Source organism: Hordeum vulgare, chromosome 7H (genome assembly GCF_904849725.1).
Source record: "Hordeum vulgare subsp. vulgare chromosome 7H, MorexV3_pseudomolecules_assembly, whole genome shotgun sequence".
In the NCBI taxonomy this organism is placed as follows: domain Eukaryota; kingdom Viridiplantae; phylum Streptophyta; class Magnoliopsida; order Poales; family Poaceae; genus Hordeum; species Hordeum vulgare.
Window position 1 is genome coordinate 70199118 of NC_058524.1, and position 72089 is coordinate 70271206.

The following is a 72089-nucleotide window of genomic DNA, read 5'->3' on the forward strand; positions in this document are numbered from 1 at the left end:
GGACGTTCCGTCTCCTGGCCGGAGTCGTCCCTCTTGCGCTTCCTTGGCTTTTGGGCATCGATCAAGTAGTAAGCGTTGTTGTGCAACCCCCTACAGATGATGAAGGGTCCCTCCCATGGGGATGAGAGCTTGTGCTGGCCGGCAGTGCGCTGGATTCTTCGGAGGACCAAGTCTCCCTCTCTGAAAGAGAGAGGCTTGATCTTTTTGCTGTGGTAGTATCTCAGCTTCTGTTGATAGATGGCCGTCCGGCTCAAGGCCAAGTCCCTTGCTTCTTCAAGGAGATCCACACCGTCTTCTCTTGCCTCCTTCGCCTCCGTCTCCGTGTATAGGGTGACCCGAGGCGAGTCGAACTCGATATCCGTGGGAATAATAGCCTCGGACCCGTATACGAGGAAGAACGGAGTGAAGCCGGTCGACCGGTTGGGCGTGGTGCGGAGGCTCCATAGTACAGCCGGCAGTTCTTCGATCCAGCAGCCGGCCGATCTGACAAGTGGTGCCACCAGTCTTGGCTTGATGCCGGCCAGGATCAGGCCGTTGGCCCTCTCCGCTTGGCCATTCGACTGGGGATGTGCCACTTATGGCAAATCGAGCTGGATGCCTACCTTGGAGCAGTAGAGCGCCAGAGCGCCTTTGGCGAAGTTGGTGCCGTTGTCGGTGATGATGCTGTGGGGGATGCCATATCGAACAGAGATGTCCGTGATGAACTTGACAGCCGTGGGGCCATGAAGCTTCTTGATAGGTCTGGCCTCAATCCACTTGGTGAATTTGTTGACGGCTACCAAGAGATGGGTCATTCCACCACGAGCCGTCTTGAAGGGCCCTACCATGTCCAGTCCCCAGACGGCGAACGGCCATGACAGGGGGATGGTTTTGAGGGCCGAAGGCGGCATGTAGCTCTTTGCGATGAAGAACTGGCAGCCTTCACATTTGTCGACCAGATCCACGGCCTCCTCGAGGGCCGTGGGCCAGTAGAATCCGTGGCGGAACGCCTTGGCCACCAGGGTTCTCGAGGCAGCATGATGCCCGCACTCCCCCTGGTGAATGTCTCTGAGGATATCCCGTCCCTTTTCTGATTCGACGCAGCGCTGGAACACGCCAGTCACACTGTGCCTTACCAGCTCGCGATTGATGATGGCGTAGGCTGCAGACCCGCGCTGGATCTGCCTCGACTCTGCCTCGTCTTGAGGAAGCTCGCCGCGAAGGAGGCAGGCCAGGATAGGTTGAGCCCATGACGGAGCCGACACAAGGGCTGGCTCCGCCTCCACGCTTGGGGCTACTGCAGCCCCCACGCTTGGTGAAGCATCGGTCGTGGGCTCGAGAAAATGTGTCTCTGGTGCTGCTGCAGCAGCTGGCTCGCCGTCTACCTCCATGATGTCCACCCACTGGGTGTCGAGACGACATGCGTAGCCGGCACAGGAGCTGTAGCCGGCATAGCTGGTGGAGCCGACGACGCTTGCACCATAGAATCAGCCATCACGAAGATCGATGCCGACTCGGGAGACGGCTTGATAGACGGCTTGTGGAGTTGCTCGAGGGAGACGCCGGCTGGGATAGCCTGTCTCATGGAGCCAATTTTGGCCAGTGTATCAGCCGCCTCATTGTCTGCTGTGGGAACTTGGTGGAACTCACAGCCCTTGAAGGGGCCGCTCAGCTGCTGGATGAGGAAGCGGTAGCTTGCCATGTTGGCGTCCCTGGCGTCCCATTTGCAGAAACTTCCTGTACCACCAAGTCTGAGTCGCCGAAACATATGAGCCGCCGGATGCCAATCTCCTTGGCGATCCGGAGGCCGTGAGCCAGTGCTTCGTACTCGGCAACGTTGTTGGAGGCGGAAAAGTGGATCTGGAGAGCATACTTGAGCTGGTCTCCTTTCGGAGACGTCAAGACGATGCCGGCTCCCAGACCCGTCCGCATCTTCGAGCCGTCGAAGTGCATCCGCCAATGCATAGAGTCTGGAGGCGACGGGGCGAACTGGGTCTCGGCCCAGTCGACTAAGAAGTCGGCCACCACCTGAGATTTGATTGCGGTGCGAGGCTCATAGCGAATATCGTGGTCCGCCATGGCGATGGACCACTTGGCAATCCTGCCCGTCGCATCACGGTTGCCCATGATGTCTGAAAGTGGAGTGGTGCTCACCACAGTGATGGCTTGCTCTTGGAAGTATTGCTTCAACTTCTTGGCACCAAGGTAAACACCATAGCACATTTTTTGGTAATGGGGATAGTTCTGCTTGGAGGCGGACAAGACCTCGCTGAGGTAGTAGACAGGGCGCTGCAGTGACAGTACCTTTCCCTCCTCCTTGCGTTGAACTACCAACACTACACTAACCACGCGAGTGGTTGCAGCAATGTATATGAGTATGGGTTCCCTTTCAGCCGGCGCTGCCAAGATTGGCAGGCTTGAGATGACCCGCTTGAGGTTGCGGAAGGTTTCGTCCGCCTGGTCGTTCCACTCAAATTTCGTCGTCTTCTTCATGAGCTGGTAGAGTGGAAGGGCCTTCTCGCCGAGCCAGCTGACGAACCGGCTAAGGGACGCCAGGCAGCCGACAAACTTATGGACGTCTAGGATTCGAGTCGGCCTCACCATCCGCTCGATGGTGCCAATCTTCTCGGGGTTCGCCTCGATGCCACGAGCGGACACGAAGAACCCCAAGGGTTTGCCGCCTAGAACCCCAAAGACGCACTTCTCCGGGTTGAGCCGGATCTTGTACTCGCGGAGGTTGGCGAACGTCTCCCGCAGATCGTCGAGGAGGCTGAAGTGCTGCTTCGTCTTGACAACAAGGATTTCACATTAAGCGTTTTCATAAATTCTTCTTCTAGCAATTGAGCACAATTTTCCGAACCATCATTTTCACAAAAGAAATTATAAATACGGAGCAAATGAGGCAACCTAAATTCCATTTTTTGTAGTTTTCTTTTATAAAACCAAACTAGTGAAAAACAAGAAACTAAAAGATTTAGTTGCAAGATACAAATATATACCTTCAAGCACTCACCTCCCCAGCAACAACGCTAGAAAAGAGCTTGATGTCTACTACACAACTTTATTCTTATAGACTATATTGGGCCTCCAAGCGCAGAGTTTTGTAGGACAATAGAAATTTTCCCTCAAGTGGATGACCTAATGTTTATCAATACGTGGGAGGTGTAGGATGAAGATGGTCACTCTCAAACAACCCCGCAATCAAATACAAAAAAATCTCTTGTGTCCTCAACACACCCAATACAATGGCAAATTGTATAGGTGCACTAGCTCGGCGAAGAGATGGTGATACAAGTGTAGTATGGATAGTAGATATAGGTTTTTGTAATCTGGAAATATAAAAACAGTAATGTAGCAAGTGTAAAACAACAAGCAAAACATTGTATAAATGCTTGGTAATAAGGCCTAGGGTTCATACTTTCACTAGTGCAATCTCTCAACAACGCTAACATAGTAGAATCATATTTTCATCCCTCAACGTGCAACAAAGAATCACTCCAAAGTTACTATCAAGCGTAGAACAATAAGTGAAATTGGTGTAGGTAGTAGAACCACCTCAAAGGTATTATTTCTGATCAATTGAGCTATTCCTATAAGTGTCACAAACAGTCGTAGAGTTCATACTTGAATAACACCCATGATACATATCAATCAACCCTAATGTCACCTAGATACTCCAATATCACCTCAAGTATCAATGGGTAAATTATGTGACATGCATCAAACAATTTCAGATCTATCATACTCAAGACAACACAAAGAACTTCAAGGAGCACCCCAATATTTCTATCGGAGAACATAGTATGAAAACATGCAATCAATCCCTATGCATAGATCCCCAAGGTCACCGAAATCCGCAAGTTGATGCCATAACATATATTAAGTGAATCACATTAATACACGTATGTCACTACGGGTATCTGCATGCAAGACTTACATAAAGTGTTCTCAAACCAAAATATTCAATCCAACATAACGAGAGCTTAAAGGTAAAGATTCAATTCATCACAACAAGATGGTAAGGGAAGAATACCATATGATCCAACTATATTAACAAAGCGTGTGATACATCAAGATCGTGCCATCTTGAGAACACAAGAGAGAGAGAGAGAGAGAGAGAGAGATTAAACACATAGCTACTTGTGGAGACCCTCAGCCCCGAGGGTGAACTACTCCCTCCTTGTCATGGCCTCCCACCGGGATGATGAAGATGGCCACCAAAGATGATTTCCCCCCTTCGGTAGGGTACTGGAAAGGCTCCAGATGGGGTTTTCGTTGATACAGAGAGTTGCGGTTGCAGCGGAAGTTCTCTCTTTATTTCCGGGGTTTCTGGTGTATATAGGGATTTTTAGCGTTGGAATCATGCCAAACGGAGCCATGTCGGCCCCACAAGCCATAAGGGCCTGAGCTAGGGGGCTCGTGTCCTTTTGTCTTGGTGGTTCTTCACTCCAATATTGCTTATTTCCTTCACAAGAAAATGTAAAAAAGTTTCGGGCGATTCCGGAACTTTCATTTTCTGCACAAAACAACACCATTGTCATTCTACTGAAAACAACGTCAGTCCGGGTTAGTTCTATATAAATCATATAAAGTATCAAAACCATATAGAAGTATTGTAAACATAGGCAAACATGGCATGAATACTTCATAATTATCGATACATTGTAGATGTATCATATATTCTTGAATACATGGACGTAGACCAAATTCGCGCTCACTCGAAGAAATATTCGGGTGCTATTTAACTCACTGAGTCATCTGGCCTAGCTACTCCATTTGCATTTCTACACGATATCAACCATGCTGCCATCCATTAGTTTTATGCCACCTGTTTCTTCAGTCCTAACAAGACCGTCATGTGGATGACCTCTGTCGGATTTCGGGCTCCACAAAACCCTAAAGATTCGAACTCAGGGGCGTGTATGAAGATCTCTCGCGGGCTCGCCTCACCTAACTTGCTACTCGCTAGGGATGGCAAATGACTCACTCGATGGTGAGGAAAACACAGAACACGTCAGTTTACCCAGGTTCTGGCCGCTGAGAAGCGTAATACCCTAATCCTGCTTTGGTGGAATGCCTCTGATGGAGGTTGGTGGAAGAACTAGTACAGTGCTCGAGGGCCTTCGGAGGCTGGGTGGCCTTTGTGTGGTGCCGGTGCATGAATGAATGAATCCCCCCTTTACAAAGTAACCTATCCTCTATATATAGCGGCGTCCCGGGTCCTCTGCCCTTATCGCAAGGGCGGGAAGGGATCCCACAACGGCCAATTTTGAAGGGGAACATGCTCCACCTGTCTAAAGGTGGTCTTGACCTGCAAAGTTGTTGCCAGCGCTGCAGGGACGGGTCCATGGGTGACATCGGTCCTGCTGGTGGGCGGGGATGGCCTTGTTGCACCATCCTGCAATCCGCTGCTCGCGTGTCCTTCCCCACGTCATCCTTGACTCTCGGGGCCGGGTCTTGCCTCGGAATCTCCGCCACTCCGGAGGGGTCCTAAGGATGCCCCCGGCGGGCCTTCATGCTGCTGCTCCTCACGAGGCCCAGGCCCTCGCGAGGGCCTTACCTTGAGTGGGGCCGGGCCTGCTGGTTTTTGGTCGATGAAGTGGGCCATCCCTGGGGCAAAGGCAGGCAGGTCTGGGTACCCCCATCCCCAGAATGCCAACAGTAGCCCCCGGGCCCAAGTCGTGCTCGAGCTGGCTTCTGGGCGAAGCCTTGGGGGCGGCCTGAAGCGTCGCGGTCCCTAATTGCTTGCGGACCAGGCCGTGTAAACGGCAAACTGAAAGCTCGTCTTCTCCGTGCCAGACCAGCCTCAGTAAGGCTCGCTGAGCCACTTGACCCGCGTCCTCGAGCTGCCTTTGTCTCATGTCGATTTCACCGTCGGTTCTTCCTCCTGCGTGATCCCGGCTCCCTCCTCCGAGCCCCCCGCGCGTCGCGTCATTTTTCCCCTCATTCTCCTCGCCATGCCTCCGAAAGTGGGAAAAGCGCGGGCTCGCGGGGTCTGACCGTCTCGACGGCGCCTCGACCCGCGTTGGGCCGGTCAACGGTGGTGAACTTCGAGGGGTTGGGGAAGATCCGACTCGTAGTCGTGGCCGGCTCCAACGAGTGGGGAGCCACTAAGATCCGGCAAGGTTCGTGGCTGTCAGGGGGATAACCCCGGGGTAGGCTCATCAAGCCTGTTCCTTCATTTCCGGCCCAATGGACATGAAGATATGGAGATTCCCAAGGCCCAAGTCTTCTGACCAGCCGGGCTTCGCCTACCGGCTGGAAGACGAGGCGGCCACCTTTCTGGCCGGCCAGGCAGCCCCTGCCGGCTAGAATGCAGGCGGCCTCCCCTTCAGAGCCAGCCTGGTCCCACCAGCCGGATCGGGGAGGAGGCGGCCACCCTTGAGCCGGCTGACCAAGCAGGCTAGCAGGTTGGGGATCACCAGTCACATCAGATCGTAGGTCAGGAAAGGACCTCACGATTAAAGGTAGCTATGCGTCAGCAAAGGTACTGGATCAAGACGCCCAGCAGGTATGAACATCGGCGGCCACGCCGCTGACCTACCCCGGCTCTGATCCATCACCTAGCCTGATGTCGGACCGTCACACTCCCACTCCATTACTGCACTCGGCGTGGGGAACAGTGGAGGTGGTCGTACTGCCTGCCCATGAAGAATCTCGCGGGGCGACGCTTGACGTACAGCGCGTGCTCAGCGTCAACCTTACGCGGGAGCCCCATTGGCTAGCCGGCGGGTCCCACAGGTAAACGAGACCATCCAGCCGGCGGGCCCCTCATCGACAAGACAAGACCCTTGTGGGCCCCTGGCCAGCCGGCGAAGCGGCCAGCCGGGTCCCACACTTGTACCTTTTATCCATATTGTAGGCCGGCGGGTTCGTCGATAAAACCCCCCGGCCGCCCCCCATGCAGAGGGGCCGATCACTTGCCAGTCATTCAGCACTACAAACTCACCCACCAACAGAGTGCGAGGTAGAGACGAGCCGGCTGCTCCCCTCTTCCTCCTCCCAACACAGCTCCAGGAGCAACATTGTACTCTGTTCCCATACATCAACACACTAGCAGGATTAGGGGTATTATCTCTAAGGAGAGCCCTAAATCTGGGTACATCGTGCGTCCCATGCTTGTACCAACCTCGTTCCCAGCGCCCACCTTTGTCCCTTCGGTTCTCACCGACTTTAGCCTACCCATGGCATATGTTGTGAGTATTCACCAACATTTGGCGCCCACTGTGGGGCCGATCGCGGCATCGGCTGGCTTTACGCGCTGGGCGGGGCCCCGCACCTACACCACCGGATGCATCGCGTCCGGAGCAGTTTGCATGCCCATGGAGCTCGCTTTCGACGAGGCGACACCCATGATGATCGACGTCCCCGTCCGCCATGCGGATTCGGACGAAGATTCTGATGACGAGGCGCTGCCTAGCGTCGTCATCGCTGCTATGGAGAACCTCAGCATTCTCTTCAGCGACCGTCGCCTCAACGATGGCCCACGCTACTTCGGCGAGGACTGCGACGTTGAGGCAATCTGCGCCAGCTTCATCACACTCTCTATCGCTGAGATGCCTGCCCACGACGTTTACCCCAGTAACATTCTCATCTTCGACGGCCCTCCGCCGTCGGTAGGGTTCTTCACCCCTTACCACGTTGCTGCCGTCTCCAACACCGTGGAGGTGATGGTTATCGGCGCCGGCACCAGCGCGGCTCCCGGCAAGGCCTCCGCAGGCGCCGACGAGCCCGCTGCGGCCGCCGCTGATACCCTTCAGGGCGCCATCGCCGGCCTGAAGACACCGGTCGCCGCTTCCGCCGACCCTGCAGACGCTCGGGCCTCGCTGGAGGAGGCTCGCAGGCGTATCTTGGAGGAGGGCATCGCCGTCGCCTCGGCGAAACGTTGGTTGGAGGCTATGCATCGCGAGTACAACTCCGCGTACGACCTTACTCCGATTTCCGAGGCCCCTAGTCGGCTTGGATCGGTCCGCAGCCGCGGCCGATTCATTGCCGAAGCTCTAGGCGGCGACCTGCCCACCTACGAGACTCCTGCGGCCAACATGCGGGCGGCGCAGGCGACCATGGAGGAGATGGCGAGACTGGAAGGCGAGGAGCGCGCCTTCTAGGAGAAGTGTGTCAAGGATCTCCTTGACGCCGCTAACCAGCAACATGCTCGGATTGACCCTAGTCAGGCTCAATCGGAGTCCCCGGGACCAAACTCGAGGGCTCGCGGCAACCCTAGCGGCCAGCACCATGCCGAGGGATCTTCCCCGCATCGCCCTTCCGGCTGGAGGGGCGAGGGAGGCCTAGACCGGCGCTCACAGGGCCAGAGCAAGCACACTTCGGGCTTACGTCGCGGAGGTGACGAGGGCGATTCGGAGTACGGGGATCTTCCCCCGCGAAGGACTCATGCCTCCGTCTCCCGAGGCGCCTCCCCTCTCGTCATCGGGGCTGGCGCCCCTGCCACCCAGGATGAGTGGGACGCTCGCCGGCGCATCATCGCCCTAGCCCATGCGGCCCTCCTAGAGGAAGACGGACCTGTCGGTCCGGTGTGCTTCGGCCCCCGGATCCGAGGAGAGCCGTTCCCCCGAGGCTTCACCTTGCCTCGGGATACGCCCAAGTATAACGGCACAGCCAAGCCAGAAGACTGGCTGATCAACTACACCACGGCCGTGGGCATCGCCAGGGGCAACAAGCGCGTAGCGGTTCGCTACGTGCCACTCATGCTGGCCGGCTCGGCCCGGACGTGGCTTAAGAGCCTCCCGGCCGACAGCGTCAACTGCTGGGTGGACTTCGAGCTGGCGTTCGTCCACAACTTCACCGGCACCTACAAGCGCCCTGGTCGGCCTCGCGAGCTAGCCATGTGCGTCTAGAAGGCCGACGAACCCCTCCGCGACTACGTCACCCGGTGGACCGAGCTCCGCAACTCCTCTGAGGGGGTGCATGAGGTACAAGCCATACAGTACTTCATCGACGGATGCCGAGATGTCACCCTCCTCAAGCACAAGCTCATGTGCGCTGAGCCCAACTCTTTGGCAGTGCTCATGGCCAAGGCGGACAAGTACGGCACGGACGACTCCGCAATGCGCATCAAGGTGACCGCCTTGGACAAGGTTGTGCCTGCGCCGGCTACTACCAAGCCGGCTGGGGACAACCGAGGCGGCCAGAACAACTACAAGCGTAAGGCGGATCAGATGGCCAACAACAAGCTAGTGGCCAATGTGGAGGGCGAGGCGTCGGCTTCCCAAGCCGCCCCCCACGAAAGTGTCGCAATCAGGGCAACCCCAACTGGCAGCCCACGCAGTCTCTTGAGCAGCTGTTCGATGCCCCCTGCAAGATACATTCGGGGGCGACGCCGTCTACCCATACCCTTCGATAGTGCAGCATCGCACGCCGGCTGTCACAAGGGGAGGGAATGCCGGCTCCCCCGGGTGCGCAGGCGGTGCCCCGTGCACCGGCTCCCCATCACGCTCCACTTCCGCCGCCACCGCCTCATGACGACGGCCCGCACCCTGACGACTTTCCGCATCAAGACGGAGCGATCGTCGTTTGCACCAGCGAAGGCGACGACAAGCACAACCTGCGCCAAAGGCGGCGCAAGGTGAACGCCACCGTTCCCCCGGTTCCCCAGTACATGCATTGGTCGGACAGGACGATCACATGGAGCCGGGTGGACCACCCTGTGGTGATGCCCAACCCGAGGTCATACGCACTCGTCCTCGACCCCACCTTCGCCTCGAAGAGGCTCACCTGCCGATTCTCCCGGGTGCTGGTCGATGGCGGCAGCAGCATCAACATCCTCTACCTCGACACTCTCCGCAAGCTCGGGCTCAAGGAGACGGACGTCCTGCCAACCAGCACTGTCTTCCATGGCACCATGCCTGGGCAGTCATGCTCGCCCATCGGCGAGATCCAGCTGGACGTCCTCTTCAGCGACAAGGCCCACTTCCGCCGTGAGTCCATCTGGTTCGAGGTGGTGGATCTCAGTAGCCCGTATCACGCGCTGCTGGGGAGACCGGCTCTGGCCAAATTCATGGCTATTCCGCATTACGCCTACCTGAAGATGCAGATGCCGGGTCCCAAGGGCATCATCACTATTGTTGGCGACTACAAGAAGTCGCTCGAGTGCGCCCAAGATAGCAGCCGCCTCGCCGACGCCTTGGTGATTGTTGAGGAGAAGCAGCAGATCGACCGGCTCTTGGCCCAGGCTACCGAGCAGCCGGCGATTCCTTCTCCTCCGTCCCAATCGGCACGCAAGGGCTCTTTCAAGCCGGCTAAAGAGACCAAGAAGGTCCCACTCGACCCTGCCACCCCAAGGCAGTGCATCACCATCAGGGCTGGCCTCAGCCCCAAATAGGAAGGCGAGCTCGTCGACTTCTTCCGTGAGAATCGGGACATCTTTGCATGGTCCCCCAAGGACATGCCGGGTGTTCCGAGGAAGTACGCCAAGCACAAACTTCACGTGCGACCGGAGGAAAGCCGGTGAAACAACCTTTGCGCCGCTTCGCCGTGGGGAAGCGGCGCACAATCGGAGAAGAGATCACCCGGCTCCTTGCAGCCGGCTTCATGATGGAGGTTTTCCACCCGGACTAGCTGGCGAACCCAGTCCTGGTGCTGAAGAAGAACAACACATGGAGAATGTGCATCGACTACACTAGCCTGAATAAGGCTTGTCCGAAAGACCCTTTCGCGTAGCCTAGGATAGATCAAGTGATCGACTCCACTGCAGGCTGCGAACTGCTGTCATTTCTGGGTGCTTATTCAGGCTACCATCAAATCAAGCTAGATCCAACTGATCGCCTGAAGACCTCCTTCATCACGCACTTCGGGGCCTACTGCTATACCACCATGACGTTCGGTCTGAAGAACGCAGGTGCAACATTCCAACGCTGCATGCAGCAGTGCCTACTGCCACAGATTGGTAGAAACATCCACGTCTATGTGGATGACATTGTCGTCAAGATGAAGCAGCACTTCAGCCTCCTCGACGACCTGTGAGAGACATTCGCCAATCTGCGCGAATACAAGATCCGACTCAATCTCGAGAAGTGCGTCTTCGGGGTCCCAAGCGGCAAACTCTTGGGGTTCTTCGTGTCCGCTCGCGGCATCGAAGCGAACCCTGAGAAGATCAGCACCATCGAGCGGATGGTGCGGCCGGCTCGGATCCTCGACGTCCAGAAGTTTGCCGGCTGCTTGGCATCCCTCAGCCGGTTCATCAGCCGGCTTGGCGAGAAGGCCCTTCCACTCTACTAGCTCATGAAGAAGACGACGAAGTTCGAGTGGAACGACCAGGCGGATGATGCCTTCCGCGACCTCAAGCGGGTAATCTCGAGCCTGCCAATCTTGGCAGCCCCATGTGAAAGGGAACCCATGCTCATATACATCGCGGCGACCACTCGAGTGGTCAGCGTAGTGTTGGTAGTTCAACGCAAAGAGGAGGGCAAGGCCCTGCCAGTGCAGCGCCCTGTCTACTACCTTAGTGAGGTCTTGTCCGCCTCTAAGCAGAACTACCCTCATTATCAGAAAATGTGTTATGGTGTTTACCTTGCTGCTAAGAAATTAAAACAATACTTCCAAGAGCATGCCATCACTGTGGTGAGCACTACTCCGCTATCAGAGATGATGGGCAACCGTGATGCCACGGGCAGAATTGCCAAATGGTCCATCGCCATGACGGACCACGACATTCGGTACGAGCCTCGCACCGCCATCAAATCACAGGTGGTGGCCGACTTCTTAGTCGACTGGGCCGAGACCCAGTTCGAGCCACCGCCTCCAGACTCCATGCATTGGCGGATGCACTTCGACGGCTCGAAGATGCAGACAGGGCTGGGAGCCGGCATCATCTTGATGTCCCCGAAAGGGGACCAGCTCAAGTACGCTCTCCAGATCCATTTCGCCGCCTCCAACAACGTCGCCGAGTACGAAGCACTGGCTCACGGCCTCCGGCTTGCCAAGGAGATTGGCATCCGGCGGCTCATATGCTTCGGCGATTCGTACTTGGTGGTGCAGCAGGTCTCTGGCAAATGGGACGCCAGGGACGCCAACATGGAAAGCTACCGCTTCCTCATCCAGCAACTCAGCGGCCCCTTCGAGGGTTGTGAGTTCCACCACGTTCCCAGGGCGGAAAATGAGGCGGCAGATACGCTGGCAAAGATCGGCTCCACGAGGCAAGCCATCCCAGCCGGCGTCTCCCTTGAGCAACTCCACAAGCCATCTATCAAGCCGTCTCCGGAGTCGGCGTCAATCTTTGTACCAGCCGACTCTAAGATACAAGCGCCGCCGGCTCCGCCAGTTATGCCGGCTGCGGACCCCGCACCGGCTGCACTGACGGCACCGGCTCCAAATGCGGCACCGACTGAGTCTACGGTGCAAGCGCCGTCGGCTCCACCAACTACGTCGGCTTCGGATCCCAATCCGGCTCCATCGGTCCAACCGGCTCCAACAAAGGCACCAGCTACAACGACAACCCCGGCTCTGCCCGGGCTCGAAACGTCCTAGTGGGTGGACATCATGGAGATAGACGATGAGCCGGCTGTAGCAATAGCACCGGAGACGCCATCAGGCTCGGGGGCTGCAGAAGCCCCCAACAGTCAAGACGAAGCGGAGGCGACCCTTGTGTCGGCTCCATCATGGGCTCAGGCCATTCTGGCCTTCCTTCTTCGTGGCGAACTTCCTCAGAACGAGGCGGAGGCGAAACAGACCCAGCGCAGGTCCGCCGCCTACGCCATCATCAATCGCTAGCTGGTGCGACGCAGCACGACCGGCGTTTTCCAACGCTACATCGAATCAGAAAAAGGGCAGGAGATCCTTAGAGACATCCACCAGGGGAGTGTGGGCATCATGCCACCTCCAGAACCCTGGTGGCCAAAGCATTCCGCCATGGATTGTACCGGCCCACGACCCTCGAGGACGCTGTGGATTTGGTGCACAAATGTGAAGGCTGCCAACGCTTCAGTGCACAAAGCCATATGCCGCCTTCAGTGCTGAAAACCATTCCCTTATCATGGTCATTCGCCGTCTGGGGACTGGACATGGTTGGTCCCTTCAAGACGGCTCGCGGAGGGATGACGCATCTTCTGGTAGCCGTCGACAAGTTCACCAAGTGGATCGAAGCCAGGCCTATCAAGAAGCTTGACGACCCCACTGCCGTCAGGTTTATCACATACATCTCTGTCCGTTATGGCGTTCCCCACAGCATCATCACCGACAACGACACAAACTTCGCCAAGGGCGCCCTGGCCCTCTACTGTTCCAAGGTAGGCATCTGGCTCGACCTGGCCTCGGTGGCACACCCCAGTCAAACGGCCAAGCGGAGAGGGCCAACGGCCTGATCCTAGCCGGCATCAAGCCAAGGCTAGTGGCACCACTGGTCAGGTTAGCCGGCTGCTGGATCGAAGAACTGCTGGCTGTGCTATGGAGCCTCGCACCACGCCCAACCGGTCGACCGGCTTCACTCCATTCTTTCTGGTATATGGGTCTGAGGCTATCATCCCCACGGATGTCGAATTCGAGTCACCTCGGGTCACCCTATACACAGAAACGGAGGCGAAGGAGGCCAGAGAAGACGGTGTGGATCTCCTCGAGGAAGCAAGGGACTTGGCTTTGAGCCGGACGGCCATCTACCAACAGAAGCTGAGATACTACCACAGCAAAAGGATCATGCCTCTCTCTTTCAGGGAGGGAGACTTGGTCCTTAGAAGAATCTAGCGCACTGCCGGCCAGCACAAGCTCTCACCCCCCTGGGAGGGACCCTTCGTCATCAGTAGGGCGTTACACAACAACGCTTACTACCTAATCGACGCCCAGAAGCCAAGGGAGCGCAAGAGGGACGACTCCGGCCAAGAAACGGAGCGCCCATGGAACGCGGCGTTGCTTCGCCCATTCTATTGCTAAAAGGCGGAAGACAAACAAAGGAAAGAGCATACACATGTATCTTCCTCCCTCTTCAGGGAACAAAGAAGGCAATAAAAAGGACATGCTCCATGTTTCTTTTTTTGTCAAGAGTTCTCACTCAGTGTACGGGCTACACCGTGTACCACCTCTTGCTGGCTTGCTTAAGCCCGGAGGCTACGCAGAAAAAAGCAGGCTCCATGCTTTCTCTTGCTAAAAGAGTTTTCACTCAGTGTACGGGCTACACCGCATACCACCTCTTCCTGGCTTGCTTAAGCCCGGAGGATACGCAGCGCGGCCCCTTGCTAGCTTTAATCAAGCCCCGGGGCTCGCCAGCCGCTCGAACGGTCAATCCTTGTAGTCGGGCACATAGTGTACCGGCTGACTCCCGGTCCTTCGCTTGAACCTGCGGGCTGGCTCCGGTCGCTCGGTTCGCGATATGACGCCGGGTCAGGTTGAATACATGCAATGTCCGGCTATACTAGTGACGACCGGCCCGAGTTGGTTCATTCTAGCCGGCCTCTGATTGGCTTATGTCTTGTTCTTTACGTCTTGATGGCTTCGGATAAGAGAAGTCAACCAGGAATCAAAAGATGGGATCATAAGACAACACGGTTGGTGACGAATATAATGCTGAATATATACATTCATAAAAAAGCATTGGCCCACGGCCCACGTTCGTTACATCCCTCCGGGGGTAGAACAAAAAACACAGAAGGACGCCAGTTATGGGACAGCGGCCTCAGGGGTCGTCCCGGCTGCCGCTCCTGATGTGGTAGCATCGCCGCCTCCGGCTCCTCCCGAGGTAGATGCGCCATCTCCCCCGTTGCGGCCCCCGGCTCCACTGATCTCGGAGTTGGCATATGCCCCACCGCTGGAGGCAGCTGCAGATTCGAAGCGCCTGCCAAAGGAGAGAGAAAGGGAACAGGATTAAGATTCGACCTGGTTAAAAGCATAACCAGCCCGATTCTCGGGGGCTACACCCAGTGGGTGCGCTCGCACGCCCCCACTGAAGAAAAATTGCAGAGAAAAGGCCTCCAAGAGATTCGGACCGGTTGGCAATCAACCCGCCCGATTCTCGGGGGCTACACCCAGTGGGTGCGCTGTCGCGCCCCCACTGACGTCAAGAGAAGAGAAAAAAGCGCAAGAAAAAACCAACGAAGGCAAGGCCTACCTGGGTGCGGGCTTCCAGGCGCTCCATGTCGCCGCATACCACGCGGGCCGCCTGCTCCACCTTCAACCGGCTGCTGTCAAACAACGTCACGAGCTCCGACACGCCGGAAAGAACGGTGCGAGCGGGCATTCGCAGGCGGGCTGCATTTGCCGCCCGCCATGACTTCATGGGCCGGCTCCCAGGCTGGCCCCCTGCCCTTGGCGCAATAGGGCCCTGTTGGGGGACGATGATGGCGCCGGCTCCTGGTGCCGGCTCGACGGCCGGCTCGGGCGCCGTCCTAGCCGGCGCTACCCCCTGTGCAGGAGGCGGATGAGCCGTGTCCGGCGCATCCATGGTCACCCATGGAGCATCAGGGGCCGCGTCCGGCGCGGTCAGATCCAGCACCGGCGCGTCAGGAGCCGCTTCGGTCCTGGGAGAAACCGGGATCATCTCCAGGTCCACCCGCTCCGGGGCTGCCGGTTCAGACGGCTGGGCCCCTTCGGTCCTTGGGTTCGGCCTCGGGGCGGCCTCGCTAGCTGGCTCCTCCACACGAGCGTGTGCGGAGGGGTCCTGTCTAGCCTTCGCACGCTTCTCCGCCGGCCTCTCGACTCGGCTGGGGCAAGGCTAGCCCACGGCGGCCTTCCCCGCAGTCGTGTCCCACCGGCACTTGGACTCTGCCTCCAGCTCCATATCGGCAGCATCGGCCGCTCCCCAGCCGGCCTGCTCGGCCGTGGAGGCGGTGTCTTCATCCGCATCCTCCGCCTCCCTGTCAAGCCAAGCTTCTCAAGAACAAATTTCATCTCAAAATATGGAAGTAAGAAGAGGAGGAAACCATACCGTACAACCACCGGGACCTTCCTCTGGCCACCGCCACGGCGCCTCTTGGCGCCGTCTGCTCACTGCCCGGCTGGGGGACCCGGCGCCGGTCGCTTAGAGGCCGGCCGGGAAGTTGTGGCACCCTTGCCCTTCTTCCTGGCGGCCTCGACAGCAGCGGTCGCTCCGCCACCTTGACGTCGGCCGCGCGACGGTAGTGGGCCGGTGACCTCCTCCACCTCGTCGGAGTCTCCCTCGAAGGCTGCACCAAAGCAGAATGAGGCATCCTCATCATCATCCGTCTAGTCTGCTAGGACGTGCCGCGGGTACTCACCAGACGGCTCGGTCCCTTCCGACTCCAGGGGATCTCCCGTGCCGGCGGAGGAGTCTAAGCGGGGCTCCATCGCATCCTCATCCTCCATCTCGGAGGCGCCGGACGCCTCCACGTTAGGAGCAGGCTGAGGGAGGGACCCCTGCAGGGTCTTGAACATCTACAAGAAAGGAATTCAACCCGGTTCAGCAAACGCCACCCGCTTCAAAACAAAACGACGGAAAGAAGGGAGTAAGGCTACCATCGGAGGCGGATGAGCCCGGTTGAACGGGGACATCCCCCATGTCCATTCCCCGCCCTCATCCATGCAGGCGGTGGAGATCAGGTTCACCCTTCGTGCTACAGCGCCCGGGGTGAACCTCTTGATGGACAGCCGGCACGGATTGAGCCGGCCACTCATCTGGCAGACCAGATGCGGTCGCCTCTGCAGAGGCAGGATCCGGCGAACCACCATGGTGGCGAGAAGGTCGCGGCCGAGGAGGCCACTCTCCCTCAAGATATTGAGGTGGGCGCGAATGAGCGCCACCTCAGGATGCGGCTTGGGAGTCTTCGCGTCCCAGTTCTACCGCGTCGGAGGGGCGATGGCGAACGGGGGCATGTTGAGGGCGTCCTGGGCCGGGTCGGTGCTCCTCACATAGAAGAACCCCTTCTGCAAATGCTTGATCGAGTCTTGCAAAGGCATTTGGGGGAAGCCGGACTTCGGGCGGTGATGCACCAACGCGGCCCCGCACAGCGTCATGGGGCGCGACCCCTTGAGCTTCTCCACCTCGGATTTCTCCATGGCGATGGATTGCTACTTGAAGAAGAACAAGCTGCACCACAGATCGACACGAGGCTCGATCCCCACGAAGCCCTCGCACAGGACCACGAAGGCGGCCAGCTGTAGTATGGCGTTCGACGCCAGATGATGCGGCTGCAGGCCGAAGAACTGGAGCCACTCGACAAAGAAAGAGCTAGCCGGGTGCCCGAAACCCCGGTAGAAGTGCTCGATGAAGACCACGACCTCTCCCGCGACAGGTGCGGGAGAGGCCTCGGAGCCAGGATGGCGCACCGACACTTGGGAGGCCCGGGGCAGCAGTCGATGATGACGGAGCGTGTCGATGAGCTCCTCGTCGACATCGCTGCCCAGCCAGGCCCCCTGCAAGGACGCCTGCTGCACCGACGACCTCTTCGAAGAAGATCCACTTGCCATGACAGCGGGTGGCGAGAGCTCGAAGCGGTCGGCGGAGGCCTCGACGGCGAAGAAGAAGGATACGAAGGGTGCGAGCTCTTCTTCTCAGGGCGCAAGAAGGAAGAAGGTACGGAGCAGGGCGAGAAGAGGGGGCGAGTGGCCTCCTCGAAACCCTTGCGTCCCATTTAAACCCCCACGAAGCATCGTGGGGAGGGGATCCGGTGCGCGATGGGCCCCATTAATTCCGTGTATTATGGGCGGTAACGCCCCCCTAAGCCCAACCGTCGCGGGGTAAATCCGCAGAGGATCTCCCGCGCGCAGGCCAAGGGGGCATCGTGGCGGGACCCAAGGCCCACGCCCGGTCCCGTCAGCAGTAATCTCCATCATTACGCCAGGCGGGGCCTAGCACGTGGCGTTCTCCGGGCCAGTGACGACGGGACCGAGGCATCGCTTCGAAGCTACCCGGCTCCGAAGCCGGCGTCCTTCGCCACAAACAACAGCCAAAATATTAAGACAAACCAACAAGCCGGTGAGGCCGCTCGCCGGCAGGCGGCAGACATCGCCAGCTTCGGGGACTACTGTCGGGGGGATAACCTCGGGGTAGGCTCATCAAGCCCGTTCCTTCATTTCCGGCCCAATGGACATGAAGATATAGAGTATCCCAAGGCCCAAGTCTTCTGACCGGCTGGGCTTCGCCTACCGGCTGGAAGACGAGGCGGCCACCTTTCTGGCCGGCCAGGCAGCCCCTGCCGTCTAGAATGCAGGCGGCCTCCCCTTCAGAGCGAGCCTGGTCCCGCCAGCCGGATCGGGGAGGAGGCAGCCACCCTCGAGCCGGCTGACCAAGCAGGCTAGCCGGCCGGGGATCACCTGTCACATCAGATCATAGGTCAGGAAAGGACCTCACGATTAAATGTAGCTACGCGTCAGCAAAGGTACTGGATCAAGACGCCCGGCAGGTACGAACGTCGGCGGCCACGCCGCTGACCTACCCCGGCTCTGATCCATCACCTAGCCTGATGTCGGACCGTCACACTCCCACTCCATTACTGCACTCGGCGTGGGGAACAGTGGAGGCGGTCGTACTGCCTACCCATGAAGAATCTCGTGGGGCGACGCTTGACGTACAACGCGTGCTCAGCGTCAACCTTACGCGAGAGCCCCATTGGCCAGCCGGCGGGTCCCATCGGTAAACGAGACCATCCAGCCGGCGGGCCCCTCATCGACAAGACAAGACTCTTGTGGGCCCCTAGCCAGCCGGCGAAGCGGCCAGCCGGGTCCCATGCTTGTAGCTTTTATCCATATTGTAGGCTGGCAGGTTCGTCTATAAACCCCCCCGGCTGCCCCCCATGCAGAGGGGCCGATCACTTGCCAGTCATTCAACACTACACACTCACCCACCAACAGAGTGCGAGGTAGAGACGAGCCAGCTGCTCCCCTCTTCCTCCTCCCAACGCAGCTCCAGGAGCAACATTGTACTATGTTCCCATACATCAACACACCAGCAGGATTAGGGGTATTATCTCTACGGAGAGCCTTGAACCTGGGTACATCGTGCGTCTCATGCATGTACCGACCTCGTTCCCAGCGCCCACCTTTGTCCCTTCGGTTCTCACCGACTTTAGCCTACCCATGGCATATGTTGTGAGTATTCACCGACAGTGGCCTCGGGGCGAGATGGCGACCCCCGCGGTTCCCCTTCATATCCATGCTCTCGTTTCGGGTGTACTGCCTCCGTTCTCGAACTTCCTCAACGCGGTGCTTTCGCATAACCAGATCGACGCGCTCCACCTTGACCTTAGTTCTTTGGTTCTCCTCTCGGCCTTCGCGTTCTTGTGCGAGGCCTTTGTTGGCGTTACCCCTTTCATGGCGTTGCATCGTCACTTCTTCTCCCTTGAATTGGTCTCCGATGAGTAGTGCTCCGGGTGCGCGTCCTTGAAAATGGCCGACGCATCGGCCCCCGGGGCCCCCGACGCCGAGCTCCTCCCCGAAGCAGAGGGGTTCCAGCGGCAGTGGGTGCTGGTCAAAACTACCGAGGCTGGAACCCTATTCCAGCCCCCAGCGACCCCTGCGACATCGAACTGGGGGTGGATGCGCGAGGAGCTTAATGACCCCCGGCCCATGCTGGTCCTAACCAAGTTGGAGAAGCTGAAGCGGTCGGGGTGACGGTGGCGATGGTGGTGTGGGAGTTTATCTGTCGGTGGATCGCTCCTCTTCAGCGCCACTCTCGTCCGATGTGGGCCTACGCTGGACCTCGTGACCCAATGAGGATCCATGTCTTGCCTCTCTCCCCTGACGTCTTGTGTGAGTTGCTCCGTTGGCTGACCGGTGGCGATCCTGACGAGCTTCCCCAGAATGACCTCCCATTGTATAACTTCAAGGCCCTGGAGGCTCTTGTCGCGGAGATGCCGCTCTTCGATGAGTGGGGGTTCCTCCCTTGGGGGGACATGTGCCCCCGGGGGGACTCGACCCTTGGGGTTCAGGCGCACGAAAACTCTGGTTGTGTCGTCGCTCCCGCAGCCGGGGCGGGCGGTGTATCGCCACTCGCTGCCCCGGCTCTTGCTCCGGGTTGACCCGGGGTTGGTGGTGATGACCGGTCAACGGTGGAAGTCGCCTCCCCCACCTTCAAGCTTCAGCCGAGAGCCGTCGGGTCTCCACGCCAGGCCACCCGCGTCGGCCAGAAGAGGAGGTCGCCTCAGGGCGGCCACCCCACAATGTGGTGCGTGATACGTCCATTTTGCATCATGCTTTTATGTTGATATTTATCGCTTTTTGGGCTGTTATTACACTTCACGGTACAATACTTATGCCTTTTCTCTCCTATTTTGCAAGGTTTACATGAAGAGGGAGAATGCTGGCAGCTGGAATTCTGGCCTAAAAAAGGAGCAAGTTTGAGATACCTATTCTGCACAACTCCAAAAGCCGTGAAAATCAACGAGGAATTATTTTGGAATTTATAAAAAATATTGGACGGAAGAAGTACCAGAGGGGAGCCACCAGGAGGCCACATGCGTGCTAGGCGCGGCCTACCCCCCTGGCCGCGCCTAGGGGGCTTGTGGGCTCCCTGTTGACCCTCTGGCTCCCATCTTTTGCTATAAGGAGGGTTTCGTTCCAGAAAAAATCAAGAGGAGGCTTTCAGGAGGAATCGCCTCCACCACGAGGCAGAACTTGAGCAGAACCAATCTATAGCTCCGGTAGGGCCGTCCTGCCGGGGAAACTTCCCTCCCGGAGGGGGAAATCATCGCCATCGTCATCACCAACACTCCTCTCATCAGAGGGGACTCATCACCATCAACATCTTCATCATCACCATGTCATCTCCAAACCCTAGTTCATCTCTTGTAACCAATCTCCGTCTCGCGACTCCGATTGGTACTTGTAAGGTTGCTAGTAGTGTTAATTACTCTTTGTAGTTGATGCTAGTTGGATTACTCGGTGGAAGATTATATGTTCAGATCCTTGATGCTATTAAATATCTCTCTAGTCATGAATATTATTATGCTTTGTGAGTAGTCACTTTTGTTCCTGAGGACATGGGATAAGTCATGCTATAAGTAGTGATGTGAATTTGGTATTCCTTCGATATTTTGATGCGTTGTATGTTGCTTTTCCTCTAGTGGTGTTATGTGAACGTCAACTACATAACACTTCACCATTATTTGGGCCTAGATGAAGGCATTGGGAAGTAATAAGTAGATGATGGGTTGCTAGAGTGACAGAAGCCTAAACCCTAGTTTATGTGTTGCTTCGTAACGGGCTGATTTGGATCCACTAGTTTAATGCTATGGCTAGACTTTGTCTTAATTCTTCTTTCGTAGTTGCGGATGCTTGCGAGAGGGGTTAATCATGAGTGGGATGTTTGTCCAAGTAAGGGCAGCACCCAAGCACCGGTCCACCCACATATCAAACTATCAAAGTAGCGAACGTGAATCATATGAACATGATGAAAACTAGCTTGACAGAAATTCCCGTGTGTCCTCGGGAGCGCTTCACCTCCTATAAGAATTTGTCCAGGCTTGTCCCTTGCTACAAAAGGGATTCGGCCACTTTGCTACACCTTTGTTACTATTGTTACTTGCTACTTGCTACGAATCATCTTATCACACAACTACCTGTTACCGATAATTTCAGTGCTTGCACAGAATACCTTGCTGAAAACCACTTGTCAGATCCTTCTGCTGCTCGTTGGGTTCGACACTCTTACTTATCGAAAGGACTACGATAGATCCCCTACACTTGTGGGTCATCAGTGGGCTCCGGTGAAGAAGAAGTGGGTCGCCGTAGACGAGTAAGCGCCCGTACCCTCCTTCGCCCTTTCTTTCTGCGCCTCCCTTTTGAGCCTTTGTTCTGAATGCTCTCCACCGGCGACAGGAAAGGCGGGTCGGTGCTGCCCGCCCCTGAGATTGCCGAGCATCTTGTGGTTTCTTCCCTCACACCGCGCAGGGTTCATCCTCCCAAGCCCCCGATGTGTGAGCCGGCCGCGGTCCTCTTCTCCCCTGGCCTGAGGCTCCCACGGAAGGGGCCATTCTCCTCGCCTGCGGCCCCTCCCGGAGCCATGCTGCGCCCCCTTCCTGCCCCCTCCTGCCTGGTGATGGGGGACCTCAGGGGGCGCTCCCCTTTGATGTAGCGCAAGCACGGGAGCCCCCAGCCCCCGAGCATAGGGCCGGGCTGTGGGGCCCCTCGTGCCCTTCTCCCATCCGCCATGAGGAAGGCGAGAGCTCTTGCGGGCCACTGGAACCTGTCGAAGGTTCGTGTGTCACGCCGTGGGGCTTGCTCCGGACCGTGGCGGACGCCCTTCAACATCTGAGGGCGGGGCTTGCCAGCAACGAAGCCCGCCTGGAAGGTGAGCGCCAGCTCCTTGCATCAAGGTGGCGCCAGCTTGGAGTTGCCGTGAACCTTGGCCGTCTGCAGCGTGAGAATGCCCGCGCGTAGGGATGAAAACGGAGCGGAAACAGACGGAACTGAGTGCTATCACATTTGTTTTCATATTGTAATCCAGAAGTGGAAACGAACACAGAAACCCCCGAAATGAATACGGAAACAGATAATACCGGAAACAGACATGGAGCGAATACAAAGCGGATATAGAAATAGAAGTGGGCGTTGACCAGAACTTTAAAACCCCTTGAATCATAGAGTAATACAGGCAACAACAAGAATTAATGAATTGGTAACATGTCTACAAAATAATTTGATTATGTTAGCAACATATACAAGTATTGTATTAGTACATGGCAATTGTGTATAGGGTCTAGCTGAGTACATATATGGTAGTATAAGTTGGGCCTTGAATGATCCATTATGCTCATTGTGTCATTGGGTGTTATTTGATGGTTGGGCTACAAAGCAGCCGTAGGCCTATAGTAAAAATGGGAAATTCCATATTCACGAAAAAGGAAAGTTCCATTTCCTTAGATGTTCCACCGGAAAACACTCTTCCGTTTTTGTTTCCGTTTTCGCATTAAAAATTCCATTTCCATTTCCATTTTGCAAATTTCCATTTCCGCTTTCATATTTCCTCCCCGTTTTCATTTTTCCTTCGGAAAAGCGGAAATTTTGCACTCCATTTTCATCCCTACCTGCGTAGAGGCAAAGGGGTCCCTTGCCGCGATGGCGGAAGCTCGTGAGCGTGCTCTCTCCGAGGCTCAAGAGGCTGATTGTCGGCGTAGGGCCTCCGAGTTGCCACAGGGAGCTTTGCACCCTCAACGTTGATCTTGAAGAGCAGGCTCAGCTGAGGGCCACCATAGGGGGTCCTCCTGCTCGGTTCTTCCCTGTCAGCGTGGGTTTTTGGGCGTCCGCTGATTCGCTGGCGCTTGTAAAGGTGGAACAGAGCATGGAGCAGGAGCGTTTGGAGGTGAGGGAGCGCCAGGTGTTGCTTGCTGTGGAATCCCTTACCTCTCGTGAGGCTAAGCTTCGGTAGGAAATCGACAGGGGGTGGCGGAGGCTCGGCGTTCCCTTCTTTTTGACTATCGTGCGAAGCTGAGGCTCCAGGAGTCTCGCTTCCGCGAGCGCCACGACCACCTCAAAAACGAGGTCAATGCCCTCCGGAAAAGGTTGGGTCAGGAAGTGAAACATCGGCAGGTCAGGCTGGATGCCCTGGCTACTGCCGAAGGTAAACTGTCTCTTCTTTACAAACAGGTGAAAGGCGCGGCTTCCATAGTTGGAGAGACCTCCGAAGAGGCAACCCATGCTCGCGGCCTCAAACTTGAACGCTCCCGGATGTTCCAATCCCTCGACAGGAGAGCCTCCCGAGCTTTGGGCGACATCTGCGGTGAGGGTGTCTCGAGCCCCCTAGTCCTTGATGACGTTGGGTACTCGGGCTTCTTCCTCCATGTTGGGTACTTGGGCTTCTTCCTCCATGTACTAGGTTTAACATCAACTTTGATGTATCTGGAGGGTACCTTTCAACGCGTTCTCTGAAGATGTGGTGTGCGCAATGCTTTCCTCCTGGCCGTGGCCGCTGCTAGCCCCGTGTTATCGCGACACTGACTGTCTATCCCGTGAGCATGGCTCCGTTCGTGACGCTTCCTCCCTGCTTGTGGAGCGGTTTGAGGACCCTTTCGGCACTCTGTGTATGAAGGTCCCGGTCCCGCACATTTCCCTGCCGTCGTGAGGCGCAACCTGTTACCAAGGTTGTTCCTCACAGGGCAAAGCCCCTACGCCCTGGGTGCCCACATGGGCGGCACCTGGGTGGCCGAGTGGCCTTGCGACCGGTAAGGCTCCTAATGCATGTTGCTCAGGAGTCCCCCTTGACACTCAAACCGCTCTATGTCAACAGGTCCCAACCGTGCACATTTCCCCACCACCGTCAGGTACAACCACGAAGGGCGCATCTAAGGGGCATGGCCCCGCCTCTCCTGATACCGACCGGAATTCCAGGACAGCATCAAAGAGGGCAACTAGCCTTATGACCGGTAAGGCTCCTGAGGCGCGCCTCAGGAGCCCCTTTGGCGCTCGAGTGATTCCCCATTCCGCCCCTCTTGTGGTTACCTCGGGAGGCCCAGTGGTCTCCTGAGATTCCCGCGAAACATCAATGAAAACAAAGGGAGAAAGAGAACTTGAGTTTTGGTAAAACGATAGAACATAGAGAAGAAATCTCCGCCCTTCTTTTCTTTTCAAAACATTTAGCAAAGAGATCTTTGAGCCTTTGACAGCTCAAAATACAAAAGGGGAGGACCTTGGGGGTCACAACTTGGCGTCCGGCGCCTAATCTATTCACCGCCTCCGTCTCCCCCAGCGCGGAGCATAGGGCTTCCACTAGGCGTGGGAGGGACCCCTCCGTGTCCTCGGGGGGCGGGGCGTATACAGCCTTGGCTCTTTATTACGTGAAAGTGTCACGGTGGGGGTGTATCTGGGAGGTCGTGAGGATGCTTTGGCCTCCCGAGTGTCCCTACCCCCGAGGCATAGGCGCCTGATGCCTTTTGGGTCATTGGTGGACCATGTCGATTTTCTTTCCAACTGCGGGCAAAGTCGTTGGCGAACTGTGTTGATTGCCTCTGTCTTCACCCAGCGCGAATCGTAGGTCATCCACTCATTGTGGGATGGACCCCTTCCGCGTCCTTGGTGGGCCCTGGGCGTATACAGCCTCGGCTCGTTATTACGTGAGAGTGTCATGGGATGAAGTAGGTTCCGGAAGGATTGAAGGATGATGCAGATACGTCACGGGTCGATGCAGGTCCCGGGGACACTTCGGGAGCCCCATGCCTCACACGCGCGTGTCCCGCTCGTGGTCCCCGGGCTCGTAGCGGTGTGGCGTGGCCTGCCTTGAGCGAGCCCTCGAGCGTGGGAGGAGCCCCCAGCGCTCGCTGGCCAGAGAGCTCGCCCAGACGGTAGGTCCTCAGTCCCCGAGGCGCTACCCCAACGCGCCTCGCTGGGGCCCCCTAGGTTCCCACGTCGGTACCCCTGGGTCATGCCCCCAGGCCGGGCTAGCCCAACCTCAGGGCAGTGGCGGGTACCCGAACACCTGCTGGCGATTGAACGAATCCCACACTGGCAACATGGGCGTGTGTTCCACCCACAGTTCCCACGCGGGCGTCGTGCGCCGCGGAGGCAGGGTGGATATACCACCCCTGGCCTCCAGGTTAGGATCGTATGGCCCGGGAACATGGGCGTGTGCTCCACCCTCAGTTCCCAGGCTGGGGCCTCTCGGCCTGGATACAAGGGTGCGTCCACCCTCCCCCAGGCGAGAGGTCCCCGGTCTCCAAACCTAGACATCTGCCCGAAGTAGCTCCCGGCAAGCAGGTGTGCCCCGCGAGGACACCCACGCTGGGCGTCCCCGCGAAGCCACCCCCACGGGCCACCCCGGCGGTGCTGTTCATACCTGTTTGCACAGGGGCTGCCCGTGGGATCACGCGCGTGCTTCCTTTCGCAGTGATGGTCTGCGTTGCTTCCACCGTAGCCCGGACGTGTGCCGACGCGGTCGTCGTTGAACTGTGCCCGCCTGAAGGGGTTGATGTAGTCGGGTCTCCGTTACTCCCTCCTCGTTCCGTGAAGCACGTCGGGGGACACCGAACGACGCCCCCCCCCCAGCGTGGCCAAATCCCGCGCGTCCAACAGCTCCCGCCGAATCCACACTGGGGCAGGTCTGAGTGGATGTTTGGGGTGCACCCGCGTGGTTCCCCTATTGTAGCCCCTGGTGTTGCGGGCCGACGAGCGCGGTCCCCACGGGGGTGCGCTTGGGTCTCGCGGCGACATCACACCCAAGAGCATGCGTGCGCCCGTCGACGCGGCGGCGGCGGGCGGCGTGTCAGTGTTACGTCTCCAACGTATCTATGATTTTTGATGGTTTCATGCTATTATCTTGTCAAACTTTGGATGTTTTGTATGCCTTTTATTTATTTTCTGGCACTAACTTATTAACTCAGTGCCAAGTGCCAGTTCCTGTTTTTTCCATGTTTTTGACCCCTTTCAGAGGAGGATTTTGAATGGAGTCCAAATGGAATGAAACTGCCAAAAAGATTTTTTTCTGCAACAGAAAAAGATCGGAGAGCCGGAGAATCAGGGCAGGGGGCCACCAGGGAGCCCACAAGCCCTCACGGCGCGGCCAAGGTGAAAAAGACCTCGATGACGCCTAGAGGGGGGGTGAATAGGCTATTTAAAAACTTCTTCAGATTTGGCTTGAAACTAATGCGGAAATAAACTAAGAGGGTACTTGTCAAGCACAAATCCTAAATGCACTAGGCACTGTAACGTGTATCAACAACACGATCTACCAACATGGACACAATACTGTTACTAACAAGCACAAGTAAGTTACACAAACTTACTTGAGCTATATCACACGACAAGTAGGTGAACAACACAAGATACTAGATCACATTGTATCACACGATATATCAAAGGCTGCAAGTATGAACGTGTGGATATAGAGGGTATGCTTGAATGATTAATCTTGTACAAGAAATAGCCAACACAATATAATGAGCACAAACAATATGCAATGTATGTATGCTCAAGTAACACAAGTAAACCACAAGTAAGGAGTTAGGGTTAAGGATAACCAAGGTCACTGAGACGAAGATGTATCCCGATGTTCACTTCCTTGGAGGGAAGCTAGTCACCGTTAGAGAGGTGGATGTTACCACGAAGGCACACCAACGCCACGAAGGCTCGCCCTATTCTCCCTTTGAGATAACACCACGAAGGCGTTTCTCAACCACTAGTGGTAAGCCTTTGAGGTGGCTTCCAAACCCTCACAAACTTTTCCGGGGGTAATCACACGGATTGATTCCTCTCCGAAGAACTCCTACCGCCTAGGAGTCTCCAAACTCCAAGAGTAACAAGATCACGGGGAATGATCAAAACTTGCTCAAATCTCAAATAGCTTGGGTTGAGAGGAGGAGAGGGAGACGATCTATCTTTTGATTGGAACAACTCTCAAAGGGGCTCACAAATGCTCTTGGGATCTAAGATTTGGTGTGAGCAAATGTGTGTGAGGTAGAAGTGTGTTCTTATGAGGATAAGGCTGTGTTGGGCTACCCTCTCACGAAGTGGGAGGGGGGTATTTATAGCGGGGAGAGAAAAACAACCATTGGGGACACTTTAAGTTACACAGGGTCCGGACGTCCGACAGTTTCCGGAAGTCCGGGCGTCCGCGAGGGGTCGGACGTCCGACAGGGGTCGGTCGTCCGAGGCCTGTAGATATCACTGAAAATACTGTGAATTGAACAGCGACCGGACGTCTGGAGAAGACCGGAAATCCGAGTTATTCGACTCAACTTCTTCTGGTGGGAGGTTCCGGATTTCCGAAAGGGGACGGACGTCCGGGCCTCGGACGTCCGGAGGGAGCTGGAAATCCGAGTTATAGAGCTTATGTTCTTTTGGTGTAGGGCTCCGGATTTCCGAAGCTGGTCGGACGTCCGGCGCTCGGATGTCCGGAGGGAGCCGGAAATCCGAGTTATAGAACTCAAGTTTCTCTGGTGCATAGTTCCGGATTTCCGAAGCTGGTCGGACGTCCGGGCCTCGGACGTCCGAGGCATTGGTCCTGTTTTCTGATAACAGCAGAGCAGTGGAGATGTGGTAAGAGCAGAACAGTGGATATCTAGTTTGAGCAAGTTCATCACAAAACCCGTGATCCCCTCTTAATAGTGCGGGATCCCTAAAGACTCAAGAATTATAAAAGGGGTACCGATGATCCATACTTGAGTGTATACTTTTATTCGCTGATCATCACTCCACACCACTAACGTCAAAGGAACTGATACCTTTGAGTTAGCCCTTTCACTTGAGCTTGATATTGTTGTTCCTTCTTGGCTCAAGTTGAAAGCAAGACATGATGAAGTCTTCAAGCAGCTCTCCCATACACAATGTGGAAATCCTAGCTTATGTATTCATCTTCATTTGTCCACCATGTGAACATCCACAAGAATCAAGCATGTAGTGCTCAGGAATGCTTATCTTGATCTCGTCCTTGTTAGCACATGAGCTTGTCCTTATCAACACATGATCATTAACAATAGTTTCAATGATATATCCGTGCTGATCCACTTGAACTTGCACATCACAATCTTGATGACGATCACCACTTGACGTCATCCTTCATGAGTTGTATGAGATCTTCCTTTTGACGCAAGCCCATGGAAGCACACCTAACCCCCACATAGGAGTCTCACAAAGACCATGGGTTAGTACACAAACACGTAATGGACAATGCTTACCATACCATGGGATCACTTGATCCCTCTCGGTACATCTTATACACTTTGTGTGTTGATCATCTTGATTTACTCTTTGTCTGAGATCTTGATCAACCTAGTGTCTCTATGACCATTCTTTGCATAATACCTTGAATACCATCTTGGTCATCATATAAACTCCTTGAATACAACAGATGGACTTCAAGAAGTGCCTATGGACAAATCCTATAAATATAACTTAAGGCAACCATTAGTCCATAGGAATTGTCATCAATTACCAAAACCACATATGGAGATATATGCTCTAACAATCTCCCCCATTTTGGTAATTGAAGACAACCACTTCAAGAGAGTTTATATAAGGAAATAAGCATAACCAAGCGCACACATACAAGGTAATAATGCATGTGTGCAAGATGTAAATGCTTATGCAATAAAAGCAAAACCCTCTAAACATATCCAAAGTAAACTCTCTAAACTTCTCTCCCATTGGCATCGATTGCCAAAATGGACGAAAAGTTTGGAAAGCCAATATAGTAGGTGGTCCTCCAAAAAGTGTGTACTTCTCAGCAAATGAGTGCAGAAAAATACACAAATACAATGATAAGTAGTTGGAGGAAAACAAACTATATTGAGGACCCAAAGATTGCAAATAAAAGGATCGTATGCCACAAGGACATACAAAGATAGAGGCAAGCAATCAAAAGATTCCAGATGGAACAAACAATCATATGGTCCTTCGGACCACATGAATAGAAGATATTATGATAAAGGCAACAGAGTGTTTTATCAAAAACTAGAGAAGCTCCCCATGATTTGTGCACTAATACGAGATTTTTGTATTTGATACAGGTGCACAAAATAGGATCGTTGCTCCCCCAAAATTAATAAAATCACACAACGAGTGCAAGAAGATAGATGAGACAATAAGCATATCAATTGCACAAAACAAATGGTTGAGCAACATGTAAAGGAAGCAACTTAAGAATAAGCTCAACCAAAGTAATGTGTGTGAGTCATGGCAAAGCACTTGAGAAGACTAAGATAAGGATGAGCATTACTCATCACATAGTCTTGATGAAATGAGATACAAAGTGCAAGACATATCATTCCCACACACACATACTAGAAATGGGTTCACAAGCTTACTAATAAACAAAATAAGAACCAACGCTTGTGACAACCCATTGTGAAGATAGGAAGTAAGAACCTTATCAAGAGGAGGGATACTAATTGAAATGGCAAAACCCTCATCAAGACAAGCATGAGGAAAAATAATCTTCACGACCAAAGAGTGCATCAAGATGTAGGAAAATAAGATACGCACTCAAAACAAATCCTTTCACGAAGCCACCAAAAACTGAAAAAGGAAATGTAACGATGGACGTGAAAGAAAAGAGGATATCAATTAGAGATGTAACTTCTCTTATGTGTAAAAGATTCTAAGTAGAAGACAATCATGATGATATATATCCACAAAGAAGGATATACACACAAAATGGTTACAAGAAGGAACAAACTAGATATCCAAAAAGGAAGTCATAAATATATCAATGAGATCTTTTGCTTCGAAGCATAGCACATGGCCTAATATTTTCTTATTGTATAATATGAACTTCCAACATATGAACATCAACGACATCCCAACTAGTAGTAAGACATCATCGTTCGGATGCTTTGAGTAGGCAAACAAGTACTACAAGAACGAATCAAGAGATTCATGCTATGATGCAACCTGGAAAAGAAAAGACAGGTTGGGGCCTTTGCAAGAAAAGAATGCATGAAGTGGATACTTGTTACCGAGACAATATTGGATTGATGTAGTAGATAGTTGTTCTTTGATCATCCTAACTTGGCTCCAAGAATCACATGGTCTCAACACCTTCCTTATAGGTGAGCCGAGCATCCAATGCATCTCCAGTTGTTCCTGGAACAGCAAAACAAACAAAATGGTGCCCAAACTCATTGGGACCAAAGAGTTAGAAAACCAGCAATACATAGGACAAACTCCACATACATATGTGCATATAGATATGAAATTGAATTTCATGCACACTTTAGCCAATTTATGACAAGGTGGAGTTTCCCCTATATATTGGGTCAAAGAAGGAAAGCAAGCAAAAGAAGTTGTATATAGTAGCTAGATACGCATGCTCAAGACTCTCAAGAATCAACTCAACACAAAGTTGATAAGTCACCAAAAGACAAGGTATCAAGTGATAATAAGATCCTAAAACAAAAAGAACTATCACTTGAAGGATATAAATTAAAAGATACCTCAAGGAATGAGATATCCATTGACACATGCCAAATAGAAGGCAACAAGAAACCAATTGAATGAGAACAAACACGAGGTATCTAGTTTCCAAAAGAGAGCTAGGTTCCAACAAACCAAGCCCTCGACAAATTTTCATGATGGCACAAAGCTTCATAAATAGCAAGACTTGCCTCCCATCAACACACACTTGATGGGGATCAAAATATTTTATGATGGGTGAATAAAGACAGTGTTCTAAAGAAAATAGGATAGCTCCCCCAAGGGACGTGCATTATATAGAATTTGCATTTGAATACAAAGGAACACGATGGGATCATCACTTTCTCTATATCTATAAAAACACTAGACATGTTAAAATAGATTCATAAGAGGCAAGGAAGACAAACGAAACACAAAATCCAATGTAAAGATGATTAGCAATTCCTATCACATGATGGGAATACCAATTGTCAAGGACAAGAAGTATTTTCGAAGTGATACTCATTGGTAGATCACAAATATATCCAAGATCATCTTTACCCATAAAACGCAAGCAAATGACACTTGTAGAGCTAACATGCCACCTAGGAACAAGATAATTTACAATATCAACACTAAGTGGCAACACGTCAAATGTACACATTTCTAGGTTTGTAATATGCACATAGCATATTACTCCCCCATAATGTGATAAACCAACAACATTAACAAGTGGCAAATTAAAACCAACAAGAGATACTTAATGGACCATATAGAATTTGAATTTCTCATGAGTAAGACATACCACATAGAAACTAGATAATCTTGAAGTATCAAAACTAAGTGGTATTCCCCATGTATACACATTTATAGGATTGTGAGGTGTGCAAAGCACATCACTCCCCCACAATGGGATAATCCATTAATCTCTCACAAGAGCCAACAAAAAAAATATAAACAAGATGCAAAAAGGCTCAATACAAGACTCAACATGTACATGATATGCAAACCAACATACCCATACTCGATTACTCAAGATAAGCAAGTTGGAAGCACAACATATACAAACACATGCAAGGTACGAAACCACAACATGCAAAGGGGCGAGCACCTAACAATGTAAACAGTTTAAGTATAAGTTACCGCAAGGAGGCACATTGGATATAAGATAGAAACTCGATAATCCAAATGACTTGGCTTGAGATAATATGAATGATGAAGACCCCTTAATTCTTCATTATGTATCCAAGTCTCTAATGTCCTCCATAGTCACCTATTGATCAAGTTTGAGCTAGTTGGTCCCCAACTACGTTGGGTCCTAAGAGGTTAATCACAATAGGCTTGGCAACCCAAATGGTTCTTTTCTTGACACCATTTTGAGTACCAACAAACTTGGCAAACACATTGCCAACCTTATCCTTCCCAAGGGAATAGATATCATCAATAGTGATTGGGTTGGATAAGTTACCTCTCGTGCAAGACGAAGCGACGTGACCCTTCTCACGACATAAGTAGCAACATCTACCCTTTGTTTTCTTCCCAGTTGATTTCTCACCTTGGGGAGTGTTGGCTTGGGTCTTATTGGGAAGAGGCCTTCCTTCAACTTGTAGCTGAGTGTGTGATTGAGTTTGTGGCCGCTTCCCTTGTTGCTTGTGACTTTGAGACTTCGTCTTCAAAGGGAAAGATCTAACATGGTGCCCTTTAACTTTGCACTTGAAGAAAATGATTTTGGCCGAATTCTTAACTCGTTTTAGGCCACTCTTGTTCTTGTTTGAGTTTACTCCAACATCATTTTTATCATTCGGAGATGTTTGCTCACACAGGACGTTGTTGAGTGTGGACATCCCTTCATGACACTGTTCCAAGTCTTTCTTCAAAGAAGTGACTTGGCCCTTGAGCTCTTCGATTTCCTCTGCATGGTTAGTTTTAATGCAAATACTAGAGGAAGTGTAAGTTTCATTGTTAGAGCAACAAGGCAAGGAAAGTAATTCATCACACGAGGTAGCAACATTATGAGTAGACGAATTACGAGGACTAACACATGGAAATATAGTACTTTGACTAGAAGTAGTGCCATCGTCCACATGAGGCTTATTTGATGTTACCTTGGTGATGATAGCCTTATGAGCTAACTTTTGCACATTATAGGATGTTAGAAGATCGGCATGAGAGCTTGTGAGCATTACATGGTTTTCTTCCAACTTCCCATAATTGCTAGTTAGTAAATCAAGTTGAGCACGTAGCTCAATATTCTCCTTCAATGTTGATACTTCGAATGAGGTAGAGTTAGATGTACAAGTATCATCAACAATATGAGAGGAGTAAGTAGCAAATAGAGACTTCTCATGAGTAGATTGAAGCTCCTCATAGATCTTAGAGGTTTTGATGAGCTCTCCCTTGACATTATTGCATTCAAGGAGAAGGACCTCAAAATCCTTTTTAAGTTTATCATGAGCAACTTCAATCTCTCCTTTTGAAGATCTTAAGTCTCTACATGCTTGATGACTCTTCTCAAGTTCATGTTCAAGTTGTTCACTTTTAGCTTGTTCATGATTAAGTGAATCATTACAATTTTCAAAGTAAGCAAGAACATCTTGGAATCTTTGAAGAGCGTTATTTTTAGCTTTATGAAGAATTTTACTAATCACATAGATATTTTCGGTCAAATCATCATCATCATCCTCATCGCAAATATCATCGTTATTGCACAGGGAAGATGATGCCTCATTATCATCTCTTGCCATGAGGGACATGTGAACTGGAGGAGTTGATGATGATTCTTTTGGTGAATCAGATTCTTCATTAGTCAAAGGTACTTCATATTTCTTGATTTCCCCTAAATGATTAGTCATAGAGCAACTAGGGAGAAACAAGATATTTTGATCAAGAGGACACGAGGAAGCAGGCATATCACCACAGACATTTGTCGAGGGATCTTTAGGTGAAATGCATGACCTATCAGCACAATAATTTACACTATGTGTGGTGCTAGATATGCTCGGTCCATAGAGGCTATGACATTTTCATCAACATATATTTCTTCACTCACCATGTCATTACCTTGTGAGATTGAAGATGCTGAGGTGTGCAAGCAATCGGATATGGAAGTAGTGGTGGACTCTTTAAGATCGAAAAGAGTGAAGAGCTCATGCACCAACTCCTTCATCATAATACCGTCTTCATCAAGATTGGACCCACCATATATATCTTCAAGTTTAGTCCAAACTTCATGAGCTGACTTGCAAGTCGAGATAGACTTAAACACTTCAGGACTTATGGTTCGATGAATGGCAAGAAAAGCCTCACAATCAAGATACATCTCATTAGTAGATGAAGATGCATCATCCTTTTTGTCGGCAATCCCTACAAGAACAATTCGTAAAGTATTTGGGCCCATGGCCAGAAAGTGATGAAGCATACGAATTCTCCATAGGGTATAGTTTGTGCCATCAAAGTCAAAGATGTCATTGTGCACTAATCCAATAGTCGACATCGATATTCTCTAGGTCGTGAAACCTAATTAAAGAGAGACCTAGCTCTGATACCAATTGAAAAAGACCTCGATGACGCCTAGAGGGGGGTGAATACGCTATTTAAAAACTTCTTCGGATTTGGCTTGAAACTAATGCGGAAATAAACTAAGAGGGTACTTGTCAAGCACAAATCCTAAATGCACTAGGCACTGTAACGTGTATCAACAACACGATCTACCAAGATGGACACAATACTGTTACTAACAAGCACAAGTAAGTTACACAAACTTACTTGAGCTATATCACACGACAAGTAGGTGAACAACACAAGATACTAGATCACACTGTATCACACGATATATCAAAGGCTGCAAGTATGAACGTGTGGATATAGAGGGTATGCTTGAATGATTAATCTTGTACAAGAAATAGCCAACACAATATAATGAGCACAAACAATATGCAATGTATGTATGCTCAAGTAACACAAGTAAACCACAAGTAAGGAGTTAGGGTTAAGGATAACCAAGGTCACTGAGACGAAGATGTATCCCGATGTTCACTTCCTTGGAGGGAAGCTAGTCACCGTTAGAGAGGTGGATGTTACCACGAAGGCACACCAACACCACGAAGGCTCACCCTATTCTCCCTTTGAGATAACACCACGAAGGCGTTTCTCAACCACTAGTGGTAAGCCTTTGAGGTGGCTTCCAAACCCTCACAAACTTTTCCGGGGTAATCACACGGATTGATTCCTCTCCGAAGAACTCCTACCGCCTAGGAGTCTCCAAACTCCAAGAGTAACAAGATCATGGGGAATGCTCAAAACTTGCTCAAATCTCAAATAGCTTGGGTTGAGAGAAGGAGAGGGAGACGATCTATATTTTGATTGGAACAACTCTCAAAGGGGCTCACAAATGCTCTTGGGATCTAAGATTTGGTGTGAGAAAATGTGTGTAAGGTAGGAGTGTGTTCTTATGAGGATAAGGCTGTGTTGGGCTACCCTCTCACGAAGTGGGAGGGGGGTATTTATAGTGGGGAGAGAAAAACAGCCATTGGGGACACTTTAAGTCACACAGGGTCCGGACGTCCGACAGTTTCCGGAAGTCCGCGCGTCCGCGAGGGGTCGGTCGTCCGAGGCGTGTAGATATCACTGAAAATACTGTGAATTGAACAGCGACCGGACGTCCGGAGAAGACCGGAAATCCGAGTTATTCGACTCAACTTCTTCTGGTGGGAGGTTCCGGATTTCCGAAAGGGGACGGACGCCCGGGCTTCGGACATCCGGAGGGAGCCGGAAATCCGAGTTATAGAACTTATGTTCTTCTGGTGCAGGGCTCCGGGTTTTCGAAGCTGGTCGGACGTTCGGCGCTCGGATGTCCGGAGGGAGCCGGAAATCCGAGTAATAGAACTCAAGTTTCTCTCGTGCATAGTTTCGGATTACCGAAGCTGGTCGGACGTCCGGGCCTCGGACATCCGGAGGAGGCCGGATGTCCAGGCCTCGGACGTCCGGAGGAGGCCGGATGTCCGAGGCATTGGTCCTGTTTTCTGATAACAGCAGAGCAGTGGAGATGTGGTAAGAGCAGAACAGTGGATATCTAGTTTGAGCAAGTTCATCACAAAACCTGTGATCCCCTCTTAATAGCGGGATCCCTAAAGACTCAAGAATTATAAAAGGGGTACCGATGATCCATACTTGAGGGTATACTTTTATTCGCTGATCATCACTCCGCACCACTAACGTCAAAGGAACTGATACCTTTGAGTTAGCCCTTTCACTTGAGCTTGATGTTGTTGTTCCTTCTTGGCTCAAGTTGAAAGCAAGACATGATGAAGTCTTCAAGCAGCTCTCCCATACACAATGTGGAAAGCCTAGCTTAAGTATTCATCTTCATTTGTCCACCATGTGAACATCCACAAGAATCAAGCATGTAGTGCTCAGGAATGCTTATCTTGATCTCGTCCTTGTTAGCACATGAGCTTGTCCTTATCAACACATGATCATTAACAATAGTTTCAATGATATATTCGTGCTGATCCACTTGAACTTGCACACCACAATCTTGATGACGATCACCACTTGACGTCATCCTTCATGAGTTGTATGAGATCTTCCTTTTGTCGCAAGCCCATGGAAGCACACCTAACCCCCACATAGGAGTCTCACAAAGACCATGGGTTAGTACACAAACACGTAATGGACAATGCTTACCATACCATGGGATCACTTGATCCCTCTCGGTACATCTTATACGCTTTGTGTGTTGATCATCTTGATTTACTCTTTGTCTGAGATCTTGATCAACATAGTGTCTCTATGACCATTCTTTGGATAATACCTTCAATACCATCTTGGTCATCATATAAACTCCTTGAACCCAACAGATGGACTTCAAGAAGTGCCTATGGAAAAATCCTATAAATATAACTTAAGGCAACCATTAGTCCATAGGAATTGTCATCAATTACCAAAACCACATATGGATATATATGCTCTAACACAAGGGGTCGCGGCCACCAGGCTTGTGGGCTCCCTGAGGCCCCTTTGCCCTAGGTTTTGCGCCTATATATTCCATAAAAATCCCAAAAAATCAGGAGATCATCGAAACTACTTTTCCGACGCCGCAAGCTTCTGTCTCCGCAAGACCCCATCTGGGGCACGTTCTGGTGCCCTGCCGGAGGGGAGATTCGGACACGGAGGGCTTCTTCATCAACACCATGACCTCTCCGATGATGCGTGAGTAGTTCACTATAGACCTACGGGTCCATAGCTAGTAAGTAGATGGCTTCTTCTCTCTCTTAGATCTTCAATACAAAGTTCTCCATGATCTTCATGGAGATCTATCCGATGTAATCTTCTTTTGCGGTGTGTTTGTCGAGATCCGATGAATTGTGGATTTATGATCAGATTATCTATGAATCTTATTTGAGTTTCTTCTGATCTCTCTTATGCACGATTTCATATCCTTGTAATTCTCTTCGAGTTGTGCGTTTTGTTTGGCCAACTAGATCTATGATTCTTGCAATGGGAGAAGTGCTTGGTTTTGGGTTCATACCGTGCCGTGACCTCCCCCAGTGTAGAAGGGGTAGCGAGCCACGCATCGTGTTGTTGCCATCAAGGGTAAAAAGATGGGGTTTTCATCATTGGTTTGACATTATCCCTCTACATCATGTCATCTTGCTTAAGGCGTTACTCTGTTCGTCATGAACTCAATACACTAGATGCATGCTGGATAGCGGTCGATGTGTGGAGTAATAGTAGTAGATGCAAAAAGTCTCGGACGTGATGCCTATATGTATGATCATTGCCTTAGATATCGTCATGACTTTGCGCGGTTCTATCAATTGCTCGACAGTAATTTGTTCACCCACCGTGATATTTGCTATTTTGAGAGAAGCCTCTAGTGAACACTATGGCCCCCGGGTCTACTCCACACCATATTTTCAGCCTTACACTTTTTACTTCGTTGCACTTTCCGCCTTTAGATCTCACTTTGCAAACAATCTTGAAGGGATTGACAACCCCTTTAAAAGCGTTGGGTGCAAGCTCTTTTGTGTTTGCGCTGGTACTTTGGACATGACGAGATTGTCCTACTGGATTGATACCTTGGTTCTCAAACTGAGGGAAATACTTACTGCTCCTGTGTTGCATCACCCTTTCCTCTTGAAGGGAAAAACCAATGCAAGCAAGTCTCCGCCAATGTGTCAATTTCTGGCGCTGTTGTTTGAGAAGTAGCAGAAGGATTTCTGGCGCCGTTGCCAGGGAGGATCAAGTCAAGAACTCATCCTAGTAAGTGTCAGAAACTCATCTCTTGCATTTACTTTGTTTGCCAGTTGTCTCTCGTTTTCCTCTCCCACACTTCACCAATTTGCCTTTTTCGTTTGCCTTTTTTTGTTTGCCTTTTCGTTTGCCCTTTTTCTCGCTTGCTCTTTGTTCGCTTGTGTGCTTGCTTGCTTGCTGAAGTCACCATGAATGAAAACATCAAACTTTGTGACTTCTCGAATACTAATAATAATGATTTTACTAGTACTCCAATTGCTCCCGCCACTAGTACGGAGTCATACGAAATCAATGCCGCTTTGCTGAATCTTGTTATGAAAGAGCAATTCTCTGGCCTTCCTAGTGAAGATGTCGCATCCCATCTCAATACCTTCATTGAGCTTTGCGATATGCAAAAGAAGAAAGATGTGGATAATGATGTGATTAAATTGAAGCTTTTTCCTTTCTCGTTGTGAGGTCGTGCAAAAACTTGGTTTTCTTCTTTGCCCAAAAATAGTATCGATTCTTGGGATAAGTGCAAAGATGCTTATATTTCCAAGTATTTTCCACCGGCTAAGATCGTCTCTCTCCGTAATGATATCATGAATTTCAAGAAACTTGATGATGAACATGTTGCACAATCTTGGGAGAGAATAAAATTGATGATTAGAAATTGTCCCGCTCATGGCTTGAGTCTTTGGATGATTATACAAATCTTTTACGCTGGCTTGAATTTCGCTTCTAGAAATATCTTGGACTCCGCCTTAGGTGGAACGTTCATGGATATCACGTTAGGTGAGGCCACAAAGCTCCTAGATAATATCATGACGAACTACTCTCAGTGGCACACTGAAAGGTCACCTACTAGTAAGAAGGTACACGGTATAGAAGAAATTAACTCGTTGAGTGCTAAGATGGATGAGTTAATGAATTTGGTTGCTAGTAGAAGTGCTCCTTTAGATCCTAATATATGCCCTTGTCTTCTTTGATTGAGAGTGGCAACGCTAGCTTGGATGTTAATTTTGTTGGTAGGAATAATTTTGGCAACAATAATGCTTTTAGAGGAAACTATGTTCCTAGGCCTTTTCCTAGTAACTCCTCTAATAACTTTGGCAACTCCTACAACAATACTCATGGAAATTACAATAGGTTACCCTCTGATCTAGAGAGTAATATCAAAGAGTTTATCAACTCGCAAAAAAATTTCAACGCGTCCATAGAGGAAAAACTACTCAAAATTGATGATTTGGCTAAGAGCGTTGATAGAATGTCTAGTGATGTTGATGCTTTGAAAGTTAGATGTGCTCCTCCCAATATCAATATGGATGAAACTTTGAAAGCTATGCGTGTTTCCATGATTGAGAGCAAAGAAAGAACCGCCCAAATTCGTGCTAGACATGAATGGCTTAAAAAGGCGTGTTCTCGTGATAAGAATCACGAAGATCTTAAAGTGCTTGGTGTGACTCCCATTGAATCTTTGTTTTCTTGTGTCAAACCAAATAATTATGGGGCTGGATATGAATCCACATTGGTTGAAAAGTGCCCCAATGATTCAGAGTCCATCGATCTTGATGCCAAAAGCATTGAAAGTGGAGTAGAAGATGTTAAAACTTTGAGTAGTAATGAAATTACTACTATGGATTTCAAGGAATTCAATTATGATAGTTTCTCCTTGATTGAATGCATCTCCTTGATGCAATCCACGTTAAACTCTCCACACGCTTATAGCCAAAACAAGCTATGATAAAATCTCTTGAAGAGGAACTTGAATTGGAAGTATCTATCCCTAGAAAGCTTCATGATGAGTGGTAACCTACCATCAAAATCAAAATCAAAAACTATGAATGCAATGCTTTGTGTGATTTGGGTGCTAGTGTTTCCGCGATTCCAAAGTCTTTATGTGATGTTCTCGGTTTTAATGAGATTGAAGAGTGTTCTCTTAATTTGCATCTTGCTGATTCTACTGTCAACAAACCCATGGGAAGGATCAATGATGTTCTTATTATTGCAAATAGGAACTATGTACCCATGGATTTCATTGTGCTTGACATTGATTGCAATCCTACATGCCCTATTATTCTTGGTAGACCTTTCCTAAGGACTATCGGTGCTATCATCGATATGAAGAAAGGGAATATTAGATTTCAATTTCCTTTAAGGAAGGTCATGGAACACTTTCCTAGAAATAAAATAAGATTGCCTTATGAATCCATGATGAGGGTCACTTATGGTTTGAGCACCAAAGACGACGATACGTGATTCTATCGCTTTTATGCATAGCTAAGAGTGTTAAACAATAGCGCTTGTTGGGAGGCAACCCAATGAATTTATCTTTTTCTTTCTGTTTTGTTGCGTCCACACTTTCATAATTCTGTTGTGATTGTGTTTTTTGTGTTTCTTTTTTTGTTTGAGCCAAGCAAAACCTTTATGATTAGTCTTGGTAATGGTTGTTCGATCCTGCTGGAAAAAGACAGAAACTTTTCGCTCACGAGATGATTTTTCATTTTTATTCAGAAACAGATTTTGAGTTGATTCTTTTTGCTGCTGGTTGATATACCTTTTTCCTAGGCAGTCGAAATGTTTCAGATTTTTCGAGGTACCAGAAGTATACGAAGTATACAGATTGCTACAGACTGGTCTGTTTTTGACAGATTTTGTTTTTGTTGAGTTGGTTGCTTGTTTTGATGAAACTATGGTTAGTATCGGGGGTACTAGCCATGGAAAAGTGATAATACAGTAGCCCAACACCAATATAGATAGAATTCAAGTTGCTACAGTACCAAAAGAGGTGGTACTTTGTTTTCTTGTGCTAATGTTATCACGAGTTTCTGTTTAAGTTTTGTGTTGTGAAGTTTTCAAGTTTTGGGTGATGTTCTCATGGACAAAGAGATAAGGAGTGGAAAGAGCTCAAGCTTGGGGATGCCCAAGTCATCCCAAGCCAAATTCAGGGACACCAAAAAGACTAAGCTTGGGGATGCCCCGGGAAGGCATCCCCTCTTTCATCTTCAATCCATCGGTAACATTACTTGGAGCTATATTTTTATTCACCACATGATATGTGTTTTTCTTGGAGCGTCTTGTATCGGAGGATTCTTTTTTTTGTCGTGTCACAATCGTCCTTGCTTCACACCTTTTTGAGAGAGAGATACATGCACTCATCGTGATTTTGCTAGAATGCTCATAGCGCTTCACTTATATCTTTTGAGCTAGATATTTTCGCTCTATGCGCTTCACTTATATATTTTAGAGCACGGCGGTGCGTGACTTGGTAGTTGGCTTATGCTATGAAAGTAGTCCCAAATGTGATAGGTGCCCAAAGAGGATACAAAAACCTCCATCTTCATGTGCATTGAGTAGAAAGAGAAGTCTTGATTCCTCTCAATTAGTTTTGAGACGTGGATTCGGTAATATTAAGAGTTATGTTAGTAGGGTGTTGTGAATCTAGAAATACTTGTGTTGAAGTTAGTGATTCCCGTAGCATGCACGTATGGTGAAGCGCTATGTTAGGAAGTCGGAGCATAATTGATCTATTGATTGTCATCCTTTGTGTTGAGGTCGGGATCGCGCGATGGTTAACACCTACCAACCCTTCCCCTCGGAGTATGCGTTTAGCACTTTGTTTTGATTACTAATAAAAACTTTCACAACAAGTATGTGAGTTCTTCATGACTAACGTGAGTCCATGGTATAGATGCACTTTCACCTTCCACCATTGCTAGCCTCTCTAGTGCCGCGCAATTCTCGCCGGTGCACAAACCCATCATATGCCTTCCTCAAAACAACCACCATAGCTACCTACTATGGCATTTTCATAGCCATTCCGAGATATATTGCCATGCAACTCCCACCGTTCCGTCTCATGACTTGTGCCGTCACTCTCATATTGCCATTGCATGATCATAAGATAGCTAGGGAGATGTTTCAACGTCATACGCCATGCTAGATCGTTGCACATCCCGGTACAGTGTCAGAAGCATTTCCTATAGAGTCGTCATCATATTGAGCTTTGAGTTGTGAGTAAATAAAAGTGTGATGATCATCATTATTAGAGCATTGTCCCATGTGAGTAAATAAAAAAAAGAGACCAAAGAGCCCAAATAAAAAAAAGGAGAAAAAAGAAAAAAGAGGCCCAAGTGCCCAAATAATAAAAGAGAAAAAGAGAGAAGGGACAATGCTACTATATTTTTCCACACTTGTGCTTCATAATAGCACCATGTTCTTCATGATTGAGAGCTTCTTGCTTTACCACTACCATATGCTAGTGGGAATCTTCATTATATAACTTGGCTTGTATATTCCAATGATGGGCTTCCTCAAAATTGCCCTAGGTCTTCGTGAGCAAGCAAGTTGGATGCACACCCACTAGTTCTCCTTTTGAGCTTTCACATACTTATAGCTCTAGTGCATCCTTTGTATGGCAATCCCTACTCATTCACATTGATATCTATTAATGGGCGTCTCCATAGCCTTTTGACCATCTCCTCCTTTTTGTCTCACAACCACCACCACACTCTATTCCACATATAGTGCTATATCCATGGCTCATTCTCATGTATTGTGTGATAGTTATAAAAAGTTTGAGAAAGTAAGAGTGCGAAAACAATTACTTGGCTAATACCGGGGTTGTGCATGATTTACATTAGTTGTGTGAGGATGATGGAGCATAGCCAGACTATATGATTTTGTAGGGATAACTTTCCTTTGCCTTGTTATTTCAAAAGTTCATGATTACCTTGCTAGTTTGCTTGAAGTATTATTGTTTTCATGTCAATAGCAAACTATTGTTTTGAATCTTATGGATCTGAACATTCATCTCGCGTGAAAGAAGTTGCAAAGGACAACTATGCTAGGTAGCATTCCACATCAAAAATTCATTCTTTATCACTTCCCTACTCGAGGACGGGCAGGAATTAAGCTTGGGGATGCTTGATACGTCTCCAACGTATCTATAATTTTTTATGGTTTCATGCTATTATCTTGTCAAACTTTGGATGTTTTGTATGCCTTTTACTTATTTTCTAGAACTAACTTATTAAGTCAGTGCCAGTTCCTGTTTTTTCCATGTTTTTGACCCCTTTCAGTGGAGGATTTTGAACGGAGTCCAAACGGAATGAAACTGTCAAAAAGATTTTTTCCGGAATAGAAAAAGATCGGAGAGCCAGAGAATCAGGGCAGGTGGCCACCAGGGACCCCACAAGCCCTCATGGCGCGGCCAGGGGGCCCGCGGCCACCAGGCTTGTGGGCTCCCTGAGGCCCTTTGCCCTAGGTTTTGCGCCTATATATTCCCTAAAAATCCCAAAAAAATCAGGAGATCATCGAAAGTACTTTTCCGCCGCCGCAAGCTTCTGTCTCCGCAAGATCCCATCTGGGGCACGTTCTGGTGCCCTACCGGAGGGGGGATTCGGACACGGAGGGCTTCTTCATCAACACCATAACCTCTCCGATGATGCGTGAGTAGTTCACTATAGACCTACAGGTCCATAGCTAGTAACTAGATGGCTTCTTCTCTCTCTTGGATCTTCAATACAAAGTTCTCCATGATCTTCATGGAGATCTATCCGATGTAATCTTCTTTTGCGGTGTGTTTGTCGAGATCCGATGAATTGTGGATTTATGATCAGATTATCTATGAATATTATTTGAGTTTCTTCTGATCTCTCTTATGCATGATTTCATATCCTTGTAATTCTCTTCGAGTTGTGGGTTTTGTTTGGCCAACTAGATCTATGATTCTTGCAATGGGAGAAGTGCTTGGTTTTGGGTTCATACCGTGCGGTGACCTCACCCAGTGACAGAAGGGGTAGCGAGGCACGCATCATGTTGTTGCCATCAAGGGTAAAAAAGATGGGGTTTTCATCATTGGTTTGAGATTATCCCTCTACATCATGTCATCTTGCTTAAGGCGTTACTCTATTCGTCATGAACTGAATACACTAGATGCATGCTGGATAGCGGTCCATGTGTGGAGTAATAGTAGTAGATGCAGAAAGTATCGGTCTACTTGTCTCGAACGTGATACCTATATGTATGATCATTGCCTTAGATATCGTCATGACTTTGCGCGGTTCTATCAATTGCTCGACAGTAATTTGTTCACCCACCGTTATATTTGCTATTTTGAGAGAAGCCTCTAGTGAACACTATGGCCCCCCGGGTCTACTCCACACCATATTTTCAGCCTTACACTTTTTACTTCGTTGCACTTTCCGCCTTCAGATCTCACTTTGCAAACAATCTTGAAGGTATTGACAACCCCTTTTAAAGTGTTGGGTGCAAGCTCTTTTGTGTTTGCGCAGGTACTCTGGACTTGACGAGATTCTCCTACTGGATTGATACCTTGGTTCTCAAACTGAGGGAACTACTTACTGCTCCTGTGCTGCATCACCCTTTCCTCTTCAAGGGAAAAAACAACGCAAGCAAGTCTCCGTCAACGTGTCAATTTCTGGCGCTGTTGTTTGAGAAGTAGCAGTCGGTGCCTGAGCTCATGTGCCACCAGGAGCGCGACATGTCTGTGCATCGGGTGCTGACAGACTCGGAAGGGGGGAGGAACAGCCTGAACGCGTGGAAGGGTCGGGGGACGGGGGGATGCCATGTGGTTGGTGAAGGCGGCAGCCCGTGACGCTTGTTGGAAGCCCATCCGGTGTGAACTTTGGCTGACGGGATGGCGGAGCGTCCCGGCCTGTCTGCGCCGGTCGCGCCACGCGAGCGACCCGTCTCTCCGCGCGGATTCGCCGTCTCCCTATCATGAGTGTGACCAACTTCAGCGGGTTGAGCCCTGGGAGAGACCTTGACATGCCCCCTACCTGGCGTGCCAAATGTCGGATTTCGGGCTCCGCAAAACCCTAAAGATTCGAACTCAGGGGCATGTACAAAGATCTCTTGTGGAGTCGCCTCACCTAACTCGCTACTCGCCGGGGATGGAAAAGAACTCACTCGATGGTGAGGAAAACACAGAACACTTCAGTTTACCCAGGTTCGGGCCGCTGAGAAGCGTAATACCCTACTCCCGCTTTGGTGGATTACCTCTCATAGAGGTTGGTGGAAGAACTAGTACAGTGCTCGAGGGCCTCCGGAGGTTGGGTGGCCTTTGTGTGGTGCCGGTGGGGTGAATGAATGAATTGCCCCCCCTCTACAAAGTAACCTATCCTCTATATATAGCGGCGGCCCTGGTCCTCTTCCCTTATCGCAAGGGCGGGAAGGGATCTCACCACGACCAATTTTGAAGGGGAACAGGGGACCATGCTCCCCCTGTCTAAAAGTGGTCTTCGCCTGCAAAGTGGCTGCTAGCGCTGCAGGGACGGGTCCAGGGGTGACGTCGGTCCTGCTAGCGGGCGGCGATGGCTTTGTTGCACCAGAAAGGAAACATTTTGAAGATGCCTTGGGAACCCGCGTACGTCCTTCCCTCCTTTGCACGAAAGGGGGAACTGCACCATCCTGCAATCCGCTGCTCACCTGTCCTTCCCCATGTCATCCTTGACTCCCGAGGCCGGGTCTTTCCTCGGAATCTCTGCCGCTCCGGAGGGGTCCTGAGGAGGCCCCCGGCGGGCCTTGGTGTTGCTCCTCCTCGCGAGGCTCGGGCCCTCGCGAGGGCCTTGCCTTGAGTGGGGTCGTGCCTGCTGGTTTTTGGTCGATGAAGTGGGCCATCCCTGGGTCGCACGCAGGCAGGTCTGGGTAGCCCCATTCCTAGAATGCCGACAACCTTTAACGCCGAGCTAACTGCTACTCATTCTTAGTTTGTCGCCGCCCTTGGCTTTCCTGACACTGGGTTCAAGATCCATAAGGATGATCCCAATCATAGGTACAAAGCCATTAGCGCTTGTGGCTATCTTCCTGAAGAGTTAGATGACATTGCTCAGGTGGATAAGACCGAGGAATTGAATCAAGTCTCTATTTGGAGTTCCCCCTACTTCATCATTTTCTAGTGTACAATTCTCACCATCTATCCCAAGATGGGTAACAAGGGGTCCTACAACGGTTATTGTATTGATCTTATGTCTCGCCTTTATAAGTCGCTCAAAGGGAAGATTAATGTTCCTCACTTTCTATGGCATCAGAGCCGTCTAGCTAGCCTTTAGTACAAGAAGGCCTTTCCTCATGCTCCATTTATTCAGGCTCTCATCGAGTGTTTGGCCCCTTTTCCTATTGCTTGGACTCATGTGCATGAGCAGTGAGTCATTCCATCTCATATGGCGAATGATTGGTCTCCCAAACCCTCCTCCTCGCCCGCTCCTTCTTGACGGGCTATTGCTCGGTCTCGTCTTGACCCCGTTGGCTCCACACCATTTGGGAGCATTGTACGCTTTCTCGGGAAGGCCCATTCTGCCATGAAGGATTTCTCCTTTCACTAGACACAAAACCACGATGTGGTCACTCACATGATCTCTTCCAAGAATACTTTGAAGGATCGTCTGAGAGACTCCGGATAAATTAATGTGAGTGAGTATGAGCACCTACCTGAGGCCCCTTCTTCCTGCTTTGGTTCGCAATCTAGTCCTGACTGGGTTGATTTCTTCGATGAGGCAGGCAGTAGTGGCACCCATGGTGGTGATGATGATGATTATCTCTGGCTTCTTAGCTGTTCTTTCATGGCCTCCCCTTTTGGGTACTTGATTCCAAGGGGTAGGAGATTATCTTAGTACTTGATTCGTTTAGGTGGTACTATGCTATTTATATACGATGCGCCATTATGTTCTTTGATGAATCCATTATGATATCTATGTATCTTGAACGTATGGTGAACCATTATGTTATGAGCGTTCAATTATTATGAATTATCTATTGCACTCTCTATGATGTGATATTGATCTATGTGTTTAGTTCAGTATTAATTGAGGGGAGCTCCCTCCCATACTCAGTTTCATTATGCACATAATAAGGGAGAGGTCTGCAACAAATATGTCCTAAGCTTCATAAGTTCGTTTTATTTTGAGAGCTATATGTATCATGTCAGCAACTACCAAAAACGGGGAGATTGAAAGTGCAATCATGCCCTTAATCATATTTTGATGATGATGACAACATGCATATAGGAACTAACCAATTCTATCAAGTGCATCCCAGGTTTAGTTCCAAAAGACTACTGTGTGGATCATGACTAATGTATTCAAAATGCTCAATTACGGAGAAACAAGACAAATAGCTTTAGCTCTTTTCGGTTTGCTCTTGAGTATAGGGTGATACGTCTCCAACGTATCTCTAATTTTTGATGGTTCCATGCTATTATCTTGTCAACTTTGGATGTTTAGTATGCATGAATATGCTATTTTATATCTTTTTTGGGACTAACCTATTAACTCAGTGCCAAGTGCCAGTTTCTGTTTTTCCGTGTTTTTAACCTTTTTCAGAGAAGAATATTAAACGGAGTCCAAACGGAATAAAACCTGCAGAATGATTTTTTTCCATAACAGAAGATATGCAGGGGACTTGAGAACCAAGGCAAAGGACCCCCGGGGAGGCCACAAGCCCCCTAGCCGCAGCCTGGGGGGCGCGCCTACCAGGCTTGTGGGCCCCCCGTGGCTCCTTTTCCCTACTTCTTCCGCCTATAAATTCTCTAAAAATCCAAAACTGCGAGAGAGAGCCACGAAAATACTTTTCCACCGCCGCAAGCTTATGTCTCCGCAAGATCCCATCTGGGGACCGTTCTGGTGCCCTGCCGGAGGGGGGATTCGGACACGGAGGGCTTCTTCATCAACACCATTGCCTCTCTGATGATGCGTGAGTAGTTCACCACAGACCTTCGGGTCCATAGCTAGTAGCTAGATGGCTTCTTCTCTCTCTTGGAACTTCAATAACTCCATGATCTTCATGGAGATCTATCTGATGTAATCTTCTTTTGTGGTGTGTTTGTCGAGATCCGATGAATTGTGGATTTATGATCAGATTATCTATGAATATTATTTGAGTCTCCTCTGATCTCTTATATGCATGATTTTGTATCCTTGTAATTCTCTTTGAGTTGTGGGTTTCCTTTGGCCAACTTGATCTATAATTCTTGCAATGGGAGAAGTGCTTGGTTTTGGGTTCATACCGTGCGGTGTCCTCACCCAGTGACAGAAGGGGTAGGGAGGCACGCATCATGTTGTTGCCATCAAGGGTAAAAAGATGGTGTTTATATCTATTGCATGAATTTATCCCTCTACATCATGTCATCTTGCTTAAGGCGTTACTCTGTTTGTTATGAACTCAATACACAAGATGCATGCTGGATAGCGGTCAATGTGTGGAGTAATAGTAGTAGATGCACACAGTATCGGTCTACTTGTCTCGGACGTGATGCCTATATGTATGATCATTGCCTTAGATATCATCATGACTTTGCGCGGTTCTATCAATTGCTCGATAGTAATTCGTTCACCCACCATAATACTTCCTATCTTGAGAGAAGCCTCTAGTGAACACTATGGCCCCTGGGTCTACTTCACATCATATTTTTAGCTCTACACTTTTACTTTGTTGCACTTTCCACCTTCAGATCTCACCTTGCAATTAATCGTGAAGGTATTGACAACCCCTTTATGGCGTTGGGTGCAAGTTTGTTTGTTTTTGCGCAGGTACTTTGGAGACTTGTCTTGATACTCTTACTTGATTGATACCTTGGTTCTCAAACTGAGGGAAATACTTACTGCTACTGTGCTGCATCACCCTTTCCTCTTCAAGGGAAAAACCAACGCAAGCTCAAGAGGTAGCAAGAAGAATTTCTGGCGCCGTTGTCGGGGAGTATCAAGTCAAGAATAGTCTTCCTTCAACGTGTCAATTTCTGGCGCCGGGAACTATTCTAAGTGAAGCTTATCCAAGTAACTGTCGCAAACTCATCTCTTGCATTTACTTTTTTTGCCTTTTGCCTCTCGTTTTCCAATCCCCCACTTCTGAAAAACAAAAATTTACAAAAAATATTTGCCTTTTTCGTTCGCCCTTTTCTTTCGCTTGCTTTCTGTTCGCTTGTGTGCTTGCTGAAGTCACCATGACTGAAAACACCAAATTGTGTGACTTCTCGAATACTAATAATAATGATTTTATTAGTACTCCGATTGCTCCCGCCACTAGTGCGGAATCATATGAAATCAATGCTGCTTTGCTGAATCTTGTTATGAAAGAGAAATTTTCCAACCTTCCTAGTGAAGATGTCGCATCCCATCATCCCATCTTAATACCTTCATTGAGTTATGTTATATGCAAAAGAAGAAAGATGTGGATGATGATGTGATTAAATTGAAGCTATTTCCGTTCTCATTACGAGATCGAGCAAAAACTTGGTTTTCATCTTTACCCAAAAATAGCATTGTTTCTTGGAACAACTATAAAGATGCTTATATATCCAAGTATTTTCCACCGGCTAAGATTATATCTCTCCGTAATGATATCATGAATTTTAAGTAACTAGATCATGAACATGTTGCACAATCTTGGGAGAGAATGAAATTGATGATTAGAAATTGTCCCGCTCATGGCTTGAGTGTTTGGATGATTATACAAATCTTCTATGTTGGTTTGAATTTTGCTTCTAGAAATATCTTGGATTCCGCCTCCGGTGGAATTTTCATGGAAATCACATTAGGAGAAGCCAAAAAACTCCTAGACAATATCATGACAAACTATTCTCAATGGCACACTGAAAGGTCACCTACTAGTAAAAAGTGCATGCTATAGAGGAAATTAACTCTTTGAGTGCTAAGATGGATGAGTTAATGAAATTGTTTGCTAGTAAAGGTGCTCCTCTAGATCCAAATGATATGCCTTTGTCTTCCTTGATTGAGAATAGCAATGAGAGCTTGGATGTTAATTTTATTAGCAGGAATAATTTTGGCAACAACAATGCTTATAGAGGTAAGTTTATTCCTAGGCCTTTTCCTAGTAATCCCTCTAATAACTTTGGCAATTCCTACAACAATGCTCATGGAAATTACAATAAATTACCCTCTGATCTTGAGAGTAATATTAAAGAGTTTATCAACTCGCAAAAGACTTTCAATGCGTCCATAGAAGAAATACTGCTCAAAATTGATGACTTGGCTAGGACCGTTGATAGAATCTCTTGATATTGATGCTTTGAAATTGAGATTTGATCCTCCCAAGATTAATATGGATTAAACTTTGAAAGCTATGCATGTTTCCATGAATGAGAGTAAAGAAAGAACCGCCCAAATTCGTGCTCGACATGAATGGCTTAAAAAGGCGTGTTCCCGTGATGAGAATCACGAAGATCTTAAAGTGATCGGTGCGAATCCTATTGAATCCTTGTTTTCTAGTATCAAACCTAATGATGATGGGGCTGGATATGAATCCATTTTGGTTGAGAAATGCCCCAATGATTCGGAGTCTATCTATCTTGATGCTAAAAGCACTGTAAGTGGAGTATTGGATATCAAAACTTTGAGTAGTGATGAAATTACTACTTTGGATTTCAAGGAATTCAATTATGATAGTTGCTCTTTGATTGAATGTATTTCCTTGATGCAATCCATGCTAAACTCTCCACACGCTTATAGCTAAAATAAAGCCTTTACGGATCATATCGTTGGTGCTATGATGAAATCTCTTGAAGAGAAACTTGAGTTGGAAGTATCAATTCCTAGAAAACTTCGTGATGAGTGGGAACCTACTATCAAAATCAAGATTAAAAACTATGAATGCAATGCTTTGTGTGATTTGGGTGCTAGTGTTTCCGCTATTCCAAAGTCTTTATGTGATATTCTAGGCTTCAACGAGATTGATGAGTGCTCTCTTAATTTGCATCTTGCGGATTCTACTGTTAAGAAACCTATGGGAAGGATCAATGATGTTCTTGTTATTGCAAATAGGAACTATGTACCCGTAGATTTCATTGTGCTTGATATTGATTGCAATCCGACATGTCCCATCATTCTTGGTAGACCTTTCCTTAGGACTATTGGTGCTATCATCGATATGAAGGAAGGGAATATTAGATTTCAATTTCCATTAAAGAATGGCATGTAACACTTTCCTAGAAAGAAAATAAGATTGCCACATGCAAGACACATAGTAGCACATCATTTAATATGATACAGTATCATAATATGATACTCAACCCTCTCTTTCCTCATTTAATTCTATGCCACCTCATCAAATTTTCTTAGTTGGCATGCATGATACTACCTATGATACTCCCATTACGGGCAGCCTTATGAATCCATGACGAGGGCTACTTATGGTTTGAGCACCAAAGACGATGATACTTGCCTTATGCCTAGCTAAGGGCGTTAAACAATAGCGCTTGTTGGGAGGCAACCCAATGAATTTATCTTTGCTTTTTGCTTTATGTTTTGTTGTCCACACCATCATAATTCTGTTATGACTATGTTTTTTGTGTTTCTTTTTGTGTTTGAGCCAAGTAAAACCTTTATGACTAGTTTTGGTGATGGTTGTTTGATCTTGCTGAAAAACACAGAAACTTTGCGCTCACGAAATTATTTTTAATTCCTATCCAGAAAGAGCTTTTGAGTTGATTATTTTTGCTGCTGGTTGATATGCCAATTGCCCTAATTTTCAAAATTGTTCAGAATTTTTTAAATACCAGAAGTATACGAAGTACAAACTGGTCTATTTTTGACAGATTCTGTTTTTGTTGTGTTGATTGCTTATTTTCATGAAACTATGGATAGTATCGGGGGGTACTAGCCATGGAAAAGTGAGAATACAGTAATATAACACCAATATAAAAAGAAATCAAGACTACTACAGTTCCTAGAGAGGTGGTGGTTTGTTTTCTTATGCTAATGATATCACGAGTTTCTGTTTAAGTTTTGTGTTGTGAAGTTTTCAAGTTTTGGGTAATATTCTCATGGACAATGGGATAAAGAGTGGAAAGAGCTCAAGCTTGGGGATGCCCAAGGCATCCCAAGCCAAATTCAAGGACACTAAAAAGCCTAAGCTTGGGGACGCCCCAGGAAGGCATCCCCTCTTTCGTCGTCAATCCATCGGTAACGTTACTTGGAGCTATATTTTTATTAACCACATGATGTGTGTTTTGCTTGGAGCGTCGTGTATTATAGAAGTCTTTTATTTTTTTTGTGTCATAATCATACTTTCTGCACACCTTTTTGAGGCAGACATGCACTCATCGTGAATTTGCTAGAATACTCATTGAGCTTCACTCATATCTTTTGAGTTAGGCAATTTAGCTCGCATGTGCCTCACTTATATCTTTTGAGCTAGATAACTTTGCTCTAGTGCTTCATTTAGATCTTTTTAGAGCACGGTGGTGTCATATTTTGGAGAAATAAAAACTCTCGATGTTCACTTATATCTTTTTGAGAGTGCTCTCTTTGAGTAACTTGGTAATTGGCTTGTGCTATGAAAGTAGTCCTGAAGATGATAGGCATCCAAAGAGGATTTAATAAAAACTTGCATATTCTTGTGCATTGATTATAAAGAGAAATTTGATTCCTCACAATAAGTTTTGAGATATGGATTCGGTGATATTAGAGTTATGTTAGTAGGGTGTTGTGAATCTAGAAATACTTGTGGTGAAGTTACTGATTCCCGTAGCATGCACGTATGATGAACCGCTATGTTAGGAAGTCGGAGCATAATTGCTTTATTGATTGTAATCCTTTGTGTGGCGGTCGGGATCGCGCGATGGTTAACACCTACCAACCCTTCCCCTAGGAGTATGTGTTTAGCACTTTGTTTCATTACTAATAAAACTTTCGCAATAAGTATATGAGTTCCTCATGACTAATGTGAGTCCATGGTATAGATGCACTTTCACCTTCCATCATTGCTAGCCTCTCTAGTGCCGCACAACTTTCGCCAGTGCACAAATCCACCATATACCTTCCTCAAAAGAGCCACCATACCTACCTATTATGGCATTTTCATAGCCATTCCGAGATATATTGCCATGCAACTCCCACCGTTCCGTCTCATGACTTGTTCCGTCACTTTCATATTGCCATTGCATGATAGTAAGATAGCTAGTGAGATGTTTCAACGTCATACGCCAACCTAGATCGTTGCACATCCCGGTACAATGCCGGAGGCATTTCCTATAGAGTCATCATTGTTCTAAGCATTGAGTTGTGAGTAAATAAAAGTGTGATGATCATCATTATTAGAGCATTGTCCCATGTGAGGAAATAAAAAAACAGGCCAAAGATGCCCACCAAAAAAATGAAAAGAGCCCAAAGAGCCCAAAAAAAGAGAGAGAGAAAAAGAGAGAAGGGACAATGCTACTATCCCTTTCCACACTTGTGCTTCAAAATAGCACCATGTTCTTCATGATAGAGAGTCTCTTGTTTTGACACTTCCATATACTAGTGCGAATTTTCATTATATAACTTGGCTTGTATATTCAATGATGGGCATCCTCAAAATTGCCCTAGGTCTTCGTGAGCAAGCAAGTTGGGTGCACACCCACTAGTTCTCCTTTTGAGCTTTCACACACTTATAGCTCTAAGTGCATCCGTTGCATGGTAATCCCTACTCATTCACATTGATATCTATTGATGGGCATCTCCATAGCACGTTGATATGCCGAGTCAATGTGACCATCTCCTCCTTTTTGCCTCACAACCTCCACCACACTCTATTCCACCTTTACTGCTATATCCATGGCTCACGCTCATGTATTGCGTGAGAGTTGAAAAAGTTTGAGAAAGTAAGAGTGCTAAAACAATTACTTGGCCAATACCGGGGTTGTGCATGATTTAAATTCGTTGTGTGGGGATGATGGAGCATAGCCAGACTATATGATTTTGTAGGGATAACTTTCTTTGGCCTTGTTATTTCAAAAGTTTGCCTTGCTAGTTTGCTTGAAGTATTATTGTTTTCATGTCAATAGAAAACTATTGTTTTGAATCTTACGGATCTGAACATTCATGTCACAAGAAAGAAGTTACAAAGGGCAAATATGTTAGGTAGCATTCCACATCAAAAATTCAGTCTTCATCACATCCCTACTCGAGGACGAGCAGGAATTAAGCTTGGGGATGCTTGATATGTCTCCAACGTATCTATAATTTTTGATGGTTCCATGCTATTATCTTGTCAACTTTAGATGTTTTGTCTGCATGAATATGCTATTTTATATCTTTTTTGGGACTAACCTATTAACTCTGTGCCAAGTGCCAGTTTCTGTTTTTTTCGTGTTTTTGACCTTTTTCAGAGAGGAATATTAAACAGAGTCCAAACGGAATAAAACTTGTGGAATGATTTTTCCATAACAGAAGATACGCAGGGGACTTGAGAACCAAGGCAAAGGACCCCGGGGGAGGACACAAGCCCCCTAGCCGCGGCCAGGGGGGCGCGCCTAGCAGGCTTGTGGGCCCCCCGTGGCTCCTTTGCCCTACTTCTTCCGCCTATAAATTCTCTAAAAATCCAAAACTGCCAGAGAGAGCCACGAAAATACTTTTCCGCCGCCGCAAGCTTCTGTCTCCGCAAGATCCCATCTGGGGACCGTTCTGGTGCCCTGTCGAAGGGGGGATTCGGACACGGAGGGCTGCTTCATCAACACCATTGCCTCTCCGATGATGCGTGAGTAGTTCACCATAGACCTTCGGGTCCATAGCTAGTAGCTAGATGGCTTCTTCTCTCTCTTGGATCTTCAATACAAAGTTCCCCATGATCTTCATGGAGATCTATCTGATGTAATCTTCTTTTGCGGTGTGTTTGTCGAGATCCGATGAATTGTGGATTTATGATCATATTAACTATGAATATTATTTGAGTCTCCTCTGATCTCTTCTATGCATGATTTTGTATCCTTGTAATTCTCTTCGAGTTGTGGGTTTTTGTTTGGCCAACTTGATCTATAATTCTTGCAATGGGAGAAGTGCTTGGTTTTGGGTTCATACCGTGCGGTGTCCTCACCCAGTGACAGAAGCGGTAGCGAGGCACGCACCGTGTTGTTGCTATCAAGGGTAAAAATATGGGGTTTATATCTATTGCATGAATTTATCCCTCTACATCATGTCATCTTGCTTAAGGCGTTACTCTGTTTGTTATGAACTCAATACACTAGATGCATGCTGGATAGCGGTCGATGTGTGGAGTAATAGTAGTAGATGCAGACAGTATCGGTCTACTTGTCTCGGACATGATGCCTATATGTATGATCATTGCCTTAGATATCATCATGACTTTGCGCGGTTCTATCAATTTCTCGATAGTAATTCGTTCACCCACCGTAATACTTGCTATCTTGAGAGAAGCCTCTAGTGAACATTATGGCCCCCGGGTCTACTTCACATCATATTTTCAGCTCTACGCTTTTACTTTGTTGTACTTTCCACCTTCAGATCTCACCTTGCAATTAATCGTGAAGGGATTGACAACCCCTTTATAGCGTTGGGTGCAAGTTTGTTTGTTTTTGCGCAGGTACTTTGGAGACTTGTCTTGATACTCCTACTGGATTGATACCTTGGTTCAGAAACTGGGGGAAATACTTACTGCTACTGTGATGCATCACCCTTTCCTCTTCAAGGGAAAAACCAACGCAAGCTCAAGAGGTAGCATAGGGATCCCGCACTATTAAGAGGGGATCACCGGCTCTTGTAAAAGACTTGCTCAAAACCCATGAAAACCTCTACTTTTTGTCTCTTATTCTTTGTCTTTTGTGGTTTAGTTTGTCTTCTTAGGATGTGACATTTTGCCTCTGTTTTGATCGGACGACTGGTGTTGTCGGACGTCCAACGCCTCATAGCCCATCAGATATCCGGTACTCTACAACAATCCGGTACCACCATACTAGCAAGAAATCAACGAACTTCTGGTTAGTCCAGACGACCGGTTATCACACGTCCGTATGCGACCGGAATTTTGTAGATAACCACATATAACCAAATTGATGGATGTCCGGTCTTCTCCGGACGACCGTGGCATTGGATGACCAGTTCTCTCCGGACGTTCGATCATTTTTCCTCTATTTCCCCTGCATATGCTTCTACCGGCTACGTATTCTAGTGTCTAGACGACCCACGATCTGGTCACACATCCCGTCCATGTTTTGGTCCAGATGTACGGTGTCCCTCGGGCATCTGGTAACTGCGGAGTTAAGTTGCTCTAACGGCCATTACTACACTACCACTATATATGCCCTTCTCTCACTCCGGGAGAGGGTTGCCCAACACATTGAAAAGATCCCAAGAACACTATTTTTCTTACTCTCTTGTTCTTACACCAAATTCTAGATCCCAAGTGCATTTGTGAGGATTCTTGAGTGTTGCAACAATCAAAAGATATATCATCTCTCTCCCCCTCTCAACCAATGGAATTCATGATTTGAGCAAGTTTTGAGCATTTCCCTTGATCTTGTTACTCTTGGAGGTTGGAGACTCCTAGGCGGTAGGATTTCTTGAAAGAGGAATCAAACCATTGTGATTACCCCCGAAAGTTTTGTGAGGGTTCGGTGACCACCCCCAAGGTCTACCACTAGTGGTTGAGAAATGTCTTTGTAGCGTTGTCTCAAGGAGAGAATAGGGTGAGCCTTCGTGCCGTTGGAGTGCCTTCGTGGTAGTATCCACCTCTCTAAACGGTGACATAGCTTCCCTCCAAGGAAGTGAACATCGGCATACATCCTCATCTCTCGGAGTTGCGGTTATACCTAACCCTAGTTCCTTACTTGTGGTTACTTGTCTCCTTGTGTTCTCTTACTTTATATTGTGTTTGTATATCTAATTAGTTGTTTATCTTGTTCACATTACTTGTCCCCTTATCACCTTTGCAATTGTTAGGCTCAATTTCATATTCCGTATTATTGCCTAAAATTGCTAAGTAACAATTAAAATTTTAATTGTACCTATTCACCCTCCCTCTCTAGATCCATCTCGATCCTTTGAGTTGTCTAGCTCCGGGATCTCTATCCGGTGGCACAACTACTTCAGCAGGTTCTACATCCCGGGAGGCGGCGTCATGGAGCTGTAGTTCTTATCCATGTAAGCTAGCCTCACGTGCGCATTTTTTCAAGAATCCATCCTCTCGGATGGTTGTTGACTCCTTGCAGGTGTGTTGGTTTCCCTCCAAGCTTAAAGGGTGATGTACCACAGCGACGGCAAGTGTTTCCCTTAGTTAAGAAACCAAGGTAATAATCCAGTAGGAAGATCCACAAGGCTATGTAAGAAGCACATGCACACAAATAGCAACTCATCGTAGAGAGTTGTCAATCCCTCGTGGGTAAAGTAAGGATAGATTGATAGATGCAAATAAAAGTGATAGAAAATAGAATGCAGCAAGGTATTTTTGGGTTTTTTGATATTATAGATCTTAAAACAAAAGAGCAAATAAAGTAGAAACGCAAATAGCAAAGTAGAGATTGCAAATAGATGATGTGAAGTAGACCCGAGGGTCGTAGGTTTCACTAGTGGCTTCTCTCAAGAAAAAGGCAAGCGGTGGGTAGACAAACTACGGTTGGGCAATTGACAGAAGAGCAAATAATTATGAAGATATTCAAGACAATGATCATGTATATAGGCATCACGTCCAAGATAAATAGACCGATTTCTGCCTGCATCTACTTCTATTACTCAACACATCGACCGCTATCCAACATGCATCTAGTGTATTGAGTTTATGGAGAAACGGAGTAATGCATTAAGAACGATCACATGATGTAGACAAGATCTATTCATGTAGGAATATACCCCCATCGTTTTATCCTTGATAGCAACGATACATGCGTGTCATGTCTTTTTCTGTCACTGAGATTGAGCACCGCAAGATCGAACCGTCACAAAGCACCTCTTCCCATTGCAAGATAAAATATCAAGTTGTCCCGACAAAAACCAAATATTGGAGAAGAAATATGAGGCTATAATAATCAAGCATGAATATGCTTTCATAGATCTGATCGTAAACTCACAATTCATCCGATCCCAACAAACACACCGCAAAAGAAATAGTTGCAGCATATGGATCTCCAAGAGACCATTGTGTTGAGAAACAAAACAAGAGAGAAAGCCTTCTAGCTACTGCCTACAGACCCATAGGTTTGACATGAACTACTCACACATCATCGGAGGAGCACCGATGAGGATGGTGAACCCCTCCGTGATCGTGTTCCTCTCCGGATTGGGCTCTGGATTAGATTTTGTGGCTCTGGAACTTGAGGTGGCTGAAACAATTTTTCGTTGACCCTCTAGGGTTTGCTGAATATTGGAGTATTTATAGAGCTAAGAGAGAAGCTTCCTGAGGGCCCCAATAGACACCAGGTCGGTGGCGTGCCCTCATGTCTAGTGCGCCCCCTGGGCCTTGTCTGATGTTCATTCTTGGTTCCCAAGTTTCTTTCTAGTCCAAAAAAAATCTCCGTAAAGTTTCGTGGCAATTGGACCTCATCTGATATGGATTTTCTGCAAAGAAAAAAACAGCAAAAAACAGCAATTAGCACTAGGCACTATGTCAATAGGTTAGTCCCAAAAAAATGATATACAATTGCTATAAAATGATTATAAGACATCAAAGAATGATAATATAACACCATGGAACAATCAAAAATTATAGATACGTTGGAGACGTATCAGCTGCTCGCTAGCTTTCCAGATAGTACTAATCTAATCTTGCTTTTGTATGTCTAAATATGGTTTCTCCAACCATATAATTGATTCTTAATTCTTCTCATCCATCACGATTTCCCAAGACATCAAATTAATCACAAAATCTCTCTTTTGAAGTCCTGAACTTTCTCTTGCAATACTTTTTGAGAAAAAAAATATGCATAACTAGTGTAAGAACTAATTGTTGGGGACCGTAGTAGTAATTCAAAATTTTCCTAAGTCACGCAAGGATCTATCTAGGAGAAACCAGCAACAAGGAATGGGGTAGAGCATCTTCATACCTTTTAAGATCGCTAAGCGGAAGCGTTACTAGAACGCGGTTGATGGAGTCGTACTCGTAGCGATTCAGATTGCGGAAGATTCCGATCTAAGCGTCGAACAACGGCGCCTCCGCGTTCAACACACGTGCAGCCTGGTGACGTCTCCTATGCCTTGATCCAACAAGGAGAGAGGAGAGGTTGAGGGAGAGCTCCGGCAGCACGACGGCATGGTGAAGGTGGAGCTGTGTGGTACTCCGGCACGGCTTCGCTAAGCGCTACAGAGGACGAGGAGGAGGAGAGGTAGGGTTGCGCCGATGGAGGAAGAACTTGTGTGTTTTCAGCCCTAAACCCCTTGGGTTTATATAGGAGGAGAGGTAGGAGGGTGTGCCACCCCTAGGGTTTCCCTAGGTGGGGCGGCTGCTGCCCTAGATGGGAGGGGCGGTGGCAAGAGGAGGAGGGCCGGCGCCCAAGGTAGCCCCCACGCCTAGGGTTTGGCCCCCTTAGCCCTCTTGTGCGCCTTGGGCCCTTGGTGGTGGTGCACCAGCCCACCTAGGGGCTAGTTCCCATCCACCTATTGGCTCACGTAGCCCTTCGAGGCTGGTGGCCCTTCCTGGTGGACCCACGGAACCCTTCCGGTGGTCCCGGTACAATACCGACAATCCTTGAAACACTTCTGCCGATCAAATCTCCACTTCCTATATATGAATCTTTACCTTCGGACCATTCTAGAACTCCTCGTAACGTCCGGGATCTCATCCGGGACTCCGAACAACCTTAGGTAACCACATACTATTCCCATTACAACCCTATCCTCATCGAACCTTAAGTGTGTAGACCCTACGGGTTCGGGGACCATGCAGACATGACCAAGACACCTCTCTGGTCAATAACCAACAAAGGGGTCTAGATATCCATGTTAGTACCCACATGTTCCAGGATGATCTCATCGGATGAACCACGATGTCGGGGATTCAATCAATCCCGTATGCAATTCCCTTTGTCTACCGGTATGATACTTGCCCGAGATTCGATCGTCGGTATCTCTATACCTTGTTCAATCTCGTTGCCGGCAAGTCTCTTTACTCGTTCCGTAACACATCATCCCGTGACTAACTCCTTAGTCACATTGAGCTCGGTACAATGATGCATTACCGAGTGGGCCCAAAGATACCTCTCCGTCACACGAAGTGACAAATCCCAGTCTCGATTCATACCAACCCAACAGACACTTTCGGAGATACCTGTAGTGCACCTTTATAATCACTGGTTACATTGTGACATTTGATACACCCAAAGCACTCCTACAGTATCTGGGAGTTGCACAATCTCATGGTGTAAGGAAATGATACTGACATTAGAAAAGCTTTAGCAGATGAACAACATGATCTAGTGCTATGCTTAGGATTGGGTCTTGTCTATCACATCATTCTCCTAATGATGTGATCCCGTTGTCAATGACATCCAATGTCCATGATCAGGAAACCATGATCATCTATTGATCGACGAGCTAGCCAACTAGAGACTCAATAGGGACACATTGTAGTCTATGTATTCACACATGTATTATGGTTTTCGGATAATACAATTATAGCATGAATAATAGACAACTATCATGAACAAGGAAATATAATAATAACCACTTTATTATTTCCTCTAGGGCATATTTCCAACACTAATTTCAAGTAGGATACTTGAGTATGTAAGATAAAAATCATAAAAAATACAAATAAAATTTAAAAAATTCATATTTTTGCATGGTACATAATTTAGTGCGTGATGTGCGCTCCAAATTCCTACTCATTCGGACATATGAGTAGCTGTAAGTAAAAACAGACAAATTGGGTCACAACAATACATGAAGAGTAAACTTTTTTACATACACCAATTTTTTTTTGCCGAGGGATACTTAGATGTCCAAATGATGTGAAATTTGGAGTCCACCCCATGCACCAAATTCTCTATCATGCAATAAAAATGATTTTTTTTTATTTTTCTAGTATTTATTTTGACCTTTTATGCATCGAAGGTGTAGATGACTTGGGCACCGAATTGTTGCCTTGTGTAATGATGTACTTTTTTACCTTTTACCATTTTCTCTTGGCTTTTGAGGATAAGATACATAAGATATTTGAGAAGGTTTGGCAGTTTATGTCATCGATGAATAAGATATTGATGAAACTTTATGACGTAATTAGATGCCATTGCTAGTTGTATGTGTTGGCTGACGTGTGATGTAAGATAGTACGTTTGTAATTTTGTATATTGTATTACAAAGCTTGAAAAGAAATCATATAGTTGATTTTGAATGTGCATTTTTGTGTTATATTTGTTTATGAAAAGGTGATCATAGTAAATTGATTAGTGTCTAGTTGGTTTTAGAACTAGTTAACGCATCGTTAAGATCATGCATTGCACATAGTTTTTTTGCATCCAATTGTGTGTACTCGCATTTACATCACGTACAGTTTTTTTATTTTTAATCGTCTGCAATGACTCGCGCGTGACATGCAATTTTCATGAAAGAACCGTGTGTGAAGCTAATCCAAATTGCACACGTTTTTTTTTGAATTGTGCGGGATGTACCCCCCAATCACAAACAATTTTGGTAGTGTGCCCAATGAACCCCCCCCCCCTATCACAGTGATGATTTGAAATTGCGCCATTGAAGTGGGTTAATAACCATTTTCTTAGGATGTCGATGCACCAGTGAAGTGTAACATCAACATTCTGCATGCACGTCCATCAAGTTCAAAATTAATCAGTCTATATCACTAATTGAGGGTGCATTAATTTACGGAATTGTGACATAATGAGTTGTAGGGAGACAACTCGGATCATCATATCGAGTACCATTATAAGCTTTGCATGTTGGGAGTTGTTAGTGATGCATGATCTTGATGACTTCAAAAACAAATGCATGATCTTCATGATCAAGAGAATGGTTGCTAATTAGTAGTACTTATGATACCATGAATATAACCTTCACTGCTTCAATCTCCATCAATTATTAAAGTAATGGCCTTGCAAAATAGATTAGTTGAGTCCAAAGTGCTTCTAGTTACTCGAAGTTTTCTTTATTCAGACTCTTCTTGGGGGGAGGAAATATTCTTCTCAAGTTTGAAGCATATCAAGTAATGGTCTAATTTGAATGGTTGCATGTCGACAAATTGAAAAGGCTACTACAGATACCCATGCATTTAGAAGCTATACTGATCAAGAAAATTAAGCTATAAATTGAATAGGCTACTCCAAAATCAAGAGAATCAAAGATTAGGCCGGTAGGTATGGCTCAAAAAAATTAAAGAGCAAAGGACCAACGGTTTGTGGTGGTGATCAACTACGGGATGTGTTAGAGAAGCGATAAAATTAGTTAGTTTGGCATTTTGGTGAACCTATTCACATTTCCTTTTCAGAACATCAAATAATACAACACAGAGGTTTATGGGCGCATCATAACACAAATTCACTCACCTATCTGTCTACATGGTTTAGTTTTTACCCTAGTACAGATTGAACCACCTCCATTAACTATCCAAGTGATACTTGACTCTCAAACATGTTCTTGCATATTACTCTTAAACATACATATTTGGTCCATATGACACGAGAGTAGATGTGCGCCCTAGTTAGCTTGCGCCAAGATAGTTAGTGCACTCTACCATTAACCACACCCAACTCATTGTCTGACCGAGTACATTCTTGCATGTTTTAGTTACATATGAGGGATCGGTCGATGGCAATGTTACACGCATGACTGAACCATTTTTTACCTCGGAGCATACAACCAGAGAGGCTAGTGTATATACCCACATTTACTTATTTTTTGTTGGAGGAAATTTATCTCACCTAGAAATTTATTATAACCAACACCAACATGTGGTCAATGTCCTATAGAGTCTGTGAACAAATGTTAGCACATAGCACATCTATACATTACTCTAACCATCTCTCGCCAATGAATTTCCATTATATTTTCATGAGTGGAACCGCTTCAATTCCCAAATCAGTTTGGATTTTTTTATAAACTTATTAATATTTATTTAAAAAATACCACATACAACACACAAACTTATGATGCAAAATAACATCACATACAACACACAAATTTATGATGCATCATCACATAGACGCATCATGCAACATCAACTTGATTTCTTTTGTAGTGTAGTATCGATCAACCACCTCCATTAACTATCTAAGTGATACTTGAATCTCAAAAATGTTCTTGCATGTTATTCTAAAAAAGGTATGTTTGGTCCATATGACACAAGAGTATCGTTCATCCTAACACCAAAATAGTTGGTGCACTCTAGCATAGACCACAACCAACTCATTATCCAGGTACATTCATGTGTGTTTTAGGTACACATCGAGGATCAATCGATGACAATGACACACACATGATTGTGCCATTTTCATCTCAGAGCATACTACCGTATGGGCTCGGAGTATACACTCCTTTTCGAATGAGAAAAAAAGAAGTTGGATCAATGATAAATCACCTAGCATTTTATTATAACTACTAGTGCAGAAAAGTCTAGCTATGGCATGGAAAAAATGGACTTGCTCGCATGGACACCTGACGCCACCAATATGGCGCCACTGTTAGAACTTAGTGGTGGCATTGGAGATGACGCCACCAGTATTTGTAATACATATGGCTTTGAACAGAGTTGCACGCTGGCACTGTCCTATTTAGCTTATAAAAAATACAGAGCATTCGAAACTTATTCCATATCTACATCAATATAAACATATATACTAAGTTTCATCAAAAGGTTAGTACTCATTAACTACCTTGTTCAAAAACTAAACGTTTCAGGAATTCACAATACATACTACCAACTTCACAAACTAAAAAAATCACGAATTCACAAGAGAAGTTGCCAACTTCACAATGGATCTGCCCTTCTCTACACTACTTTCTCAGGACTAACTTCATTCCACGAAGCTTATCCCTATGGATCTGCCCCTCCATGATGTGATGGACTTTCTTCGTCTTTAGTTGAGTTCTCTCGGACTTCACGACTTGTATGTCCTTCTTGATGTCACTTATCTCACGGTTCAGTGACTCGTCTAACTTCTACATTGGATACACGGATCAAGAGATGTGACTCAGCATCAAATAGAAAATGAATTACTTGTATCATACTAATAAACGACCACAAGTCAAAACAACATTAGATAGAGAGCTCAAGAGATGTGACTAATCTATGTTGTACAAAATGATTAGCTATTATTCGATGAAATTGCTACCAAGTTGTACATACAGTTTTACTTAACATAAGACTATTGATCCTACATACAAAGAGATGCACACAACAGCAAAATATAATCAAACCAAATTTGCGGCTTGGGCTTCTTTAGCTAGTCTAATAGTGCAACTTGGTTGTTCATTTATCCTATAGCCTCCACCCTTATCCATGTCTAGATAGTTCTCAAAAAAGAAAAACCCTAACCCTAAGCAAAATGAGAGAGGAAAAGGAGAGAGGGAGGGGCGCCAGACTTACCACGAAGGTGCTCGGGGGCGAGGAGGTGTGCGAGTTACGACGGGCGGAGATGGGCGGCATCAAGTGGTGTTGGGCAGAGACATGCGGTGTCAGGCGGGGCGGCGTAGGGTGGAGACGGGCGGCAACAGCGGCGTGCAAGGAGACGTCGGGGATTGAGAGGAGATGGGTGACATTGGGGATCAAGAGTGAGAGTGAAAAGGAGAAGTTTTTTTACTGGATCGGGAGGGCTATTAAAACCGACTAGTGCTCGCATGGTCCTAATGGGCATAATGTGCAACGCGAGCACTAAGTAAATAGTTATGGTGTTTGAAAATATTAATACTGACGTTGATGAGAAATGATGTGCCACAAACAAGAGTTGTGGCTAACTATTTCTACTAGTGAACCAACACTGCCATGTGATCAATGTGATAAAGAGCCAATAAAAATTGTTAGCACAAAGCACCTTTTATTCATCTCTCTCATCATTTGTTAGCAAAGAATTTCCATTTTATTTTCGTCACGGGAACCTCTACAGTTCCCATGTCATTTTGGCCTTTTAGCTAAACTTGTTAATATTTATTTTGTAGAAAAATCAAATGCAACACATAGATTTATGGTGCAGCACGACACAGAAGCATCACACAACGTCTACTCACTTTGGCTTTTAGAGTAGTACTGATGCAACCAACTCTTTAACTATTTAAACAACATTTGACTCTCAAACATGTTCTTGCTTGTCACTCCAAAACAGATATGTTTGGTCCATGTGACACAAGAGTATTGTGCACCCCAGTCAGCTTGCATCAATATGTTGGTGCACTCTACTGTAAACCACACTCAACTTATCCAGATACATTCATGTGTGTTTTAGGTACAAAGCAAGGGGGACTACTATGACTTCCTGCCCCCACGTCACTCCGCTTGGGGCGACACGGGAGGTGACCAAACCCTAGCCGCTCGCCCTCCCAGCCCCTTCTTCCCCATCGTCTCCACCCAAGGAGACCTCCGGCGAACCCCGTGTGGTCGCCAACGACGGTGAACGTCTTCGCTTGTAGATCGCTAAGAGGAAGCGTTGAGAAACTAACATCTACGAGAGGGGGAGTGCATATACATACCCTTATAGATCGCTAAGAGGAAGCGTTTAGAAACGTGGTTGATGTTGTTCAACATCTTCGCAACCCAATCACGATCCATACCGTGATCCGATCACGAACTTCCCGGTCAAGTGTCGAACGGAGGGCACCCCCGCGTTCAGCACACGTATAGCTCGATGAGGCCTTCACCTCCTCGATCCAGCAAGCGATGGTTAAGTAGAGGTTGATTACTCTAACAACACGACGGCGTGGTGGTGGTGGCGGTGGTGGTGCAATCTCAGCAGGGCTTCGCCAAGCGCTGCCGCAATCATGACGGAAGAGAATTACTACAAGAGAGAGAGAGGTATGGTGCCACCAAGCAATTGTGTGTTGGATGCCTCCCTCTCCCTCTCTATTTATAGGAGGAATGGTGTAATGGCCCAAAGTGTAACTTGCCTTATTTGAAACCTTCTATATGTGGGTCCATCTTGTCATTGCAATGAGAGTATATTCCATGTGGTATTTCATGTGCCCTTGTCCTGTTTCTTTTTGCATGCATGCATCCATTCAATTCATCCATGCCTCTTTGTATTTGTTGTTCTTGTGATCCATGCATGTGGTGTCTCATGTGATGATGTGATGATGATATGTGAAGTGATGCGGGTGTTGTTTGAAAGTAGGAAGCATCTATGTTAGTTTTCAATAGGTTTTAAAAACTCCCCTTCTCTATTTTCTTTAAGCTCAAGATTCACTTGCTCAAACCCTGTTTCAAAAATGCCCATGTTTTAGTATGATTTGTGGTGGATGTGATGCTATGTTTTAGTGCTTTTGAAACTTTGCTTGAGTGGTGCAAATATTCACAAAATAGTGTAATTATTTCTGTTTTGTAAATATTTAAAGGCTCCAAAAATTCCTTTTATATTTATTTAAACAGGTCTTAATTCCTTATTGCCAAGCGTCATTTTGTTTTATTTTTCTTAGTCCACAGATTTTCCTAGGGGTTTATTTGTTGTGACTTTGTTTTATATTGCAAACCAGTAGGTTTTCCTCCTTTCTCTATTTGGCGCCAGCTTGGGCCTCTTTCCCTCCCGAGGCCCATCTCTCCTCTCTGCTTCCCCAGCGGCACCCCACCATGCGCTCCATCTCCTTCCTCCTGACAGCGTCATCCCCGCGCTGCTTTCCGTCTGTTGCTGCAGAGAGAGAGCGAGCGAGTTGACGGCGTGCGTCCCATCCGCGGCCCTTATATCCTCGGCGTGCGTGCCCTATAGCCTAGGGTTCCGCGTCCCCCCCCCCTCCTAGCGCCGCCACCTTCCATCCATCTCCTTCTCCCTCCCCCAGGTAAGATCTGTAGTTGCAGGTAGCAGAGAGATAGCAGTAGCGCGCCACCGTCGTCCATCGCGCATCCCTCGCCTCCGGCGCCGGCAAGCATGTCCATGAGCTCAGGGGAAGTCTCTGTGTTCCATTCCCGTCGTCGTTGAGGTCGGGGCGCGAACACACCGATGGGCAGGACCTCGTCTCCGGCGTGTTCCCGACGGACCCGTACCCCTGCTTCGGTTCTGCATCAGATCGGCTTCAGTTCATCTTCATGCTTCTTCCTCCGATCGGGACCCTCTCTACTCCTTCCTCTCGGTGAGCCTAACTCCTTCCTCCCTTCCCCCTCGTTAGATCCGGCCCAGGTGCTAGTTGTCATGCTTCTCTGATTGGAGATGTGGACGGCAGTATATGTGTGTGATGTGTTGTGCATGTGTGCCTGGGCTCGTTCGAAGCTCCGGGCACGGGCTTCCAACAGAACAGTAGTGGTAGCCGTAGATGAACCCCGCTGGCGCAGCAGTAGAAGTAGGAGGCCGCTTCGGTGAGCGTCGTTGCCGTCGTCTATGTTCAGAGCAGAGCAGGGCATTCCTTGTTTGTGTTACCTAGTACGATCCGTCTATTAGGCCAAGACCAGCAGTACAGCAGAGTGGCAGCAGGTGATGGTGCTCCTAACACGTCATGGGTTCTTGTCCCAGTGCGACACCCCTTTTTAATTCTTAGTTTTGGGCAGTAGCTCGACAGGGAAGGCCTTCTTGCATTGTTCCCCCTTCTCTGTCGAAGAAGGGCTGCTAGCCTAGTGGTATTAGTTGCTGGTGGTGAACAGGGGCTCCTGGGTTCGATTCTCTCCCAAGCCTTTTATTTTTCTTTGCTTATTTCTTTTGCTGTTTTTGTTTTGTTTGATATGTAGTTGTTGTGGTGTACTAGGATAGCTTGTGTGGTATGCCTCACAACCAGTATATTTCCCTTGCTCTAGTTAGGTGCATGAGTGTTTTGGTATGCTTATGTTAGTGAGCTAGTGCATGTGTGATCTAGCTCATGTATGTGTATCTGTAGGTGATATTCGTGTTTTTGTGTGCTTTCAACTACATACATGTGATTATGCTTGTTGGGTGTAGGTGATCATGAGGTGTGCATGTGTATATAGAGGGTGCAACTCTCATGAGGTGTGCTTGTGTGGTGCAAGCACCCTAGTGCATATGTGATGTAGTTTGTCCATGTAGGTGTGAGGGTGAGCTCACTAGCATGTGGTGTTGTGTGTGAGTGTGTGTGCATGTGTGTGGTGACAACCACATGCCCAAGGCATGGAATAGCCTTAGTACCCCTTGTGTGCAAGTTTGTAAGTGTGTGAGATAGTAATAGTGATGTGAGTGTATGTATGGGAGTGTGTGTTTGCTTGAGGCAAGTGTGTGTGAATGGTGATGTGCTATGGCACACATACATGAGTTCTAAACCCTCATGTCACCATTGGAGTTGTGGGTGTGTGCATATGGATGTGTAGGTGATGATCTAGTGAGAAGCACATGTGATAAAGCACTATTTACCTCTATGTGATTCCATGTAGATTTTCATATTACCTTTGTGCCCATTTGTTCTATGCAAGTACCTAGGTATTATATATGTTTTTGGGGTAGAAACAACCCAGGAATCCAATGGTGGAGTCAGATTCCACTTTGGAACACTTTCTGGGAATGTCATATTTCTGTTTCGTTCAATGTTTAGAGCTTGGTTCCATGTGAGGTGATGAGCCCAAGGGGATGATTCCTTGTTGTGTCAGTAGAGGGTGAACCCCCTCTACAGCATGGTGGTGTTGATTTATGCTTAGGAGTTTATATGTGCAAGTTGTGCCTAGTCAAAGTAGGCATGTGGCTGAAAATTTCAGCTTAGTGAAAATCACAAATTTTCACTAAGTCTGAGAAACTGCTGTTATTTTCTTCCCTTGTAGTTGTGCTTGCAAAAGTTCATGTGTTGGGAATCAGCCCCTGCAATCAACTGAGAAGTTGTAGCTTTTGTGTTTGTCTAGCTCTCTGTCAATTTTCATTCCATTTGACTTCCTGTAGATATTGTTTTGGGTGCTGTCAAAATGCTTCAGAGCATAAACAGCTAGTGAGAATCTCAGAATTTCACTAAGTCCCTGAAAATTGATATTTTTGTCCAAGTTAGCAGCTGTAGATCTTTCTGTGTGAAACTACTTTGTATTATCTTTTGCTCATGTCTTGTAGAGCTTTTGAACAACTTCTCCCACATATCTTATTTGGCACATTTGGGTGGCTGTAGGTGCTTTGCATGTAGCTCTCAAACGGCTATGATGTTGTTTAGGACAGAATGTATAGTTTTGATGCTTGTGAGTGCATAGTTGATGGTGTGGTGAGATTCCTTGCACCACCTCATCCATACTTGTTTCTTTTATGATGTGGCAACCTGGGAATACCGGAAGTATGCCATGGGAGTGTGTTTGTGATGGATTTGATCGTAGGACTCCATTCCTCGTTTCGTTGTTTCCGGTTGATCGCTAGCTCCGTTCGTAACGTTCTTTATATGTTTTTGTATCGTTTTTGCGTGATGCATCTGTTCATGTCATCTTCATGCATGTCAAGATAGCTTAGAGTGCAGTTCTGTCCAGAAGTTTGTATTTTCTTCTCATGCATGTGCAAGTGACTAGAATAGATATACATGCTACATTTTCATCTCATGCACCATGTGCTTGTTGCATCTTGTTGTGCGGTTGTTAATTGGATGCTATTTTTATGTTGGGTAGCACCGGGATCGGAGAGCAATTACGTGGATTCGGGAGAATACATGCAGGACGAACAAGAGCAGTTCCAAGCTGAAGACATCACAGGCAAGATGACATGACCTTGATACCATCTCTAGACTTGTTATGCTAGATTCACGTTTCCTTCGTCATATGCTCGCTGCCTACCATTGAAATAATTGCCTCCTGATATTGCCATGAAAACCCAAACACTATCCCCTCCTAGCAAATCTTGGATGGCTAAGTAGGCTTGCTCAGCTTCTAATGTTAGCGTTGCTAGTTGCAGGTGCAATTGTCTCATGTGATAACATGAGTTTGATATCATTATGTTAAATCTGTTATTTAATTAATGCACATATATAATTGGTAAATAAAGGAAGCCCTAGCCTTTTGTCGGGTGCTTTGTTCCGTTATTGCCGCCATAGTTTCCGGCTACCGGTGTTTGATTCCATAACCGATCGCTCCTAACACATTCGGGGTTGTTATGGGGACCCCCTTGATAAATCGTGTAGTGTTAAGACTTGTCTGGCAGGACCCAACATTGGTGTTAATTTTCTAATCACTTAATAATAATCTGCATAGGGAATAGCTACCCCGAGGAATTAATCAACAACCCGGGCCAGTGCTCCTCATGAGTGTTGGTCCAACCTGGTCTGCCTGCGGGGCCACCACAAGGAAACTTGAGGTTTGGTTCTCGTAGCTAGTTCCATCCGTCGTGTCCTGAGACTGAGATACGCGGCTCTTATCAGGGTTGTCGACACGACGGGAGGTCCTGCTAGTCTTGTCTTACCTTAGCGATATATCTTGCGTATAGGAATCCCGGTGAAGCTTTGGTTCTCCCCAGAGTTGAGGTTTTCCTCTAAGGAATCCGACGAGATCACGAGATTCGTGGTAGAGGATTACTTTGCGGCCCGTGACTATTTGTGATGGACTAGTTGGAGCACCCCTGCAGGGTTTAATCTTTCGGAAAGTCGTGCTCGCGGTTATGTGGCAACTTGGAATATTTGTTAACATCCGGTTATAGATAACTTGAACTTAATCTAATAAAACTGCCAACAGTGTGCGTAACCCTGATTGTCCCCTTCGAAGACCTCTCTTCGATCGGGAACACGGTGGGATTATGTTTGACGTAGGTAGGTGTTCAGGATCACTTATTGATCAGCTAGTCTTCGCCCGGTAGCATAGACCACCTATATAACTTGTTCTACGTAAGTTAGCCACCATAAATGCTTAGGATGCTGCAACCTAAACACTGAACCTTCCTTACCTAATAACTTGACTAGTTCTCGCACCGAGGTCATAGATTGTTGAGTCCCCGTGGCTCACAGATTACTTCAACACACCAACAGGTACAGGTACACCCGACACAGGTGACCCCGATGGCACGCAGCTGGCGTGGCAGTACGATGAGGTGAACGACCGCCTGTACGTGAACTATCCAGAAGACTGAGGCATGGTCGTGTTCGTGGGCAAGCATGGAGGGTAGCATAGCCTTTTCTCATGTTATGTAGTCCGTAGCGAAACTACCTTGTGTGAATAAAAGTGTGATGTAGACTCTGATATTATCTATGAGATGGCAAACGATTCCCTATTTGTCATTCTAGTAGTATGTATGTGCTATGTTATCGTGCTTGCAAAACGCTTAGATGCGCTTCTTTCCATTTTTGGGGGGTGATACGTCTCCAACGTATCTATAATTTTTGATGGTTTCATGCTATTATCTTGTCAAACTTTGGATGTTTTGTATGCCTTTTATATATTTTTTCGAACTAACTTATTAACTCATTGCCAAGTGCCATTTCCAGTTTTTTCCATGTTTTTAACCCTTTCAGAGGAGGATTTTAAATGGAGTCCAAACGGAACGAAACTGGCAAAACAATTTTTTCCGAAATAGAAGAAGATCGGGAAGCCTGAGAATCAGGGCAGGGGGCCAGCAGGGACCCCACAAGCCCCCTAGCCGCGGCCAGGGGGGCCGCACCTCCCAGGCTTGTGGGCTCCCTGAGCCTCCTCTTCCCTAGGTCTTCCGCCTATAAATTCCCTAAAATCCCAGAAAAAACCAGGAGATCATCGAAAGTACTTTTCCGCCACCGCTAGCTTCTGTCTCCGCAAGATCCCATCTGGGGCACGTTCTAGTGCCCTGCCGGAGGGGGGATTCGGATACGGAGGGCTTCTTCATCAACACCATGACCTCTCTGATGATGCGTGAGTAGTTCACCATAGACCTATGGGTCCATAGCTAGTAGCTAGATGGCTTCTTCTCTCTCTTGGATCTTCAATACAAAGTTCTCCATGATCTTCATGGAGATCTATCCGATGTAATCTTATTTTGCGGTGTGTTTGTCGAGATCCGATGAATTGTGGATTTATGATCAGATTATCTATGCATCTTATTTGAGTTTCTTCTGATCTCTCTTATGCATGATTTCTTATCCTTGTAATTCTCTTCGAGTTGTGGGTTTTGTTTGGCCAACTAGATCTATGATTCTTGCAATGGGAGAAGTGCTTCGTTTTGGGTTCATACCGTGCGGTGACCTCACCCAGTGACAGATGGGGTAGAGAGGCACGCATCATGTTGTTGCCATCAAGGGTAAAAAGGTGGGGTTTTCATCATTGGTTTGATATTATCCCTCTACATCATGTCATCTTGCTTAAGACGTTACTCTGTTCATCATGAACTCAATACACTAGATGCATGCTGGATAGTGGTCGATGTGTGGAGTGATACGTCCATTTTGCATCAAGCTTTCATGTTTATATGTATCGCTTCTTGGGCT

General features: G+C 47.7%; 1 pseudogene; it reads right to left on the minus strand.

Moving 5' to 3' along the window:
• Positions 1-25255: 25255 nt before the first annotated feature.
• LOC123408318 lies at positions 25256-44560 on the minus strand (annotated as a pseudogene).
• Positions 44561-72089: the final 27529 nt, after the last annotated feature.